Here is a 72,089-nt window from a genome sequence, read left to right on the forward strand (position 1 = left end):
TGTGCGGCGAGTAAAAGCCACGACACCATCATGTGCGGCAAGGAGAAGCCATGGCACCATAAGTATAAGCCTTGGCACCATCATGTGCGGCAAGTAGAAGCCATGGCACCATAAGTAGAAGTCATGGCACCATCATGTGCGGCGAGTAAAAGCCACGACACCATCATGTGCGGCAAGGAGAAGCCATGGCACCATAAGTAGAAGCCTTGGCACCATCATGTGCGGCAAGTAGAAGCCATGACACCATAAGTAAAAGCCACGACACCATCATGTGCGGCAAAGAGAAGCCATGGCACCATAAGTAGAAGCCTTGACACCATCATGTGCGGAAAGTAGAAGCCATGGCACCATCATGTGCGACTCTCTCTCACGCACCGCACCCGACATCGGGCGACAAAACAACAGCCACGCCAAGAGAAAGCATCAGCCATCATCCTACCCACGTACATACGGCGAAAAAAAAAAAAAAAAAAAAAAAAAAAAAAAAAAGGAGCAGCCACGCCGAGAAAGGAACAGCCACGCCTGGCATGCCCTTCCTCCGCCAGCCTTCGCCAAAAAAAAAAAAAAAAAAAAAAAAAAAAAAAACAGGAGCAGCCACGCTAATCGGCGCCTCTTGCCCGATTAACAAAGAGCAGCCACGCCGAGTCATAACAGCAGCCACACCGCTCAACCATGCCCGCGCCCTTGGGGCGGAAAACAAAAGTCAAGCCCAGCCTTGTGCCCGCGCCCTTGGGGCGGAAAACAAAAGCCAAGCCGAGCATTGTGCCCGCGCCCTTGGGGTGGAAAACAAAAGCCAAGCCCAGCCTTGGGGCGGAAAACAAAAGCCAAGCCCAGCCTTGTGCCCGCGCCCTTGGGGCGGAAAACAAAAGCCAAGCCGAGCCTTGTGCCCGCGCCCTTGGGGTGGAAAACAAAAGCCAAGCCGAGCCTTGTGCCGGCGCCCTTGGGGCGGAAAACAAAAGCCAAGCCGATCCTTGTGCCCGCGCCCTTGGTGCGGAAAACAAAAGCCAAGCCCAGCCTTGAGCCGGCGCCCTTGGGGCGGAAAACAAAAACCAAGCCCAGCCTTGTGCCCGTGCCCTAGGGGCGGAAAACAAAAGCCAAGCCGAGCCTTGTGCCCGCGCCCTTGGGGTGGAAAACAAAAGCCAAGTCGAGCCTTGTGCCGGCGCCCTTGGGGCGGAAAACAAAAGCCAAGCCGAGCCTTGTGCCCGCGCCCTTGGTGCGGAAAACAAAAGCCAAGCCGAGCCTTGTGCCCGCGCCCTTGGGGCGGAAAACAAAAGCCAAGCCCAACCTTGTGCCCGTGCCCTAGGGGCGGAAAACAAAAGCCAAGCTCAGCCTTGTGCACACGCCCTTGGGGCGGAAAACAAAAGCCAAAGCCCAGCCTTGTGCCCGCGCCCTTGGGGCGGAAAACAAAAGCCAAGCTCAGCCTTGTGCGCGCGCCCTTGGGGCGGAAAACAAAAGCCAAGCCCTGCCTTGTGCCCGCGCCCTTGGGGCGGAAAACAAAAGCCAAGCCCTGCCTTGTGCCCGCGCCCTTGGGGCGAAAAACAAAAGCCAAGCCTAGCCTTGTGCCCGCGCCCTTGTGGCGGAAAACAAAAGCCAAGCCGCGCGCGTCACACCCATACCTCTCTCAGCACAAATTTGAAGCAATCGCCCAATGTAGAATGTCTCAACTAGGCATGACCTTCGCCAAGCTCACAAACATTGCTAGCCAGCCGGGCAAGCAACCCATGTATACGTAACAAAAGCCGGAGGGCTGAGTTCATTCCGCCAAACTCCCGAGTCTTTGGCCAGAACTCGCAAATTTGGCGTGGGGCTAATGTTCGGGCCCCCCCTGTGGGACCCACTTTCTACACAAATTACCAAGATACCCTTTTAGGGGAAATTACTGAAAATACCCTCAAACACAAAACTCTTGATGGGCTCAGACCAGAAGTTAGGGGCCCATATCTCAGCCCCCTACAGGCCCAAGATTCCATGCCCCTACACTTGCCTATATTTACGAATAATGCCATCCTGCATTACTATAAATATGCTTCACCTAATCATTACTCAGGTATGCAATTATTCCCACACTGACTCTCTCACTACTTTCTCTCTCTACAAGAACTGACTTGAGCGTCGGAGAGGGTTTTCTCGGGAACCCCCCCGAGCCAGTTTACGTTTGCCGTTTTTGTAGGACAAATCACAACCGATTGGAGGAAAACGACAGCCTGGTTGAAGAGGCTTCCCCTATTTTCACACTTAGCATTTTCTTCGCAGAAACAGTATTTATTTACTACTTTGCGTATTTCCCTCATGCTTGTTGCTTATATTTGTCTGATGGTTCATACCTGGTATGTACGATTTCATAGAAGTTGATATTTTGGCTCCAGTCATGTAATTTAATCTTGTCATATGAGTGGCTTTGACATAACAATGTTAAATTATCTGATTTTCCTGAAATCCAGCACTTCAGTCAATGATACATCTCGAATATATAGTATTGAGAATTAGCAATTTAGCTTGTCAAATATTTCTGGCAAGGCCAAAGGCTGCTATGATTATCGCGCGATTCGATTGCGACATGCTTGAAAGTCACTATTCACTACTACAAAAAGTGGCAAAGAAATCATACCAAATAGGCCGAAGAGACCATAAAATGTATGGTTTATATCTCAGTGGTCTCTTTGCATAAGAAACCATGATTTTGGTGTGGTTACTTATCTTTGATAAAAAAAACCATACTTGTAATATATGTGGTTTCTTTGATACAATATTTTTTTCAAAAAAAAAGATTTCTTTGATGAAGTCACCATTATTGTATGAAATATGGTTTCTTTGACAGTATTTTTTTCAAAAAAAAAAAATTAATTCGAAATACACGAGAATCATGAAAACATGGACGGCATAAAGAAAAATCCTCAATTAAAATAAAATTAAAAATTTTAACAAGAATTTTAGTAGATTGATCCACTGATCAGTGCAATTACATAGTTTTTTTGTACAAAGGAAATTACATAGTGATAGTTGGAAAGTGCAAAATATATCAAATGCCAAAGTTATATCCCTGTTCCTAAAAGTAGTTCAATTGGTTCCAAATCATTTAACTTGTACAATTTCAGCACTGGCAAGCTTCTGGATCTTATTCATCACCATTGGATTCTTCATATGATCTTGTGCAGCCTTCGGGTTCTCCAACAATTTCGTAGTGATGGTCTTCAAATCAATCAAATATCATCATAATCATCCTCATCCTTAATCAATAAATCAATCAAATATCATAATCATCATCCTTAATCAATAAAGAATTAATTCTAAATTTTTTAGTGATTGTCTTCAAATTTCACTCTCTCACTCTCCTCCATTATCAATCAAATTCAAAACCCAATTTCAGAAATCAATCAAATATTATCATCAGCATCCTCAAGATGATGCACGACTTTTTATTGGGGAAAATAGTGACCTTACTCTTCGATTTCTGGAGACCAGATTCATGGCTCAGTTACTCACTCACTCACCCTCCTTTTCTGCTTCGGATTCAGCGAGGAAATGGCGGACCTACAGGAGTGGAGAAACCTTCATCAACAATAGTTTTGGCAAGGTACCACCGTAGAAGGTCTCAACATCCATGCCGTCTTTAGCGAATTCAACGACGACGACGGGGTCACCTTTGGAGAGCTTTTCGCCTTCGGATTTGATCCAGGAGATGATTTTACCCTTCGTCATGGTGGAGGAGAGTGTCTTCGTGAAGATTTTGCGGGTTTGGGGGCGGATACTGGTGGTGGATCGGGCGGTGGTGAGGAGGTGTGGAGGGAGGTTGTTGTGCGAGGCGGAGATGGAATGAATTCTTGTTTAAGCTATGAAACTCGTTGTTCAGAACTGGGCAAGGAAGAATCCGATCGAAAACAAAAAAATCGCAATTTAGAAGGTGGACCATGGTGCACATAGAGCATGGTGCACCTTAAGAACATTAGTATATAATTAAAAGAACATCTGATTACGTAAAAAGAACATTGACATATATTTTATTTTTATTTTTAATAAATTGTGATTTTTTATAATAAAAAAGTAAAACATGATATTGCATGTTCTTTTGCCGTAGTATCATGTTCTTTTGTTTATGCACATGTGTTCTTTTGGTGCACATGGTGCACCATGCTCTATGTGCACCATGGTCCATAGTCCACGGATTGAAAAAAAATGTCAGAGAGATGGTGTTGTTGCCATGTTATTGTTGTTCTTTAATTTTGTGCCTACATAAGAAGAAAAGTAAGAGTTTAGGGTTTAAAATAAATGAAAATTATAAAGTTTAGGCAGTTTATCAAGGAAACTCATAAGCCCATGAACCTGCAGTTACGACAATTAAGGAAAAGGATTTTACTTCAAAAATATATTAATGTTAATAATTCATTATTTCGAAAAAATCCTATTAAAAAATATAAATAAGTTTCCTAAAATAGTTTAATTACGATAAAGAGGGAGACCATATTTGTCTTGGATGTGGTTTCTTTGATGTCATTCCTTATTCATTTAACTTCATTTAGATATAAGATACCATGTTTCTTGAATTCGTGGTTTTTTATTAATATTTCAAGAAACCATATTTCATAATTGTATGGTTTCTTTACCTAAGAGACCTATTAAGTAACTTATTGGTTCCTTATTTGTGGTTTCTTAGCTCTTTTTTGTAGTAGTGATTGAATAAGTACATTCCGTAATTTTTTTTTGTACATATCAAATAAAACTTGCAATCATATTTTACATTCAAGCATTTAATGTTAATTAACTTCCAATGAATTGTGGAATTGCAGAGTGTTGATGAAAATGAATGTCAAAAAAAACGCACTTCCTCAATGGAAATCAGTTAAGGTAAATAATAACTTGTTCACTACTTATTGTACGGCCAAAACAAATACATTTCCTTATCTAATTTATCTTCTCTTTAATCTAGTGCGCCCAACAAGAGGGTGAGGTCGTGTGTGGCTATTACGTGATGAAATTCATGCATGACATATTCAAAAGTTGCAAGGAAATTCAAGATCTGGAAAAGGTACATAAAATAGTATATTTATGTTGTATTATTAGGCTAGAAATTAGTAAAAAAAAACTATTCGTCTATAATTGGCATGAACCGTCGAAAATGTCATTTTGGGCCAAATATGACCTATATCGTCCCAAACGAGCCTTATGTGTGCATAAAGAACTTAAAATGAATCTGATTAACCTCTAATTAAGCATATGAGACATAAAAAAGATATAAAAAGTGTCCTTAGGTTCATTTGTTGATATTTGGGATCGAAAATGCCATTTTTGGCCATAAATGACATATATCGAACCAAATGACCCTTAGGCGTGCATAACGAACTTAAAATGAGTCTTATAAACATATAACTAATCATATGAATCGTGAAAAAGATTAAGAATTTGAATATAAGTTCGTTTGTTGATAGTTGGGATCGAAAATGCCATTTTTGGCCATAAATGGCCTATATCGACCCAAATGAACCATAGGCGTACATAACGAACTTGAAATGAGGTTCATGAACATATAACTATTCATATGAATCATGAAAAAGGGTTATAATGTGAAAATAGGTTCGTTTGTTGGTAGTTGGGATCAAAAATGCCATTTTTGGCCATAAATGACCTATAACGACCCATAGGCGTGCAACCAGGTTGTAAAAAATGCGTCACTCAAAGATTAAAAGACTTTTATTGTATCATTTGCGAGAAATCTATTGAGAGGCCCATTTTCAAGGTTTATATTCTAAACTCTATAGCAAGAAAGCAGATGGTCAATGCAATTATTCGCCTATTTTAATCGAAGATTTTTATCTGTTGTTAGAGTTGGAATTATGAGTAATAATGGTGATTGGTGAAAGTGATAAGGATAAGTGTTGAGGGTTTAGAATGATAAATGTCAAATTTCCACATGGGTTAATTTGTTTTTAGAATTGAATAGCTACAAGTCTAAAGCAACAATATAGGGAAAACTCAAGCCTTGGACATGAGTGGACATGAGTCAAATAGAGTAGGTATGTGCTTCCTAAAAAAAATGATGGACTTGAGCTACAAATTTTGGTTTCTTATTTCATATCATAAATTTTGTTAAATTATGTACTTCCTTATATTCTTAATACTCGCAACGTTTGAAATTTTTACACTATTCACATATTCTACTTTGATTATTATTGGTTATTTATAAGTAAGATAAAATATAATCATGTAAGATCTTGTTAGATTTATCTCAATGTATACTTCCAAAATATCAATTTTTTTTAATTTTTGCTTAAAGAAAATTAAAGATATTAATGATCAAAGTTGTGCATTGGAATGCGTGAAAGTTACAAACGTTGCGAGTATTAAAAATCGGAGGAAGTATATACATTGATTTGGGGGTTAACATAAAAAATAAAACGAAGCTAACGAAACCTATATATTCACCAAAACGCAACCCAATAATATAACTAAAAATAGTTATTAAAATAAAAAAAATTAAACGAAACTCTTGCATAGCACGGGCTTCAAAACTTGTAATCTATACCTAGTCTATACCTAGTCTATAAAAAGTATAACCATAGCTTATTAGATGCCACGTGGCATCTTCTTCTTTCATCAATCAATTTAGTTTTTTCGATTTCCCTTTTGTTGTTATTTTTACAACTCTAAAGTCTCTTCCACTATACTATTGTCATTCAATATCAATTCACTATTTAATACATTTATTCATCAACATTTTCACCTCATCTCCCTCTTTAATACTCGATATGAATTTACCATTCAATTTATTTATATAATATTTCAACCTTCAAATTCTACATCTATTTAAATCATGTATTTCCACTAAAATAACAAACCCTTGATAAAATTAGAACTTTAAATAATCCTTATATGTATAACTGCCCGTTCTTTGAACGGGCTCAAGAGCTAGTTTAACTAAACTAATGCACGCTCCTGAAATAAATGCTATTAAACGTACTGATCCAAAAGCCACGTGTACCTTATGGTTTGCGTTATAAAATTGTCCTTCTCATAATCTCATCCTTTAACCGCCTAATTGCCCTTAAAATAGCTAGAGATTCCAATAAATGAAATCCAAAAAGTAACCAAACATTACTTAGCATCAAAGCGACTTAGCGAGTACGTTCTCTGTTTTTATTTATATGATATAATTGGATTTTGAACGCTATTCACAAATTCATTTAACTTGATTATGTGATTTATACTTAAGAAAAAGCATAATAATGTAGGATTTTATTATATTTGTCTTAATAAATATTTTCTAAATATCAATTTTTTATAATTTTTTCTTATTCATAATTGAAATATTAATGTTTAAAATTGTACCATTGGCAAACATGCCTAAATAATTGTGTCATTTAAAAAAGAACGAAGGAAGTATTTTATAAACAGTCAAAACCCGTAAACTTAACACCATACAAATATATAGTCCCTCCATTTCACAAAACCTTTTTTTTTCGAGCGGTCCACAAAATGTTTCCTATTTGTATTTTTAGCCATATATTTTTCTCACTTTTTCAAAATTTTGTGTCAAACAACAATAAATAAATAAAACATGATTGTGCTTTTTACACACATTCATCTTTTCTCACCCAACCATCCTCAAATCGGAAAAAACTTTATCTACCCACACCGGGTAAATTACCCACTATTAACAGAAAGTAGTGTTAGTGAAATCCACACCACTTTTATTAATTATTTTTTAATGTTCTATTAGTTGTGGGTTATCTACCAATTGGGTAGATGTGGATAATGTTCCTCACATCCACTTTTTTGGTACTTTTTTCATTAAACAATTATTTATTCTCTCCCGTTTACCATAGAGTACACAACCATGATTATCTTCCTTATACACATCCATTTTCTTAATTGCCGTATTTTTCAAACATAATTTTTTTTTTGAAATGAAGGGAGTACTTTTTTTAATAAAATATAATTAAAATTTCTACATCATCAACTAGAGATTAATTAGAATGAAAATAAGAAAATCACTCATCATAAAGTATCACTAGGCTTAAATATTTATTACACACCACAAACCTACTCAATTTTTGTTTTTCTGGGAAGGTAAACAAACAATCTTAGCTTTGTGGGTCGTCGTACAATCGATAGTGGTACGGTCAATCTTTTGAAAACATATGTAGCCATGTAGGCCAGGTGAGATGTTTTTTTTTTTTTTTTGACATAGATATAAGTGACATGATAGCTGTTGGTAAGATTTCACATTTCACATTTCACCAAATGTCACCCCAAAATAAAAACTTCTTTTGTCCTGAAATTTTGCTCCGAGTACTTTAATTTATACTCCCTGTATTTATTTAAGAGATACACTTGATCGGATATTGGTATTAAGAAGAAGAATTGAATAAAGTAAAATAAAAAAGCAAGTGAGGTTAGGTAGATATTTTAATAAGTAAATAAGTGGAGACCATGTCATTTTTGGGGGTGGGAGGTGGAGTGAATTTCTGAAATTATTTGTTTAATAAGATGGTGGGTCATAGGGTAAGTTAGATGTATTATTTAATTAGATGGTGGGGTTGATAAGTTACTAAATATGGCAAGTGTATCTCTTAAATAAATACGGCCGGAAAAGACAAGTGTATCCCTTAAATAAATACGGAGGGAGTACATTTTACTAAAAATTGGATATACTCAAAAGCAAGTGAATAGATATATACTCCCTCTATTCTCAAATGTTTTTCCTATTCCCTTTGACACACATGTCAATACACATGTTACATCGTTAATATCTCTAGTTACGTGTTATTAAAAATTATAAATTTTTCATATTGTTAAAGTATTCATTGAGACAAATCAAACAAGACCCCACATGACTATATTTTTTTTCTTATATATTGAACGTAATTCATAAGATTCTATTCCATTGTTAATGGTGTCAATATTCTAAATGGGAAAAACATTTAGATTCAGAGAAAACAATATGTGTAATGAGAGATGTGGGAGACATAAATTCTTATTTACAAGAGTAAAATTTAACTCAAAACCCTTAAAAGTTACCCCGATATATGTAAAAATTATATACTCCCTCCGTATTCAAATGGGAGTCACATATGACCGGGTACAGGTATTAAGGAAGAATAGTTGAATGAAATAAAATAATAAAGCAAGTAGGATTGCAGGAAATATTTTAATCAAGTAAAACAAGTGGAGACCATTAAATTTTGGAGGGGTGGGGATCGGGGTTTCTGAAACTATTTGTATAATATGGTGTGGATCATAGGGTAAATTAGATATGTTATTTAATTATATGGTTGGGTAGAAAAATTACTAAAATGGAAGTGTTACTCCTAATAAAATACGGGCGAAATTGGTAAGTGTGACTCCTAATAAAATACGGATGGAGTATTTATTTGTGGTAAATTTTAGTATTTATTTTAATATAAATTATTCCTTCAAACCCAGTAATCTAATATACTTCCTCCATTTTTTTATTGCACCATCTGAGGTTTCACGCTTGTCAATGCACTATTTTAGCCACTAATATCTCTCATTATACATTTTAAAAACTTATAAAAATTTGATAATTTGAAAATATATATTTCGAGACGAATCTAACAAGATCCCACATGAATATATTTTTATTTACATATAAATCACAAAAAATAACTTTATAAGGAAATAGTGCTAAAACCAAGATGGTGCAATTGTTAAAAAATGGAGAAAGTATATAATTAAAGCGGCCATATTTACCGAACTATTAGAGCGCCATGTAGGAAATTTAAGTTTGTTCCGCCCAATGAAAAATAAGATTTTTAATTTATTTTTTAATCAAAAAAGTCGAGCACCGTGTAGATAATTAATAGGTGTCACGTAGATATTTTCAATAATATATTAATTACTAATATATACAACTCCATCCAAAATCAATCACTCTAATAATTAAAAGGAAAATCTAAAATAAAATCCAATTCAAAATCAAATACTAATCCAATATTAGAGCGCCAGTAGAAAATGTAATGATTTTAGCCAATTAAAAATACTAAATTATTTTTGAATTAAAAAAGTAGAGTGTCACATAGATAAATAATTAGGTGCTACGTAGATAATTTAATTAATTAATTACATATATATACAAATCCATCCAAAATAAAACACTCTAATAATTAAAAATAAATCTAAAATGAAATTCAATCAAGAATCAAACTCTAATCTAAAATAAAATTCAATCCAAAATCAAACACAAATCCAATATTAGAGCGCCATGTAGGAAATCTAATGGTTTAAGCCAATAAAATATGAGATTTCTATATTATTTTGAATTAAAAGAGTTGAGTGTCACGTAGATAAATAATTAGGTTTCATGTAGATATTTTATTTAATTAATTTACTAATATATACAACTCCATTCAAAATCAAACACTTTAATTATCACTACCAAATAATAATTTTATGGAGACGAGAAATTTCGTCTAGGGGTTCTCTGTAAAGGGCGTCTCAAAAAAAATTTGAGACGCAATCTTGGCAAATCCATTACAAATTTGAGAGGGAATTTTTGAAACTCCATATACAATTTCATCCCAATTTTAATCTAGAGACAAAATTTAAGTAATTCGTCTCAAATTTAAGATGCTTATAGTATCCACCTCAAAATCCGTCTCTAATAATGCATAATTATGTAGTGAATCAAAAAGTAAATCTAAAATGAAATTAAATCCAATATCAAACAATAATCTAATATTTATAGTTAAAACACGCATATTTTCTAAGTTGTTAGAGCATCATGTAGGAAATCATAAGATTTCGGCCAATGAGAAATAAGATTCTAATTTATTTTAGAATTATAAAATGCTTTTGAAACCATTAGATTTCGGCCAATGACAAATAAGATTTCTAATTTACTTTAGAATTAAAAAATGCTTGTGCCACGTAGATAAAAAAGTAGGTGTCATGCACATATTTGAATTAATGAATGCTAATAAAACTCTAATAAATAAAAAATATATCTAATAAAACTCTACACACAAGAGTGTTCCTTCAAAAATCAAATACTCTAATATTATATCTATCTAACTATCTATGCAAATGTTGAACTTTTGAATATCATAAAGAGCCCAACTTAGGAAAATAATTCTTTTTATTTTATTTTATGTAATATAATAAATAAATTATATTAAGGATTATAACGCTACTAATATTCTTATTTGATATGAAACAATAATATATAGAATCACATTACTATGTGACTCTTTTTACTTCCCTGTATAAGTCAGAATGTCATAACCTCACCAATCGTCAAAGTCTAAACAATGAGATTTTGTGTAGCGTGGAGTGCAAAATAATTATGTAAACCTTTAGCAAAGTTGTGTTTCTTCCTTTTTCAAATAGTATGAATATTTAATTTTAATTCGTTCATCATCCCTTACATTAATTATTCGCGCCCAACACCAATGCGGAAGGGCTTAATGTTTCAAACAATGAAATTAATGTTATGTTTCAAATTATGCATATAGTAAGGGTTGTATGTTGTTACTTTATAGGTCGGGGACACACTGGACACCGTATATATATACTACAAAAGAAAACATATTATTTATTTTACTATGTAATTTTTTTTAACCTTCATAAATCTCTCCCAACTACGAAGTACAATTTATATCATACGCTAGTTTATATCATAGGATATTCTATTGTCATGTCTTCCAAGCAACTCGATTTTTACCCGCTATTTTAGGGTATGAGAATGTATAATTTAGGTCTTGGGGTCAAAATATAGCAGTTGGTATATGACTTTTATTTTAACATAACAATTTAATAGAATTTGTGCAACGGGTTAAAATCTAGTAATGTATAAATGTAACTATTTTACCATTTACATTTATAGATCATTTTTTTCCATAATATAAAAGTTAATTAAAACATATTCAAATTTATAAAAAACTGCTAAAGTTATCCTGGTGTACAATACGCTAGATTTTAGCTCGTACGATGCACGAATTCTATTAAATTCTTAAGTTAAAACAAAGCTCATATTTTTGTATATTAGATTAGATTAGTGTTTGATTTTAATTAAATTTTATTTTAGATTTTTTTTTAATTATTAGAGTGTTTGATTTTGGATGACTTTACATATATTAAGTCGTAGTAATTTGTTAATTAAAATATCTACGTGTCACCTGATTTTTTGTTTATGTGGCAGTTGACTTTTTTAATGCAAAAATAATTTAGAAATCTAATTTTTTATTGGGCGAAACCATTAGATTCCTATGTGGCGCTCTAATATTGGGTTAATATTTCATTTTGGATTGAATTTAATTTTAGATTAGTGTTTGATTTTGGATGAATTTTATTTAGATTTTTTTATTATTATTAGAGTTTTTGATTTTGGATGGAGTTGTATATATTACTAATTAATTAATTAAAATATCTACGTGACACCTAATTAACTATCTACGTGGCACTCGATTTTTTTAATTCAAAACTAAATTAAAAATCTTATTTTTTTTTGGCCGAAATAATTAAATTTTCTGTGTGACACTCTAATAATTAAGCAAATATGTCTTTTTTTTTTTTTTTTTTTAAGTTGGCCATTTTATTGGTCATCACCCAGCAGGATAATGCCAGTATAGCAAATCAATATCAGCACATAATTGCATATGAATTCACCCAACATTCTGAACTGGACTACGGAATATTACATCCATGCTAGAAACTCATCAGTGCGCGATGGTCCTTGCTTGGCTAAAGTGTCAGCGACAACATTGGAGGCCCTTCCTTTGTGTATGATATTGAGGCTCAGCCAGGAACTTCTTGCATTACGAATATAGTGTACTATAAATATAAAGGAGACATATTCATATTATGTGTCCCTTTTGTATGTGAGGTTCACAAACCAAAAAAGGTACGGAGTATAGATAAACAAATATGAACATCTATTTATAGAGAACGAGACAATGTTTTAGGAACGGAGGGAGTAACATAACAATCATTAATTAGTAAATATAAAAAGGTGAATGAGACATTTCAATAATACTCCATAGTTTACTCACCAACTGGATGGAAAACAAACATCAATATAGTATATCTTCAAATTACGGCAACGTAAATCAACTCATCCAAATAAAAGGAATGTGACACGTGGAGGTTTGTAAAAAGACTAATTAACAACCAACATACTGAAAAAATTAAGAATCCCTCTTGATTTACAATAATCCTTCTACTCTCACTGCCTACGATCCAAATATCTCTCCTAATTGTGATTGAAACACAATGTCAAGAGCAAATATAAAAACATACAACAGGGTAAAACTATTTTGCAACTGGGGTTGTTTTTTAAAAAAACTTATCCAATGGGAACTTCCTATAATTTGTCGGAAAAGCTTGGGTTACACAAGATGATCATGAAGGTAAAATCCTCCAAGGCTTTAGTGATAAGATTCAATGTTGTCCTCTTTGGTTTCTTTGTAGTTGGAAATTGCACTCTTCTCCTCCTGTGGTCATTCCCTCAGTTGTATCAAGATAAAGTCGTGTCGTCGTCACTCGTAAGGTGCTCCTTACGAGGATGCCATCAAAAGGTATGGTGACTTTATAATAAAATCCTCTACGAGGATATAATTGGCGTTACTACGCCTCGTCTTATTGCTTAATTTCGTTTATTGTACGGGGTTCCCCTCTTTTGCATCAAAAAAAAAAATTATAATAAAATCCATTTATTAACTTAGGCTACATATGTTTCAACGGAAAACATTTTAATGAAAAGAAAATGATAATAATTTTTCTTTGCTTGTTTCCTTATAAAAAAATTATAAAGAAAAAGAACAGGATCAGTCCTGACTATTTATGAGCCTTAGGCGAAACATGATAAATGGACCCTTTTATCCTAATATTTTACTAAAAAACTCTTAAAAAATAACAACTTCAAGTAGAATACTCGAACAACCGAAAAGAACCATGTTTTTGGTTAAAATTTACTTTAAGAGAAGGTCACCCGAATAAGATAGAAAATAAAAACAAAATATAATTATTTCATACTTCCTCCGTCTTTTAATACTCGCAACGTTTGTTAGTTTCACGCATGCCAATGCACAATTTTGATCTTTTATATCTTAAATTCTCTTTATGCAAAAAATATAAAAAGTTGATATTTTGAGAATACATATTGAGACGAATCTAACCAGATTCCACATGACTATGTTTTATCTTGTATAAAAAACACTAAGAATAGTCAAAGTGGATTATATGAATAGTGGCAAAAGTCCAGACGTTGCGAGTATTAAAAGACGGAGGAAGTAATAAATTAAGATGAGAACTACATAATCACATGAGTATTGATTATAATTTTGTCTACTGTTAGAGTTATTGTATATCTAGGGTTCTAGTATGTTTAGGAAACTAGAGTTGTATTAGTTTAGGAATCCAACGCACAAGGGGTGTTTATTATCGGGTATCCGGGTACTCGAAAATGCGGGTAGTCGTTTTGTCGGGCCATGACCCGACCCGGGAAAACCGGGTACCGGTCGGGTCATGGGTACCCGATCTCTATATAAATAATATCATACATAGTTCCGTGTAAATAATCATGTAACTATCAGCTATGTAAGGCTGTAAACAGTGGCGGACCAAGGACTTTGGGTCAGGGGTGGCACAATTTTTTTTCTTTTTTTTTTGGGGTCGAGGAGATTTTTTTATCAATATATATAAGTAAATATAAAACATTTGTACAAAATTTAAAGCGATTAATAACAGTAAATGATGGAATTGAATTTTTTTTGTTCTCGGCTTTTTTTTTTCATTATACTTCCTCCATTCCGATAATATCGCACCATTTTTTTTACACTATTCATACTACGAATTTGGCGATTTTTTGTGATTCATACGTAAGGAAATTTTAGTCATGTGGGGTCATGTTAGATTAGTATCGATATATATTTTCTAAACATTAATTTTTTATAATTTTTACTTGCACACGATGTGAGATATTAAGAGTCAGTAAGACTTAGAGGAGTAAAAGTCAACCATGACGCGATATTTCCGGAACGAAGGAAGTTATATAGTCCAATTAAATATGAAGGTGGAAAAAAAAGCAGACAACATTCAATTAGTGTTAAAAAAAAGAACCAAAGCTAGAGATAACCTTCGGCTATGTTTGGCAACCATTTTCAGTCACATTAAATGATTACTCCCTCCGTATATATTTAAGAGATACACTTGGCCGGACACGGGTATTAAGAAAAATAATTGAATGAAATAAAGTAATAAAACAAGTGGGGTTGAATAGATATTTTAATAAGAAAAACAAGTAGGGACCATGTCATTTTAGTGAGTGGGGGGTGGCGCAATTTAGAAGGTGGACCATGGTGCACATAGAACTACGTGCACCAAAAGAACACAACATATAATTGAAAGAACATCTGGTTACGAGAAAAGAACATGAGTATTTTTTTTATTTAGGTTTTAATAAATAGTAAAATAATAAATTATTTTTATAATAAAAAAGTGAAATATTATATCGCATGTTCTTTTGCCGTAGTGTCGTGTTCTTTTACTTATGCACACATGTTCTTTTGATGCACGTAGCTCTATGTGCACCACGGTCCATAGTCCACGAATTGTGGGGGGTGGGGTGTAAATATATTATTTAATTAGATGGTGGAGTTGATAAGTTACTAAAAATGGCAAGTGAATCTCTTAAATAAATACGGTCGAAAAAGACAAGTGTATCCCTTAAATAAATACAGAGGGAGTAGGTGCTAATAATTTAAGTCACCTTAAATGATTAGGAGTGTTTGGTAGGAAGCTAAATTAAAATTTAAGGTTGATAACTCGACTGAAATCCACAATCAGTAACTGAAATTTTTGCCTCCAAAGCACATGTTGGCTTGCTGTTAACGTATTAATGGGCATAGTGTGGCTGTATTTCTCAACTGTGTTGCAAAGAGTTTATCTTCTTTATACTACTGCTCATATTTATATTCATTATTGGTAATGGCCTGTAACTTTTTTCAGCTATATTAACTTAATACTTATCCAATTTTGTTTAAAAAAAAAAAATCATACTCATATTTCCATTTGAAACAAATACCTGTGCTTATTGTTTTTTTATTTTTTTTGGGGTTGAATTTTAATAAGGAAAACCAGTGGAAGGTTTCATCTGAAATAAATATAACTTAATTTCAGGTACTTAAAAAATTAGTCGTATCAAACCGTTAATGTAAACTATTCCCTCTGTATTTATTTAAGAGATACACTTGGCCGGACACGAGTATTAAGAAGAAAAATCGAATGAAATAAAATAATAAAGCAAGTGAAATTGGGTAAATATTTTAATAATTAAACAAGTGGGGACCACGTCATTTTGGGGGGGTTGGAAGGTGGGGTGGGTTTATGAAATTATTTGTTTAATAGGATGGTGGGTCATAGGGTAAATTATATGTATTATTTAATTAGATGGTGGGCTTAATAAGTTACTAAAAATGGCAAGTGTATCTCTTAAATAAATACGGCCGGAAAAGACAAGTGTATCCCTTAAATAAATACGCAGGGAGTACGACCTTATCAGTTTCAACACCTTATCAATTTTAGGTGTTATCTTATCAGTTTCAGCTATCTTATCAGTTTCAGCTTGATTTCAGCTAGTATTACCAAACATAGCCGAAATGAACAATTAATGGTCATGATATTTTTTTTAGTGCAGTCCAATTAAATATAAAGATGAAAAAGAAAGAGTTTAAAAAAATGAAACAAATAAGTTAATAAGTATACCAAAATTGCCATTATCGGGTCTCAAACCCTGATTTGTGGACCTTATGAATCAAGGATAATATATCCCCTTGACCACTGCAACACAATCGTACTCTCTATTTACTTGGTACAAGTTTTATATACTTCCTCCGTTTTATAAAAAATGAACACTTTTAGTTTTGTCACTATTCGATGCTAACTTTAACCATTTATTTGTACAAATTTACAAAAAGTAAATATTATAAATAAAATGTTGGTGGATAGATTTCATTGTATATTTTCATAATATTAAATTTTAAGATTTAAAAAAGAAAAATAATTAAAGAAAATTACGGTCCAAGTTACATCTTGATTCTTGGCAAACATGTTCGCAAATTTTTTGAGACAGAAAAAGTATAACTTTGTACATTTTTTCTTATTGCACATTTTCAGTTTTTTTTTTTCCCGGGGGTGGCACGTGCCCCCTGGCCCCAACGTGAGTCCGTCATTGGCTGTAAATATGTACATTATTTTAAATAAAAACTGAAAACATCAAACATATCCAAAGCCCAAAGGGAGGCAGTAGCATCAAATATTCACATCCCTGGTAGTAGTAGCATATATAAATGCATACTACCTCCGTTTCAAAAAGATCTTTACAATTACTATTTGCACGGACTCCAATGCAATATTTAACTACTAATATATCTAATTTCGTATGTGAAAAAATTATAAAAAGTTGATATTCTGAAAATACATCCCGAGACCAATCTAACAAGATCTTACATGTAACGTTTTGATGTATATAATGGTGAGAATTTACGGTCAAAGCTTTTATACTTTGGACACATTTTCCAAAGCGTAAAGAACTTTCTGAAACGGAGTTTCAGATAGTAATTGATAATTCCACAAAGGGAGGCATAAACTCAAGAAATCACTAAAACAGTAGTTGAATCAATGGAAGGGGATAGGGAAAGCATTAAAATCCAAACCCAAGCTCCCATATTTTATTCGAACTAAGTAATCTCACAGATTTAAAAATAATAACTAATATGGTAAACTAACAACTAATAGTGCAACACCTAATATGATACCTAAAAATATCCCACAATAATACCTTAAAAACTTGAATCCTAATACGAATAAATGAGTAATACCTAATATAAATTAGGTAATACCTTGAATCTTGATTAAGGGGGTGAGAGGCGACGATTGTCGTGTAGGTGCGGCTTGACGAGAGAGGTGGTGTGAGAGGAGATCAAGGGAGTGAAGGTGAATGCGGTGGTTCTGGATCGCCGGTGCACCGGTGCGAGATAGTGAGTGAGAGAGGAGATCGGATGAGACCGTGAGAGGAAAAGAGGGGAAGCGTCAAAGCGGCGCCTGATAGTTTTATTTTGTTTGAGGATGAAAGTGAAATGCTGAAACAGTGAAACTTAAAGTCCCAGCCAAATTAGCCAATATCAATAAACAGTAACACGCATTTTTATTTTATTTTATTTTATTTCGTTTTTGACGGGTTATTGAGTACCCGTGTAATCAAATACGCGGCCCATGCCCCGACCCGGTACCCAGTAAATATTCCGGGTCGAGTACCCGACCCATTTATTTGAGTAAAATCAGAAAATTATCCGATTTATTTGTGTCGGGTCAGCGGATCAACGAGTCGGGTATTTTTGAACATTCCTACAAGTAACAATAATAATAGAAGTATAAAACGTAAATAAAAGCCATTAATATATTCTAAAAGAGAATTAATCAATGTGAAAAGATTGAGAACTAAACATACTGGATTAGAATGAAGCCATAACTACAATCATGGAAACGAAGGAAATAAATGCACTGACGTTACGACTTACGAGGACCTTAAACTTATTAGTGGAACTCATAATATTGCCTCGAAAATTGATTTACTTGAAATTAAAATGGTAAGGGAAGAAAAAACATTCAGTTTCTTGTAACTCTATGTGTATTGAATCTGCTCACATTTATTTTACTTTATTTTTTTAACCTATTTTAATTGACAGAATTTAATTTTTGGGCCCCTTTCGACTCCGGGCCCTGGGCGGCCGCACCTCTGGCCTACCCCCAGGGTCGGGGCTGAAAAAGAACAAAGAAGTGGGAATGATAGGAGAGAAAAAGAAATGTAAGGGATTATAGTGAAAAATGTGGTCTTCCTTCTTTTCAAAGGCAAATTTGATTTTCCTGTAGAGAAAATTATTTTCGACCTTTAACAAAACAAACAAAGAAAAATAGGATAATTATTTTCCAAAAAGTGTTTTCCGTCAAAACAAAAGGATCCTTAGTGTTACAAATAAGAGTTGCATATAAAATTTGAAATTTGGGTTTTTTTATACATGCAACTACCTCGCTTTTAAGTTTTAAAGGACTATATGTTACTTTCATTTTTGTAAACAACTACCCTCTTTTTTATATTCCATTTTACATAAAACGTTAACTTTTCTATTAGCGAGTTGAGTCTTACTTTCACATACTAGCCTCGTTTCATAATAATCTTTACGGGTACTATTTGTACAAATATTAAGGGAAAATATGGAGAATGTGTTACAAGTTGGTTGAATATAATAAAATCTGGATAAAGTAACAAAAATGTGTGGAAAGGGGGTGGGTGTAAGAACAAAATTAATAAAATAAGATAAAGTGAGTAAAACATTGTAAATGTTTTTGGGTAAGAGGGATAAGTTAGTAAATTTTTATGTCCAAAATAGTAAAGCACAATGTAAAGAACCTTTTGAAATGGACTAAAACAGAAAATATAAACATTATTTTGAAACAGAGATAGTACAAAATAATGAGAAATGTTTTTTATGTGAAAAGATTGTTTTTTTGTGTGCGAAGGAGCCACAAGGGCGGGAAAGAGAATCGATCACATGATCACTTGAAATTGGGATGAAAGCTTTAACCAACTGAGCTATCCCTCACTCTCTATGTGAAATGATTGTGACTTGCAACAAAATAAAGAAAAAGTACGTAGTTGTACGTTTACAAAAATCAAAATAAAGATAATTTTTCGCAAAATTTCAGATTCAGAAAATATACGTACTACCTCCTATTCAAAATGATCTTTACGCTATCAGTTTTAGACGGTTTCATAATGTTATTTTACATTTTTCTTTATTTTATTTTTGGACATTAGTTTTACTACATCAATTTGGGTGATGATAAATGTCGCAAATTGCGACAACATTTAGTTGTTACAATCCTACGTGTCGAATTCTCAATGGTACATATGGGCGAGTGTCACGTAGCCATGTGTCATCAAATATGTTTTACTATCTATGCAAATATTTTTACTATGAAAATATGTAAATAAGGTAGTCGATACAAAAAGGAAACAAATATTTCCTATACAAATCATAAATATTTTTTTGAAATAAAAAAATTACATTATTCAATTTGTAAATTTGAATATTAAGATTTTCCTACCATTTTTGTACTCCCTCGTATTTTAAAAAGATATACACCTTAACCGGCACATAGTTTTAGGAAAGTGAGTTGAATTTATTAAAATAATATGAAAGTGGGGTAGTGGATGAATTATTTATTATAGTAAAAAGATGATGTTAGTAAGTGTGTGGAACACAAGAAAGAGAGAAATATTAATATAATTGGAAGTGGGGACCAAGACATATCAAAAAAGAAAAGTGTATCTCTTTTTAAAATACGGTCGTTTAAGGAAAGTGTGTCTCTTTTTTAAATACGGAGAGAGTAACATATATAATAGGTTATATAAGTTAAATATTTTAGTTTCCAATTTAAATCAAGCATAAAGTCCAGATAATCTAGAGTTTTAATAAAACTCTACTAGGTAGAATTGTATCTAAACCATACTCCCTCCGTCTCTTAATACTCGCACCGATTTGGGGTATTGTTAGTTGATAGTGGGGTATTTTTTTTTTAATATAGTTAGTGGGAAAATTGTAAGGGGTGGGGAGTGGTGAGTGGGGGGTGTGAATTTTTAAATGATTTATGTAGGGAGTATGAGTGTAGGTGGGTTAGTAGGTAAGTGTGAGAAATAATATAATATTGGTAAAAATTTACATTTATACAAGTGGTGCAAGTATATATTAAGGGACGATCGAAAGGAAAGCGGTGCGATTATTAAGGGACGGAGGGAGTACATTTTAAAATCAATGGCTCATATTAGTGAGAAGGGAAAATCAGGGGGTGAATATTGATGAGAAAAATAGGGAGGATTTTATGAGGCATTGATTTTTCATTCAATGGTTGATATTGCTCAAACTCTACCTTGTAGAGTTATTTTATAAATCTAGAGGATCCAAAACCTGCGTTGTCATCATTGTGACACCGCTTCAAGGTCACAAATTGCGACTTATCATTTTCGTTTAAATTTTGTATCCACTTTCTCTCAAAATTTTTTTTTTTGGCAGATGGAAAGAACACAAACACCTTTAGTATGTTTTCCTAGCTTGGATAGCTAGGTTATGAGCTCTAGATACCTCAATCCTAGGAATTTTCGAAATACAAAAATAATTAAGAGAATTACCAACATAAACAATATCTAAAAGGAGCGATCGAATTTCCAGCTTACCTTCCACTGGATTTTGCAATGCGGACACAAGCTTGCTGAAATCCGTAAGAAACTCCACCCCTGGTACACTGCTGCAACACATTGTAGAGCCATTCAAAGTGTCGTAACTTCAACCTGGAGTGGTGTGGTTGCGAAAATGTGTTGGGAACCACTCATCGTACTTCCCTCATGATCGCAAAACTACCCAACTCCCGTAGTCTATTTTGTCTTACCCTTTTTCTTCGTCTTCTTCCACGAACCATCAACTTGGACACACACCAGCGCATCACCACCCTGACAACCCGTAGCCCAAAATACCATTGCACTTTGCCTCTGATCCATCATCCCACGCGCAACTGCCCTTCTCTTCTTCCCCTCCATAAAAGGCCAACACCTCCTATCATTGTCATCAATGTTACTCATGAGATGAATTGGGTTAGGAGGGACACCTCTAAAAATCAAGTCATTCCTAGCTCGCCACATACTCTCAACAGTTGCCACGAAAATAACCAACTTTTCATCCCTTCCATCCCCAGAATTCCAAAAGGACCATAAGTAGTGTCTAACCCATTCATTCAATGGTGAGCCACTATTGTCCCTAATCTCAGCCAAGTTGTCCCGTATTCCATACCCTTTTCATATGTTCGCAATCACGGAATAAATGCTCAAGGGTTTCCTCATGTACAAGGAAGCTCTTGCACATCACATCTAAATCCACACCTCTCGCACGGAGGTTGGTACACGAAGGCAAAGCCTTATTTAAAATTTTCCAAATGAACAACTTCCAGCTGGGCATGATTCTCATTTTCCAGAAAGGTTCCCAGAACGAAGAATTCACACCCACTTCCCTTGACTGGTTATGGAGTAGCGAATAACCAACCCTAACCGAGTAGGAGCCTTTGTCTACGGAGTTCCAACTCATCGTATCCTCGAGCTTCTGCCTGCTAACGTGTATTGCAAGAATGATTTTGCCGAATAATTATCAAAAGAACTCCAAACAATATTTGATTTCCACTCAAGATCACCGGTGAGCAGGTCCGCCACCCATCTGATGTTGGGCGACAATCCCACCTTCTTTTGAATGCTCTGACCTTGAACCCACGTATCACTTTCAATATCAATATTAGAGCCATCTCCAACTAGCATGCCAATACCCGACCTCAACTCCACGAGACTCTTCCTAAATTGCCATTATTCTTGGCAATCAAAATTGGAGAACTTTTGTATTTTCCAGCAGGATGCGATCAACAGGACTTTGGGGCTTGTTATGGATTCTCCAAGCTTGTTTGCAAACTAAGGCGGAGTTAAGGCTTTTGATGTTTCGAAGCACAACGCCACCTTGATCTTTATCTTTATCTAAAATGAGCCTACTCCTCCAATAAATGGATTTTTTAATCTATGGACGAACTCCGCAGAAACTTGGTGAAAAAGATAGTTATCCTTTTCAGACTTCCTCTCGGGATCAAGAATAGAGACATAACATCGGAAGCCATAGCAATAATAATGCTGTTAACCAGAATAAGTTTACCTGCTTGGGATATTGCAATGAATTTCCATGAAGATAGCTTCTTCGTTATCCTTTCAATTAGGAACTCGAATTTATGTGAGCTCCTACCATCCACATCCATAGGAAAACCCAAGTAACTACCCATGTCATACTTGTTTTTCATTCCTAACGGCTTACGCATAAAAGAGATGAACCTAGCATATTAGGCGAGAAAATGACAAAAGATTTCTCCAAGCTCACTACCTTGCCTGAGATCAAGCTAAACTCATCAAGAGCTTTCCTTAGGTTTGCATACGATTCCGGGGTTGCATTGAAGAAAAATAACGTGTCATCTGCAAAAAAAAAAAGGTTAATTCTAGGCGAACGCCTACCAATTTTAAGGATACAGAATGAATTTTTGTTTTACAGTGTAGTCATTCTTCGAGAAAGCACCTCCATAGACATGATGAATATATAAGGTGAGAGTGGGTCTCCTTGTCGTAACCCCCACTTTGGTTTAAAACTTTCCGTAACCTCCCCATTCATTAGGACTGCTAGAGAAACCATCGTGATACACTCCATAATCGAATCAATCCAATCATTAGGGAAATCGAAGGCCATAAGGACATGCCTTACAGACTCCAACTTATACGGTCGTAAGCCTTATTCAAATCCATCTTCAAAATATTTCCCTTTTTCTTTTTTTCACAAACTGCATGTATTCGTGAGCTATCATACAATTATCCACTAGTAGTCTTCCCAGCACAAAGCATTTTGAAATTCTTTAATGATATCCCTCATAATATTCTTCATCCGCATCATCAAACACTTCGAAATCACCTTGTATAATGTTTTGCAAAGTCTTATTGGCCTAAAATTTGACACACTGTCTGGCCTTAGGACTTTAGGAATAAGGGCAATGAATGTATTACTTGTCTTTGCTAGCATTCGATCCCCATTGAAGAAACCGCGCACTGCATCACATACCTTGAGCTGCGTCTCACTCCAAAACTTGCGAAAGAACGCTGAAGGAACGCCATCGGGACCCGGAGATTTGAGGTCTTGCATACTAAAGACAACCTCTCTAATGTCTTTCTTCGTGAAAGGTACCGACAAGAGCAATTTTTGTGCCTCCGTAATGGATATGACTGATCGCAGCCATTCCTCCAAAACCTGACGGCTCTCTACTGTAGGTGGAGCTGGTTGGGCGTAAATGCCTTTGAAGAATTCTATAAATTCCTTTTTCAGAAGATCTTTGTCCGCAATCCATGAGCCATCTTGTTTCTGACGTGCCCCAATGTGGTTATTGGCCTTTCTTTCTTTCTTTGACTTACTTAAAGAAGAAGCTAGTTACCTGATCCCCCCTTGGCTTTCCCCTAGTCCTCTTTCAAAATATTCCCAATGGATACCTCTAGTCTTCTTGTACTCAAGACACCATGATCGAAGGTTTGAATGAATGAGCTGCAGTTTTCTTTGAATAACGAATAGCTTTGACCCGTGAAAGGCACTTTTCCAATTATGGCGGATCGTCTCTATAACCGGGACCATAACCAACGCCCACACTTCTAACCTATACGACCTCTTCAACCCTTGCTTGCTCGGGCTAAGCTCCATCATAATGGATCCATGATCCGATAATAAAATCGGGAAATTCCAGACCCGAGCTTCGGGGAATGTGAATCTCCACTCATCATTAGTTGTTCAAAAATAGGTTCTTCATTTTCCCTGTTGTTTGTCCAAGTGAATGTGACACCTTGAAATCGCACATCCATAAACTTACATTCCATTTTCCAACTCGTAAATTTTGTTGATCCCCTTATTTTAGAGCTCCCTCCTAATTTATGGGAAGGGAACTCTACTTAATTAAAATCTCCAATGAGCATGTGCTTACCCGGATGTTGGCTAACTAACAAAGAAAGATAATCCCAAACTTGGGGCCTAGATTCTAAGTAAGGCGATCCGTAAACAAGCGAAAAATAGAACATTCCAATGATACCATCCTCCACTTTACAGAAAATGACATTAGCGGAGGACGACACTATTTCTAGATTCACTAAGCGACCAACATAGCAACAAACCCCCCGCAACATTGGCACCTGCATCTACCCCAAACCAACTATTGAATCCTAAACTCCTAACTGACGCTTCCAACATAGCCGCTGGACATTTTAATTCTGAAAGAAAAACAACATCAACAGAAAGAGACTTAACTATACTACTAATAAACGGAATTGTGGGGTTCACATCAGTTTTAATACCCCTACAATTCCAACTCCATATTTTCACTGATAAACTGGTGGCTTGTTAAGGACAACCACACATTTGCAACAGCAACACAAACTCTTGTTGTCTTCCTTCACCTTCAGATTCCCAGTCTTCCTCAGTTGATCCTCCTCATTGTCAGACAACCCAAGCTTCTTGCTCCAAAAACCCCGATAGAACTTTGTTTTCTTTTGTTTCTTCTTCCTTTCCTCCTCTTCCAGTCCAAATGATACAGGGACTGGATCTTTTTCTTCAATTTTAACAGCTAGATTTAAATCCCATGTCACCCTCTTCTTACCATAGCTAGACTGTCCTCCTTCAGCCCTCGCACTACCACACAGATTTTCAGCTAAAAAACGTGCTGGTTTCCAACCTCTAGGGAAAACTCCTTCCCTCTTCTTTCTGATCACCGACCGCTTCACATACTTCCTCTTCCCTCTGCCCCCTCCATCAAACTAACCACATCCTCACCCCCCTCAATTTCAGACTCTGAGTCTGAGCTTAATTACTGGTGAGAAATTAAGATCCCTTAGCCTACCCATCTCAAGATCAAACTTAGGAGAGAGAATTGGAGAAAAATACAAGGTAGATGAAAGGAAGGAATCCACCGACTCAGGCGAGTCTGGTGGTGCTGGGTTTAAAAACGGGTTAGTTTAACAGATTCAATCGGTATGGTTTTAGGAATATAAGAGTGTGGACATGGAGAAGTTTCATTGAGTTTTGAGTTAAGGATTTTACACAACTCATCCCTGTCACAGTCATTGGCAACATGGGCCCCAGAAGTGGGCACAACCAACCTAGAACCCGAGGCAAGGTTTACCTCAACATGAAACCCAAATTGGTAAGGTGGGCTTGGCTCGACAGGATGATTGGGTGGGCTAGGAATGGGGAGAAAAGGGTGAAAAGCTTTCAGATTTGGGAACTGCATCCTGTCTTCAGAGGAGATAGAAATTTGTGGGCTTGGTGCATCTAAATCCGAAGGATAACCTAAGTCGAGTAACTCAGAAAGAGAGGAATAGCTGACCATATTTTGTGGTTTATCTTGGTTGTAAATTTTGAGATGTGGTAAAAAAGTGGGAACATGCAGTTTAAATAGACAGTGAAAGGTGAAAGTAGTTTAAAAAAGTAAATTGCCATTTATGGGGGTCTTAGAAAGAACTACTTCTTTTACTACAACTGGACAAGCAGGAGAAGATTGTAGGGAATCAATGAAAAAAGACAGTAGAGTGGTATTGAAAGAAAACCTATTTATACGGTGAACTTTTGGTGATTTCAAATTTTCCAAGAAAATACCCGGTCTACCCTTATAATGTTTCCTTTATTACTAGAAGTAGGGGTACTAGGTAATAAGCTTTAAAAATAAATGGATCTGAAAGGTTGAGATTTTGGTTACATGAGTTAAGATTCTGGCAGACTCCTTGGTACACGAGCACCTTACTCCCCTTTTTCATTTTACTGTACCTTTGACTTTCCATCTTTGCTTCACTGTTTAGCTTAAACGTGTCCCGACAACTGCTCTTTCTTTTGCTAAGAAACCAGACAGGAGAATGGATGAAAACCATTTGCGTTGTTGTTGAGTTGACTGGAAAACAACCCTCTTCTCTTTGCTAATGCCCCCTGATTTGATCTATCTCTCGTTGAACCTGGTTCCGGTGGGTGCTGGTCATTCCCCTTTCTTCCCTTCCTATCGCTTCCATTTGCACCACCACCATTGTCACAGTCTTCATTCTGGTTTTCACCACCATCGCTACCATCCTCATCCAAATCTGTGTCTGATTCTCTAGAAGAGCTATCACCCCCCGGTCTAACTTCTGACAACCTAGTGAACAAATTCACTCTGGTAGTCCGGAACCTTTCTACTCTCTTGAGACCCACAATTCTTCGCGAGTAGAATGATAGCTGAGTGGGGGCAACCCTAAATGCATTAGGGTTCCCACAAGTTCCAGCCATAAACTCTGCTTTCCTTTTGCCTCCGCCTTGGTAAGACTACAGAAGAAGGACTTGTGCCCAATTGCACCATAATTTTGACAGAAAATAAAAACTCCCTCCTACCTGAATTCAATCCATGCACTACGATTTTCAGCATACTCGACGTAAAGCCCAGGAATTAAAGGATTCTTCAATTTCATCCAGACCAGCGCCCTTAGATATTCCTTTGTCCCCAACTCTTGAGATGCATCATCAAAATAAAATACCCTCCCAATTTTGTTTAGCGCCCTCTTCCCTACCGCCATAGTGTTATACTGTAACGGAATACCCTGCACCTTAACCCAGAGAATTGAGTCTCCAAAACTAAGAGAATGAAATGCATGCTCCTCCCTACAATCCTTCAAGATAAGCAACGCTTCTTTGAAATTCACCGTTCCGATGATAGCTAGACGGTTATAATCTTCAAATTATGAGCAGTGGAACAAGAAAGTATTCCCCACTTTCCCTACACGAATTGTATCTCGCTTGACCCACAGATCCGATACCCATTTCCGAACTTCTGCTTCCGAAAATCTAGAGTATCTCCAGTCTCTGATTTTCCCGGCCACCGTCCAACATCCCCGTTGGTTTTATTCCTTTTTTGTCCGTTTGATTAACGGACCCATTTGTCTAACTTTCTCAGGAATTTATAACACTAGGTCTTTAATAACGGACATAATAACATTGAAATTATGGATAAGTTTGGAAGTTCTGGAGGTTGGGGATTTAGAATTGGTTTTATGGTTATTAAAACAGTGAAAAGTTGAGAGAAAATTAGAGAGGGTGAAAGCTCTCTATTCTAGAGAGAGAAAGTCTGGTCCCAAGGCAAATGTTGTGTGGAACCATCTCCTTTCTCTTGCTTTATTCATTTTTGTCTTACACCACCCACTTTTTTACACGTTTTCTTACTTTATCCATATATTATTATATTCAACCAAAATTTCTACTTTTATCTCAATATTTGTGCAAATAGTAACTGTAAATTTCTTTTCAAAACGGAGGTAGTACTCCGTAGTTGTTAGTAAAAATGTGTAGTTATTAATCGTTAAGCGCGCAAAAAGTTAGGAACGAAGTATAAACTATCCAAGTTGTCATTCCAAGAAGTCATAGTGTAAATTCTCCCTAGACTGTATGTGCGAATATCTCTATAATCCTATAACCTACTACAATGATGCATGCATGATTTACTTTTTTTCTAAAGCTTATACACTATTTTTTTTTATTAACTTTGTATACCTTCATAGGCAGAAAGTGGTGTCGAAATGAAAGCAATCTTAGAAGAGCAAGGACAAAATGAAATGATAAGTCCTAAGAAGAGTATAGTAAGGAGAGGAAAACCAAGATTCTTGAAGGAGATGGGAATAAGAGGAATACAAATTGGCGCGATAAATATGGAAGATGAAGATCTTAGTGAATGGGAAACACATGGAGATACAATATTAAAAGTTCCATTTGAGAAGGTCTCATATCTTTTCGAGTGGAAGCACCTCTTCCCAGAATGGATCGATGAAGAGAAAGAAAACGAAGGTTATCTATGTCCGGAAGTACCTATGCCTATGTTCGAAGAGTATGGAAATTTCGATATGGTTGTGGCTAACTTGCCTTGTAATTTCCCGGAGAAAGGATGGGCAAGGAACATGTTTAAGCTGCAAGTTCATTTGATAGTCGCGAATATGGTGGTGAAGAAGGGGAGGAGGAATTGGTATGGGAGGACAAAGGTGTTGTTGTTGAGCAAATGTAGGCCAATGTTGGATATTTTTAGGTGTGACGATTTGGTAAGGAGAGAAGAAGATTGGTGGTACTATGAGCCAGACATTATAAAGCTTGCGGAGAAAGTTAATTTGCCTGTGGGTACATGTAGGCTAGCTTTGCCCTTGTGGGGACAAGGTATATATGTTCCTAACTCCGATCCTTGATTTAATATTTTTGTTTAACAAATTATTTTGATTGATATATTTTATTTATTTATTGGTGACGATAGGGGTGAACGAGGTGTATGATGTACCAAATGTAGAAAAACCAACAAAACGAGAAGCCTATGCAACAGTACTACACTCCTCTGAAATATATGTATGTGGTGCAATCACTCTAGCACAAAGCCTCCTTCAAACAGACACCAAAAGAGATCTAGTTATACTTATCGATAAATCCATCTCCCTTCCCAAGCAAGAGGCTCTTGTCGCTGCTGGTTGGAAGATTCAACTCATAAAACGCATTCGAAACCCTCTAGCCAAGAAAGGCAGCTACAACGAGTACAACTACTCCAAATTTAGACTTTGGCAACTTACAGACTATGACAAGTTAGTCTTCATTGACTCTGATATTGTCGTGCTTCGTAACATTGACCTTATCTTCCATTTTCCACAAATATCCGCGACAGGCAATGCTAACTACAAATTCAACTCCGGAATCATGGTAATCGAACCTTCAAATTGTACGTTTAATACACTTATGGGGCTTCGAAAGGAAATCACTTCTTACAACGGAGGCGACCAAGGGTTTTTAAATGAAGTTTTTGTGTGGTGGCATCGCCTCCCTAAACGGGTGAACTTTTTAAAGTATTTTTGGTCTAATTCTTCGCTGGCAAGGAATGTAACTAACCACTTGTTTGGTTCCGATCCGCCTAAGTTGTACTCGATACACTACTTGGGGTTGAAGCCATGGCTATGTTATAGAGATTATGACTGTAATTGGGATGTCGCCGATCAACATATTTATGCGAGTGATGTGGCGCACATGAGATGGTGGAAGTTGTATGATTCCATGGATGTTAAGTTACAGAGGTTTTGTGAGCTTACTAAGCTAAGGAAGAGGGATTTGGAATGGGATAGAAATAAAGCCTACAAGTTCCAAATTAATGGCGATCATTGGAAGATTAATATTACTGATAATAGATGATTTGTTAGCAGAATCCAATGAAATTACCTTACTCCGTAATGTTTTTTTTATGATACTGGGAGATACACCAATTGCATTTTATTGTGTTTATTAAAATTTATTTGGTACTTTTGTAATTTATTGATGTATAGTATGGATATACAATTATTACATTTTGTTGTCTTCATTAAAATTCATTTTGTACTTTTGTAATTTATCGATGTATAGTATGGAGCTGAGAGTGTAATAAACAGAGTAGCATATTTCACGTTGCACATATAAATATCACTACCATAAAAAAGACAAAGATACCCTCAATAAAAGATCCCATGGTCGAGATGAGAGGTCTCTTAAGCCTAAAAGATTAACGACTCTTTAAAGTATTAAAGGACCCACGAATTCTTGGTGGAAAACGGATTGAGAGATATAAAAGACTCGTCTCTTAAGGCAACGGATCTCTAATATTTCAAAGGGTCCCACCACTGGTCCTACAAAATGAACAATTAGAAAAAGGAAGGAGATCCCTCGTTAAGGTTAACGGGTCTCTTTTTTTCCTCTTTTAAATTTCTAAAAGAACTTTTGTTTAGTACTAGTTGAATCGTCATGTGCTACGCACGTGCTAGTCAACTCGATATTTTATTACTCAATCCGTTTATTAATTTATTCATTTTTATGTACTATCCATAAACATTCATATAGATGTGCGCAAACTCAAGTGTTGCATACTCCGTATGTAATAAGACATTTCTATAAGCTAAATTATTACTCTTATCATCTCAATTCAAAGATACTTTTAATATTGTTCTTAATTGGATTTTTTGGATAAAACCACCTTTTAAAGTTCAACTTTTTGAAATAACCACCTTATATGTTTTTTTAAAAAAAAACCACCTTAAACTTCCAAAGTTTAAGAAATCACCACCTTCTGTTAACTTCCGTCAAATGTTCCGTCAAATGCTCCGTTAACTTCCAAATGTTTGGCCGTTGGATGTGGGGCCCACTGACGGAACATTTGACGGAAGTTAACAGAAGGTGGTGATTTCTTAAACTTTGGAAGTTTAAGGTGGTTTTTTTTTAAAAAAAACATATAAGGTGGTTATTTCAAAAAGTTGAACTTTAAAAGGTGGTTTTATCCAAAAAATCCTTCTTAATTTATTACAACAATTCGGATTTTACACTATTTGCACATTACCCTTTGACCATATATTATGATTTTTGCATAAAGTATTTTCTACATATATTAGATTCGTTTCAATGTGTACTTTTAAAATGGTAATTGTGTTTATATATTAATAAAATTATAATTAAAGAAGTTAAAGATCAAATTTGTGCATTAAAAAACGTGAAATATTCAATTATGTGGTAAATAAAGAACAACAAAAATACTATTTGCAGTTTTAAGGTGGATATTAATGAATTTTGACCGTAAGTCAAATAAAGTACCATGTTATATTATTCAGACTTTATAGCTAGACGATAATTATAGTTTTATTTCAACACGTACGTCAAGAGTTATGAATATTCGTATTTATGCTCTTGTGAATTACGAAGTTCATAAATCATAAAGGATTTTAACTTTGGAGTTTTTTTTCTTCTGAAAGTAGGAAGTTTAATTAACGATAAAGCACTTGGTATTTTATTGATGTCAAGTGAACAAACTTCATTGGAACCTACATGGACGGTATATTGAATAAATATATAAGTTTATGAATAGCTACGTACACTTCGTCAATCATTCACCTTAACAGTTGGTTGATAAAAATGGTTGTATAATATATACCTTTATTTGAATATTTATTGCGACTTTTGTATTTTCATTATGAGCTTGATCAATGTTAGAATGTGCGCGCATAAATTTGTGTATAAAACACCGATGTACAAAATTAAAGTTGTGCCCCTTGCAATTGGTGGCTTTTTCTTTTGTGGGTGCAAATATTTAACATATCAATTGTATTGGAAATTTTATTTCGAGTATCATGCAGGGTTCAATTAACTTGGTATTCTAATAAAAATCGATTATTTTTAAATAAGAAGTTAGTTTCATAAATTTTGATTATTGATAATGTAAAATATTAATAATTAAAGTTATGCATTGAAATGCATGACTAAAGAAATATGTCAATTGAAAATAAAAAGGAAAGTGTCCAATTTAAAGTTAATTATATTAAGATTAAGTGGTTATACATTTCTATAATATTTGTCAAATAATTTTTTTTTTTTTTGGTGAAAAAGCATTTTCATGAAATTGAGTCGATTCGAACAAGATCGCATACAAAAAGAATGTAACTTTCTACTCATATACAGTAGAACAATTTGATCATAAAGTATAACTAAAGTTTAAAAAGTGTAGCTTTCTAATTATAAAGTTTATACCCATTTTCTCATAAAGTGTAGCTTAAGTCATATATTCATAAATCGATCTTAATTTAAAGTTCATATTTTAAATTATGACTATTTATTTGTCAACTTATTGTATTTTTTTTGTAAAATATATTTAGGAAACAATATCCATAAGATCATACTTAGATATTCCCTTCGTCCATTTTTGGTTTAGCCCATTTTAATTTTCCGTTTTGGCCTATTAATAAATGAATTTCCCAATACTATAAAATGCCCATTAATAAAAGAATTTCCCAAAACTACAAAATGTAAATGATGATGAAAATTAAAACTTTACTCTTATATAAAATACATTTGCTACAACCACTTTTGTCTCTTCTCAATTACAAACAACCAAAACTTAAAAAAGCAAAAACTGGCCGATATGCAATATTTTAATGCTGAGGGAGTCATAGATACTCTAGTTATTTTATTTCTCAAGATAGCGTAGAAGTCAATGAGATATTTTCCATTTCTGGAAAAAAATTCCACTTTAGATGGTCGGTTATTAAGGATAAGAAGTTAATGTATAATGTTTATACTTATAAACTTTATATATGACTCTTAAGATTATATATATTGTACTACGTTGCATTATGAAGAAATTTCAATCTATACTAATATATTAAAAAGCGTTTTTAATAACGTATACATGTCAAATAGAACTCATTTATTCACTAGAACATTCCATGTCATCTCCTTATCAAAGTATGTGTATAACAAAAATTTCTTATATTAGGATTCGAACATGCATAAGACATATCACGTGCAAAGTAAATGTCTTACCATTTTAGCCAACCATGCGATGTTCTTTTTTTGCACGTAAATATATGTAACTTGAAACGTCAAATTATATAGTCTATACTAACATTTTACGTATTATACATCACATATGTTATTCAAAACGTACATTAACTCAGAGCATCGCCCGAGCCACACACTAGTTCACAAGAGTAAGAGGTGATATTGTCATAACTATACAATGGAAAAACTTATTAAGAATTGGAAGCAAATGGGTAAGTAAATTTCTTTTTTAGTTAGATTAAATGATAGTGTGTGAAAAGACATGCGAGGATCCTAAACTATAAACGACTAAACTAATGAAGAATCCTAAAATTATTCTTGGTTATGAGTCATGACCCAAAATGAGGTATAAATACTACAAGCTAATTAAAATAATTAAAATAAATAAAAGAGGATACATGGAAGAATTAAAAGAAAATGAAAAGAAATTAAAAAGGAGAAAAGAAAAGCGGGAAAAAGAAAATAAAGAGATCAACCCCCACCACTCACCAAAAGAACAAATCAATCAGACCCATTGTTTTTCTTTTCGTCCCCGAAGCTCTCATCTCCATGCATCATCAACCATCATCAACAATCATTATCATCGTGCCTATCTGATCTCTTCCCCCCTCCTCTTCAATAAATCGTGGCTTCTTGACCTTATCTCGTTGCTCAACATTATTCGAGATTGTATGACGGCAGACGAAGAACGGCGTAAGAAAAAAATAAGGCCGCAACCACGTGACAACCACAAGCCTTCATTAATCTATACCAATCCGAGTGTAAAACAGGTTCGGGAGAACCCAATTGAGGTTCGGTCAGACCCAACTTGGCAGCAACTTTCTAAATTTTGAGTTCGGTCGAACTCAATTCAGGTTCGACCAAACATAAATGCTCCTCTTTTTGCTCTGTTTCTCAGCTATGGTTTTAAGGTTGGTATTGTTCTTGTTGTTGTGTGATGTTGCATAGCTGTTGTAGTTGTTGTTGACGACGATGGTGAAGGGTTATGGTTCTGTTGTTGTGTTGTTGAGCAGCGTGGACTCGTGGAGAAGAGAGGGAGTATGGTGGGATGACTAGTGGGCGAGTTTCAGTAGTGGTGTAGGTTGGTAGCGGGGAAGGAGATGGAAGAGGTTGTTTGTCTTGTTGAGGAGTTTGGTAGGTAAGATAAATGAGAGGAAAAAAAGGTGGAATGGCAGGCGGATAGCTGGAGGGACTTTGAAGGAATTTTGGGAAAAGGAAACACTATTCAAATGGGTTTTAGCCACAAACTTGCAATCTATTCTAATATTTAATAGCAGGCAGGTTGGAGAGCCACGTGGACCCCTCCTGGAATTTCAGATTTTCTTACATTAAAAAAAAATTAATCGATAAATCTAAATGCTCTCTCTTCTCCAACCTTCAATTCTCTCCTTCAATCTTCATATCCGAAAAATCAATAAACCCAAATTGCATCAATTCATCCATTCTAGCATCAGCCCAAGAAGCCTGGATTTTGTCGGCATCATATAAAGAAGCCTTCGTTCGACGCGTTTCTTCACCATCTTCAACATGTTCCTTCTTTAACTACAGACTACATTACAGATTACAGTTATTAATCCATATTCTTTTAACTTCAATTTCTTCGCCGCCATCAAAATTATGTTTTCAGATTCAATATTTCCCCCTACTCCCTTCTCAGTTACATATTACTCATATCTATTTTTCTTCTAATAATTCATCATTATTTTCTTATTTTTTGAATACTTAGAACAAAAAAAATTATTGGATATTCATACGAAATTTATCGTTCTATCCCGTCGCTTCATGATTTCATCATGCCATTCTTATATAAAGTGGAATTCGTTCTGTTTCTGTTTCTTTTTCATTTCATTTCCAATTCCTTTCAGTTTTCCATTCTTAATGCACTTTCCTTCTCTCTTCCTGTAGGGGGTGTTTTTTTGCGTATGTATTGCAATTCCCTACAAGGGGGGAGGTTTTTAGAAACCATCGTATTTTTGTACCTCGAAGGAGTCGCCACCAAACATTGTTTAGGGTCTTGTTTGGAAAGACCGCAAATGACTCTATTAGGATAAGATTTGAATCTTCGAAACGGATGTGTGAGATCCGGGCACGGGAACAAGATGCTTATTCCGCGAGCTTTAGAAATTATTCGAGTACGTGACATAGCATTTTCGAAAATACCCTAGTTTAGACTATGTGGGTTTGAATTTAGAGCAAATAGAATTTCTACTTTGTATGGTGGTCACTTTGCTTTAAAGTTAATTTAAGGGAACCTAAGATCGGTTTGTCCAAGAAGTTATCTATGTTAAGCGTGATGTAACCTTGCATTTTGTTGTATTTAGCATGTATGGTGATGAAAGCAATAAAGCAAATAAAGCAACATCACAATAGTAAATAAGTGCGGAATTAGTAAATACAAGACCCCCTAGAGATGGACTAGGGAGTAGGTCCATATTGCCTAGAAGGACTAGGCAAGTAAAGATGCGGAATTGAAAGTGCGATATTGAAATTGCGGAATTGAAAGTGCGATATTGAAATTGCGGAATTTAAAGGTGCATAATTGAAATTGCAATATTGAAAGGTGCATAATTGAAATTGCGATATTGAAATTTGTACTTGGGCACATGAGATTCGAACGCCAAGCGGCTCCTTAAAAATAAGTGCGCCCGACACGAATTCAAAGCCAAAAATCTCAAATTGGGAGAAGTTGCTCATCCAAAAGTATCCTAGATTTTGCATATAGAACTTGAACTTGAAAGTTTGAATCTTGAAAATATTGAACTTGAAGTATTTGAACTTGAACTTGAAATATTGAAACTTGTACTTGTGAGGGGGTCGAAAAAGCACGAGGCTAATGCGTGACCTCATCCCTCGTGGGCGTGACGTTGTCACATCAAGTGTAATTGGATTTCCTGTGAGTTTACACCCAATCGACTAGTAATATAGGAGTCGTCATTCAGTTTTTAATGACAATGAGAAAAACTGACAAACCCGATTATCGTGACATAAAGGGAGTGAAATTATGTTCGACCACGACGACCATAGGTTCCCTTGTGATCCCTGGTGTGGGGATCGCTCAACGTACACCCGCAGGGCAGAGATTGAGAGTTCGGGGGACTGTAGCTACCGAGAGGAGTGCTCATCGATAATACTCTAGAGGCAGGTTATCCTTACTATCTTAGCATAAATAATTGAAGGGACATGCGTTAAACTATTAAACTATTCTGAATTTATTTTAGCAATATGCAACACATAATACTAAATCGATCGTGATTATCTTATTTAGATTGATTTAAGGTACCTAGCATGATAATTCAATTGTCCAAGGTATTATCTTATTAGGCGTGATAGATCAATCAAATTAATAGTTAGACAATTTTATAAAAGGGTGATGAAAGCGATTAAATCATATGAGGGACACATTACAACGCACCCTTGAGAGGTGCGTTGTGGTTCTCAGAAAACTAACCACTTGGCTTTGCTATTTCTCCTTTTATTTTACGAATCTCGGGTTTCTAAGCAATGTTCCAGTATTTAAGCTTTATTCATCAAGCTACAAGGGGCAGGACGAGTTCTGTTCGACTTTTGGGTCGATTGCGACAGAACGCCGGATCAATTTCGCAGCTTGAGGCTTAGGCTTAAGGCTAGAGTCAATAATCAGGTTATGGAATTGTGTGTTATTTTCACGTCGGTTTTAGGCTGTATTTATAGGAAAAGAGTGTGTGGAAAGATATATTTTAAGATACAAATCCAAAAAGAATACGGGGATAAAACGGCCCCAGGCATTTTCAGCGCCCAGGGCTGGGCGCCGAAGATTTCAGCGCCCAGGGCTGGGCGTTGAAAATGGGATCTGGGCCGAGTTCTTGTCAGATTTGGACTCTTAGAACACGGAGCTTTTTGGGAGATTTATTCGAGTCTTTTAGTGCGTATTAACTTATGACGGAATTGTTAGGTTATGATACATATGACAATTCATAAATCATGCGGAAAAACCATTTAGCCAGGAATACATATTATTTACACATAATCATATAGCATAGTTTAGATGCATACTCTTTGTTGCGTGCCTTCCCTAGCTGCGCCCGAACCGAACAAGAACAAGTCTTTAGGACTCCAAGTGTCGTCCCTCCGTAGATAGTCCACAGCACGTCCGGATCCGCCTTAAGATTGACCAACTAGAATCGCCCTTAAGGTACTAATAATTTTCGGCACTTTTAGGCAAGATATGTGACTGAATTTTTCTCTCAAAAACTCACTTTGAATACTTGAAAACTCATTATAAATTGTGAACCCAGGCCACATATTTATAGGGGTATGGAAAGAGAATTGGAATCCTACTAGGATACGAATTAATTAAATTAGAATCCTAGTGAAACTCTTATTTAATTAATTTATCTTTTAGGATTAGGAATTTAATCATTAAACGAATCCTGTACGTTTTAGGTTTCGTATGTGAACACAAACACACACGCACGCACAGCAGCCCACGAGGGGCGCCATGCGCGCGCGCGCACAGCCCGAGCAACGCAGCCCACGACTGCCGCAGCCTTGGGCGCGCGCTGGGCCTGCCTTGCGGTGGGCCTGGCGCAGCCTTGGGCTGGCGTGTTGTGGCGCGCGTTTCCCTTGCTGGACGTGGGCCTGGCTTCGTGCTGGGCCTTCGTCTAGCAAGCTCGTCCGATGCTAATTCGTACGACGCGCTTCCGATTAATTTTCCGATTCCGGAATTCATTTCCGATACGAACAATATTTAACATTTCCGATTCCGGAATTAATTTCCGTTTCGAACAAATATTTAATATTTCCGTTTCCGGAATTATTTTCCGATTCCGATAATATTTCCGATTCAGACAATATTTCCGTTTCCGGCAATATTTCCGATTCCGGCAATATTTCTATTTCCGATAATATTTTCCGATACGTACCATGTTTCCGTTTCCGGCAACATCTACGACTTGGATAATATTTATATTTCCGATACGATCCATATTTCCGTTTCCGGCAATATCATCGTTTCCGGAGTATTCTTTTCTTGCCTGTGACGATCTCAGCTCCCACTGAAACCAAGATCCGTCAATTCCGAATATCCATAGATGGAGTATTTAATGCCATTAAATACTTGATCCGTTTACGTACTATTTGTGTGACCCTACGGGTCCAGCCAAGAGTAAGCTGTGGATTAATATCATTAATTCCACCTGAACTGAAGCGGCCTCTAGCTAGGCATTCAGCTCACTTGATCTCACTGAATTATTAACTTGTTAATTAATACTGAACCGCATTTATTAGACTTAACATTGAATGCATACTTGGACCAAGGGCATTATTTCCTTCAGTCTCCCACTTGTCCTTAGGGACAAGTGTGCATTTCCTAATTCCTTTGTCGCTCGATGCTTGCTCTTGAACATAAGGTAAGAGTTGTCATCCTTATTATGTCCAGAGGTGTTCCTCGGTTTCAGAGTTCAACTGATCAAATAAACAGATAATCATAGCCTATGATTCATCCGAGCACGGCCATGCATTTCACAGTTTCTAGCTCTCCGAGTGGCCTTGTACAACTTTTAAGCATCTCATCCCGATTTATGGGAGGACAATCCCAATCTTGCGATCTTGAGATTAGACTTCGTTTGATAGGTGATTACCTGAGCGTTGCCTTTATAGCCTCCTTTTACGGTGCGACGGTTGGTCAACGTCAAAGCAACCAGTTCTCAAACAAGTAATCTCAAATCACTCAGGTATTGAGGATTTAGTGTCTAATATTTTTAATGAAATTTACTTATGACAGATTTTCATCTCTTACAGTAAAGTTTCATAGGTCTTGTCCGATACTAGTCTTCCCAAAGTAAGTATCTATGCAAATGATTATGACATTGCCATGTCCACATAGTTCAAGAAACAGAACTACTAGTCATCTTGCATTCTAATCGTCTAACGTTTTCTATGCGTCCAATTTTATAGAAAACTCCGACTAGGGACCATTTTCAACCTTTGACATTCAAGTTCACTTGATAGACATTTCTTAGTCACAGGACTGGTCCTGACAGTCTATCTTGAATATATATCGTCAAATTTGAAGGGACTCATCATTTAATACCAAACCAAGATTAAATGGAATATGAAAATACATTTCATATATGATAAATGTTTAACCCTAATGTTCTACAGCCATGGGCCTCGAACCCATCCTTAAAACAGTTCATGGAATTCAAAGCTATGCTTGATTTCCAGTGCCACAATGTGAGTGTTGTTTCTCACTTGTTGCATAGGTTTAGTTATCATGCTTTGCCAATCTTAATATCTTTTCATCGAATGTTCTTCGAGATATGATGATAAGATCTTTTGAGTGTGTTTATTTTGTGATCTATTCCTTCTAGCTACAAGAGTAGTTCTACGCATCTTGCAATGAAGAACCATCAAGTTAGCAGACCTTTTTCTTGCTTCAAGAGTGGTTCTACGCATTTTTCAATGAAGAACCATCAAGCCAGTAGATAGGTGATCTTCCCAAGTTCAATGAAGAACTCTTTAACATAAACAACCCTGTTTTATTGCTTCTTAGGCAATAAGTACTTTTACTTCAACTGTTTAGGTTGCTAGTGATGCTTTGTTTGGATTTGCTTATCCAAGCAGTTCACAGATATGTGGAAGACTTTCCAGCTGTATCTTAGAACATAGAAATTAATATTTTAATTTCCCACGCAACAACTCATGGTCTCCAATCCATGTTGCCATTTCGAAACACGATGCTCTTTAGCTCGTCCTTGTCAATGGTTAACTCCAAAGGGTCTTGCTTGATCCTTTGCCAGTGTTTATGCGTGTAGCATCAATATTTAGCATATCTTTATTTCCTTGAATCAAGAACTATTCCTATGTACCTTTTTAAGTACCATAAGTTTTTCTTGATCTCAATCTAGTTGATCTTTACTTAGATCAATAGAGATTGGTATATGTTCGTCATGCCTAAAGTCATACGATACATTTTTGGCGATCCTCATATTATATCATACATGATAAATTCTTTTGCAGAATAATTCCCAATTGAATTCTATTCATATAACTTTAGCTTATCTAGTTTCAGTAGATACTAAATTAAGCTAAATTCTTTGACATATAATATAGGTTAAGAATCTCATTTAGACTCTTTGATGTTTAACTTAGTAAATGCTTATACATAGTTCAAACATCCTTTACTTAGATTTATTCACATGGGTCAAATATCTCCAATGGAGACTTTCGTGTTTGATTTAGTAAATGCCATTACTTAATCCAAAACAATATCATAAGATCTTTGTAAATAGATCTTAATACCCAATATGTACTAAGTTTCGCCATGGTCCATCATTGATGAATAATTTCAAATCTAAGTCATTAGCATTTGAATGTTATTTCACAATAGAGAGATATGTGTGTAATACACATAGGACCAATTAAGTTTTAAGTACTCCCACTAAACTTCTTATATATCTATAAGAATCATGTATATTTTATGAAACTAAAATACTTATTAGCTTCATTAAAATATAATTCCCATTCCCAATTGCTTGCTTAAATCTGTACTTAGATTCTATAAGTTAGAATTCCTTTTCAAGTATTTATTTGGATCCACAAATCCTATGACATGCCATGTACATAGTTTTCTTCCAACATTTGATTGAGGAATACGTTTTGTCATCCAATTGTCATATGTACCAATATGCAATCATTGCTTGAGTTATAGACTTGAGCATTACGATTATGCATGAGGTTTCAACACAATCCACGCCGTGAATTTGCTTGTAACCTTTAGCAACTAATCTAGTTTTGTGTGTGAACACAATTTCATGTTTGATGGTTTTTATCCTTAAAACAAACTTGCAACCAATAGGTGTGAAACTATTTTGCAAATCAACAAAATTTCAATTTTGTTATCAAAACATTGAGTATGTTTTATGGCCTCTAACCATTTAAAACATTTGAGTCTATATATGGCCTCTAACCATTTTAGGGAATCTGGGTTTCGTCATAGCTTTCTTACAAGTCACAAACTCATTAATCTACATGATAATAGTTTGACTGCAAGTTGTAGGTTTCTTCACTATCTAATAGAAGAATTGCATAGTTTCAGTGACCTGAACTCCATGTTTCTTCACTATCTAATAGAAGAATCTCATAGTTTCAGTGACTTGAACTCTATGCCTACTAGGGTATAGAACATCAAACAATAGAATATCAATAGCCACTTGAAAGTCCTTTGAATATTCTGTTCTCCTTGAAGCACTTGTAAAGTCTTCTAAGAGATGTCTATTCTTTAAAGCCACTTCTAAAGTCCTTAAAGAATAAGTTCGGATTTTCTGAAGCACTTCAAAAAGCCTCCGGAATGTCCGTTTATGTTTGTTGTTCGCCTCGAAGACTTTCGAGGTCTATTTTCTCCCACTTGTCATTTTGGAAACGAATTTCCAAAAAGGACATTATTTCGAGCAAACAAACATTATGTTCTCAAAAATTCGTGGTAGAAACAATACCCTTGTGTTTTATTTGAATAAATAATAATGAAACATATATCTATACTTGAGCCTTAGTTTGTCGAATGACAAACACTAAGCTCCCACTGAGTTTTGCAACTCTCTAGATATATTTTATGAAAAGTTATTCTGAAATTACTTTTCAATAGCTTTGACGAATTTGGTTTAGTTTGGTGGTAGTTGAGCATTTTGTTTTAGAAATTATAGGAAAAGTCTTTATGATTCATCATTGATCGAATCAAGTACTAATTGACTTCGATCATTCCAACGTAGATATGCCATATCTTATGGAGCTAGATTGTGAAATTACAACACACAATCATTCATGATCATATTTGGTCTCAAGTAATCATCAACATGATCTAATCAGATCTTTATGATTTCTTGCCAAGTGGATTTTATACTTCTGAATCTTTGAACTAGCCAAACAGATTCAACTTATATCACATTTGAGTAAATAAACCTATATTCACTCAAATCCATATAAAGTCATAAAATCTTTCTTTAGCTTTGAACTCTATTGTCTAGGCGTTCTAAGAATAGTTCATATCTTTTGTTACTTTCAACAAGTAAGACTAGTCGTCTTAAATTGATCTAGAAATCAATGAACTTTCAAAAGTCCATCAAAATAGAGCTTTTGAATGTTAACTTGTTGATATGGTCTAAGCAACAATGCCAAAGATTTAGTGGAACTCAAATCAAGGGGTTGATTTGAACCTAGTAAAGTTCTTTAAAGAGTTGTTTGTTTTAATCAAGCATATTGACTCATCCTGTAATTGACCATTTCATTCAAATAAACAAACAAACATTGTTTTTGTTTTTCTTGAATGTGAGTCTTTCTGTGTTTGAAAACAGAAATTTAGGTATGTTGATTATGGAACAAAATAGCCATTAAGTTCCAGCCTTTGAAAGGACTTAAAACAAACTAGATAACCCTACAACTAATGTAGCATTGCCATGCTTTATTTCCCACTTGTAGGTCATTAGTGTATCCTAGCTTCCATTGTTTGAGTTATTACCGAAGTAAGAACCTCAAGCGGTATATGATACCAAGGAGGTTTGATTGCTAGGTCACTTCTCTTTAAACATAAACTTATAGGTAGAAACGGAATCGTAAATTCCTTTCATTTGTTCCTCGTTTTCCTATTTCTTGTACCCTTTCTTATAGTCTTAAGAATTTGAATTCTTTAGTGTTGACTTTTATACTTTGTTAGACATGTCCAATGTCACCCCAACAAGGTTCTTACCATTTAATTTATGTTGAATATTAAGTTTCAACTAGATGATCTTACCAGAAGCTTCTAAAGTTCTTTAAGCATCGATCTATTCGAATGTCTAGGGACTAGACTCATTCGAGAATTAAATGGACAAAGATATTAGGTTGTTAACCATTGGTAAAGCTGAGCGTATTAAACTCAATGCTTTATGATCTCAAAACTACAGTGTATTTTGAATTCACAAGCACCAATTGGTTTGCCATTCGACTTTGATGTTCGAAAACAACCATAAAAGTCGCTATAAGAAACGTACATTTTAAATTGCTCACTTTCTCTCATTTCCGTGAATCGTTCTTGGATTCACTACCAATCGAGGAAATTTACTGTTACCTTTCTAAAAGGATTTACTGCAGTGCAAGATATTTAATTATAAACAATAATTAAAACATACATTGAAGCATGCAAAGTCTAAACATTTATCATGAGTAATAACTTGAAAATTAAAGCAATCATGCAATTTCAACAAGTTATTAGCATTTTATTCGAATTTATTGTTCCGGCAGGTGTGAATAAAATGATTCCAAGATCCTAAAATCATTGAAGAACTAAGCACAGTTTGTCGACTTAATCCTAAAACATCTTAGGTAAGCAAAAACCTTTTGCTAATAGTCTAGAAACTATTCTTGGTTGATAGGTACGTCTAAGAACTTATTAGTTAAACCTATCGATTTTGCCACGACATAAAAGGACTCCTCACTTATATCGTTGAGTTTCACCAAAACTAACATGTACTCACAATTATTTGTGTACCTTGCCCCTTTAGGACCAATAAGTAACACCTCGCTGAGCGAAAACTATTACTAGATTGATGTAAAGGATATCCAAGCAAGTGTATATTTTGGCATTGGAACTTAAGGCTCTTACTATGTTGGTTAGATTTTAAGTGAACTAAAATCCTTAATCATGCAACATAATCAAGCCACAATCTCATGCATAATTAAGACATATTTAAAGCAATAAATAACTTAAAACATGCATAAGATAAATGTGATCTAGTATGGCCCGACTTCATCTTGAAGCTTTAACTTCAAAGTCCGTCTTGAAAATCTCCGTGGGAGGCACCATTTTCTTCAAATAGGATAAGCTATAATTAAAACTAATTACAACTATTTGATGGTACGCAGACCATATTTGAATTGAAAAACAACTTTGGTACTTTAGACCAATTACATTCAACTTAATGGTACGCAGACCATATTTTCTATCCTATTTGGGCCATACTAGTCACTTCATAACCTGCAAAACAGTACATATACAATATATACCATTTACCCATTCATTATCATGAATGGCCCACATAGCTGGTTAGTAAAACACATTATGCATCACGTAAACATTTGCAGCATTTAATCAAGGGCACCAATAATCTACCAATTATTCAGTCCTTATTAATTCTAATCAAGTTGTTTTAACCTTAAGGATTTGTAGACCTAATCAAGAGTTTATGACTAAAAAGGGCTCCCACTGAAACCAATAAATTCATATGCTTTACTAATTTTAAACATAAAAATGTATTTCTAGTCTAACCGGAAACATACAAATTTAATTAAAATTTAAAGCTCATATAAATTTATAATTGAATCCAAAAGTTTAATTTAATTTCAGTCGTATTTAAATTAATTCATGATTTTAATTTTAGTAAAATAATTAGAATAAATAAAATTTATTATAATTACAATATTCAAAATTAAAATCCAAGAAAATAATTTAAATTATTAATTTTAAAATTAATTAAAATTACGTAAACTGAAAATTTTAAATTAAAATTTCAAAACGAATTAATCGCAACGCAAACACCCTACGCATCGCACGCCCATGGGCCACACGCACACAGCCATCGCTGGCCATGTGCGCGCAGCCCATGCGCTGCGTTGCATAGCTGCTGCTGCTATCCTTCGCAAGGCTCTACGCGAGCTTGTGCTCGCTGCGCGCGCGCCAGCGCTCGATGCACGCGAGCCATCGCTCGCTGCATTCGCTCGCCAGCGCTTGCTGCATGCGAGCCAGGGCTCGCTGTGCGCGCTCGCCAGCGCTCGCTGTGCGCGCTCGCCAGCGCTCGCTGTGCGCGCTTCCAGCGCTCGCCGTGCGCGCTCGCCAGCGCTCGCTTGATGCGAGCCAGCGCTCGCTGCGCGAGGCATCGACGCTGGGCGCAGCACTCGTGGCACGCGAGCTTGCGCTCGCTGCGCGCGAGGCTGCGCGCGCTTGTGCGAGGCAGTGCGCGTTGTGACGCAGCTCGCTTGCTGCCCACACGCGACTGCCGTGCCTTGCCTTCGCCCATGCCCATTCGTCCATTGCTCATAGCCCACGACACAAGGCAGGGCTGCTGCCTTGTGCTCGTGCACCATGGCCTTGCTCATTGCATTCGTGCCGCATGGGCGACGAGCTCCCTTGCTCGTCGTCACATGCCCGCACTATACAACACCCCTTAAGGGTAACACGTAGCGTCCATTGCTTTGTGCGTGCAAGTTATATGAACGAATCGCATAAAATTTAAAAAATTTATATTTAAAATTAATGACAAATTAATAAATTAATATTAATTTCATAATTTTAGGGCGAAAAATCGAAAATTTATTATTCAATTGATTTCCGATTAACATGGATTCAAGTCTAGGTCATAAAAATTTAAAATTTATCATAAAGTTACAATTTTTATGGTGGGTTTTAATCATAGGTATCTAATTAAATTATAATTAATTATGAAAATCAAATTAATTCTAAATTATTCTAATTTTCAACAAATTAATCATAATTACAAATTAGATTGCATAATTAACAAGGCTAGGCATTCAAACTTGTTAAACATATACAGTAGGTCAATCAAAAATTCAAGATTTATCAACAAGAATCGCAAACATTTAATTTAACATCTTAAATTTACGAAATTTTGCATTCGAAAAACTAAAACCTTCGAAAAGTCATAGTTAGGCTTCGAATTTGAGAATTCTGGGTTCGGCAGAAAAATATTGTTTTTGTCAAAATTTTAGAATGCCTTTTACATGCGGAATTGACACAAATATCACTCGATTTGGATGAGTAACGAAGAAACTGCCGAAAAACTGCGTACGTATAATTAAATAAACGCAATTTGCAATTAATTAACAATTTCGAAAATTAATCACCCCTTTTAATTCTTGCAAATTTGTAATATTTAACCATGTTCATGCAATTTAGATTATGAAAATAATAAGAGGCTCGTGATACCACTGTTAGGTTATGATACATATGACAATTCATAAATCATGCGGAAAAACCATTTAGCCAGGAATACATATTATTTACACATAATCATATAGCATATTTTAGATGCATACTCTTTGTTGCGTGCCTTCCCTAGCTGCGCCCGAACCGAACAAGAACAAGTCTTTAGGACTCCAAGTGTCGTCCCTCCGTAGATAGTCCACAGCACGTCCGGATCCGCCTTAAGATTGACCAACTAGAATCGCCCTTAAGGTACTAATAATTTTCGGCACTTTTAGGCAAGATATGTGACTGAATTTTTCTCTCAAAAACTCACTTTGAATACTTGAAAACTCATTATAAATTGTGAACCCAGGCCACATATTTATAGGGGTATGGAAAGAGAATTGGAATCCTACTAGGATACGAATTAATTAAATTAGAATCCTAGTGAAACTCTTATTTAATTAATTTATCTTTTAGGATTAGGAATTTAATCATTAAACGAATCCTGTACGTTTTAGGTTTCGTATGTGAACACAAACACACACGCACGCACAGCAGCCCACGAGGGGCGCCATGCACGCGCGCGCACAGCCCGAGCAACGCAGCCCACGACTGCCGCAGCCTTGGGCGCGCGCTGGGCCTGCCTTGCGGTGGGCCTGGCGCAGCCTTGGGCTGGCGTGTTGTGGCGCGCGTTTCCCTTGCTGGACGTGGGCCTGGCTTCGTGCTGGGCCTTCGTCTAGCAAGCTCGTCTGTTATTTGGATGGAACACTACAAGAGGGGGGGTGAATTGTAATATGGAACTTGCTAGCCAATTTTTGCGGAATTATAAAGAACATAAGCAAGTAGAGAAACAATGTAAGAGAGATTTTACGAGGAAACTTTCCAGGGCCCAACTGGAAAGAAAACCTCGACCCACTAGGGATTTCAACTCAAACTCTTTTCACTATAGGGCAACAACTCAGTTACAATCCTATAAGAAACTTGGCCATTACTTGAGTTCCTCTACGAACTCAAGTTCCCAATAGTTGTTCCCTCAAACAACTACGCTCTCACTGACTTCCCTAGAAGTCTCTCTTGACTCTTAGACTTCACTCAAAGCCTCTCTGCTTCTCTCTCATAGACTTCACTCAAAGCCTCTCTGATACATATCAGGAACTCACTCACGTTCCTGCCCCATACACATCAGGAACTCACTCAAGTTCCAGCCCAAAACTTGATACAAGAATTCACTCAAACCCTTGACCAATTTCCCATTACAAGAGTTCGCTCAACCCTTGACCAACTCTCAAAATATTGATGATTGATAATTGATTAGTATCCCTCTAGTATGTAGCACATGAAAGAACAATGGGGAACTTAGAACTTCGAGGAACTTGGAACTAATGGACTGACTCAAGAACGTGGAAACCAAAACATATTTTTATTAAAACGTTTTTCCTCTTAAACCAGACCTACTGGAAAGACTGTGAGAGTCAGACAGTTTGGAATGAATGCTAAGATCTTCTTTTATAGTGTTGAAACTCCTAACCACTTCCCCCTTAATCTCCTCAACTGACGACCATGTTGCCATGATTTTAGGCATGTTCCCATGACCTATTCAGTTGCTGAAAACGTGGGAGTCAAAGCTGGAAGTGCCTGAATTTTCTCAACAGAATTTCCTTTTGAAAGAACAGAAAATAGGAAAACGTGATTAAATAAAATCCTTGGGGAAAAAGAAATGTTTTGTAAAATAGGATCCAAGGTGTATTTTCCAAAACATAACTATTTCATTTTATTTCTTCACAGTAAAATTCTATTTCTATTTTATAAAATCTTTCTTTATAAAATATTATATTTTATAAAATCTTTCTTTAGAAAATATTCTGTTTTCTAAAATCTTTCTTTAGAAAATATTAATCTTATATTAGAGAGACTTTATTTTACTATTTTAAGATCATATTCAAAGTTCCTTTTAGTACCTTGTTCCATAATCTTTCAAGCTACTACATACTTACATGAATCCTAGAAAATAAACTCTTATTTCCTGTCTTCATGTTCCATGCTGCTCCGCATGTTGGTTGTTCCACCTCTGGAACTTCTCGAACCATGTTCCCATCAGGAACTTATTTATGCCTGCTTGATCAGTTTCTCTGATTGTCCAAGTCTACATGCTTTGGCCTTCTCTTGTTCCTGCTCTGGAACTCCTGGTTTTCTTAGCATAGAAACTTAAACATTTATTAGTTAAGTTTGCCTGTCATCATCAAAACCATGTGGGTTAACAAATTCCCCCTTTTTGGTGATGACAAACCAAGCAAACTTAATAGAGAAAATAAATCCAACATGCATAGAAATCTTAAAACAAAATATTTACAAGAGTTAAAAGAATATACATAGTTGTAACATACTTGAGAAAAGCAGATATTTGAGACTAGGAACTCAAAATATTTTGCCTTCAATGTTTGCCTTTCTTTTCCCCCTTTTGGCATCATCAAAAAGGTTTAGCTAATAGTATTAATTTAATCCCATCACAGCACCATACTAACGAGAATGGTTAGTCAGAATCAGAGACAAAGCAAAATATCTCCCTCAATGTTGTACTGTTTAGACAATCATACTCAAGCGAATAGAATTCAAAGTGAAAAGAAATTATCATAAGCCAATGTTCCTTAGCAACAAGCAGAAAAGAAAGAAATAAGTTCACCCAAAAAAAACAGAAAAGAAAAATAAAAATAATGAAAAATTATTTCAAAATACATAAACACCATCAATTTGTATTTTGCAGGGATAGGCAATTTATGAGGTAAAGGTTAGGCATGGCTCATGATTTTAATGAATGTATTCCTTTGTCACTTGTTTATCTGCATGTCTCCTTCTTTACGGACTTTCAACTGAAGATCCTCGCCATAAAATACACCGTTGTTCCTTTCTTTCTTCTATTCTTCTTTAGCAGTACGTATAAATTCTTTGAAGCTTTTTGATAGTTCCTTGATTCAATTTTTGTAGGAACTTACATTTATGGTGTAAGTTCCCATGTGAATCTTGAAGGAACTACATAATTTTTGAGATAATTCTTTAAGGTATAGACAGCTTCATTTGCATTTCAACTTGGAAACTTGAAATGCTTGTAGGAACTTATGATCCCTTCTCTTTCTATTTTCACATATCTCTCCTTTTATTCCCCTCTTTTTTTTCGATTTCTTTTGTCTCCTTTTTTTTTTTTTTTTTTTTCATCTCCCTTTTTTTTTCAAAATGTACATTAACGCTCTATTAATCACCTTCCTCATTAGTTCCCCCTCAGTTGTTGCTGCATCGATTTAGTGACAAAGGAGGAATATTTTGTAGAGGGTTTTTGTATAGTGATGAATTTTTGAGAATTTTTTTTTTTTTTTTGAAGAGAAAAAATAAATCAACGTGTGGTATTGATTTGGATTTTGTGGTTTCTAATAGGTCGATATGGTAAGAGAATATTGGGAAACATTTTTGTGAGGAACAAAACTTAATTGGTGCATAAGTCTTTTAGGATATAGGTGAAAGAGATTTTAAGTGTTTTAGGTGTTTATGATAGATTGAAACATTTAAAAGATAAAATTTTATTTTATTGGGTGTAACTTAACAAAAGATGGAACATCCTTGAGGAAAATTGAGATCGGCAAGGAGTCCTTTCATTAAGCAAATACGAAAAATTGTAAAGGAAAAAGAATAAACGAAGATTGAATCAAAAGAAAAAATATAAAAAATTGCTTGTCGTACTAGTAATAGGAACACACAAAACAACATGGCTTATGACTCTTCTTTTTACCTTTTCATCAGTTAGCACAAGTAATTATGAACCAAAATACGAGAAATTAGGAGAGTCCTTCACAATGTACAATTCTGATCTATGTTCACACACAAGAATTGCGTGGGATTAATTTTACCAAAAGCTAAATACTTACAGTTTTGCCATATTTGGGGAACTTCAAGGAAAATATATCCAGCTTGAATATACTGAGTTCCAGTCACATTTTCTCGTGCTTCTGATCAAGAGTTATAGGATGGTAAAATGCGACTTTCGGAGATTTGATTGGAACCTCTCGCTTGGACCTATGGATATGGCAATATTTGGTCTATTAGCGGTTAAATATTGGACAATTTAACAATCATACCTCTGAAGCTTTGTGTATGGCTCACAATCATCCCTTAGGAACCTTCATCTAGTCTTGCTCGTGTTCCTGTGGGAGTGTGATGCGTCTCTGCATTCTTACGCTCATATTACTTTATGAGTTTAGTAAAGTACTTACACAAAGATTTGTTAGTTGTACCAAAGAATATATAATCAGTGATAAATACGTACAACAACCAAATTATAACATGCATTCATATGAAGGATTTTTAAAGAAAATTCATGATGCATGAAGAATAGTTCTTTGGAAAAATAAGCTATAATGCGTTTTCCTTTTACAGCACAAAATATAAGTGTGACACATTTACTTTAAGCATACATAAGTGCCTTATTTAAATATGTGTATGCGTTCCAAATCAACAAAACTCTTGTTAAAGACTATGTTATGCTCATGTCATGCTTCACTAAGTCTTGATCCTCCAAACAGTCCATGAGTAGATGAAATCATAAAGAAAGCATATTCACATAATGCATTGCAAAACTTGTACACTTGTATTAATAAGTTAACAATATAACGCATTAAAACATGCTATGATATGAATAAGAAAAATTTACCTTATATAAATTTTCACCATGTATATGATTTCTTTGAAGTGCTGGACTGATTTTGATGACTTTATGTTCGAGTTCCTAGAGTGCTAGTTCCACCATCTTGATGCCCTCACATCTTATTGAAACATTCATGTGTAATCGAATATTGTCAATCATTCTTCAGAAGTTCCTTGACGTGCTTTTGTCATTTGATCATCTCAATTATCACTCTCTATTTAATTTTTATAGAAATTAAGAGAGTGGTTGTTGTGTTCTTTCATCATGTTCATATAAACACTTATGATAATGAAACCTTATAAAACAATTCGTTAGGTTCAACATTTATGTATATATATCACTAATAAATCAGTTTCTCTTGAAAACAAAATATGTTAATTTTAAAATCAGTTTTCAAGAAGGGACTTGACATTGTTCTTTATAAGAAAAAAAGAAGTCATCTTCTGTTTGGAACAACCTACGTTCCATATGTGCAACAACATAGGATTATATATAATTACCTTATAAACAAGCTACTGGAGAAAGAGTCTCCTAAAAATCAATACCTTTCTGGCTGGTTGTTCCTTTCAAGAACCAACCTTCTATGAGTTCCTTTGTCGATGTCATTGATAAATTGATTGAATGAATGTTGTAGTGCACACAGGAACTCGATAAATGAATCTGGCAATTTCTCTACTACTAGAGCAGCCGTGGAACTTGTTGCATGATATTGATTGATCGAGTTGATCTTCAGCTTCATGAACTGGAACTTGAACCTTAGTTTGAAGTTCCTCGACATGAGCTTATGTAGCTGGCTACTGTTGCTTTTAATAGTGACATATTTTATCATTAGAAACTCGATTAGTTCTACAGGAACTTGCGAGTTCAATATTGAAATAAACTTTAACCTGTTGCTGGGAATAGACATGTTAGTTTCAATCACAAGTAATATATTCACTTATTTCAACGCACATTTTTATATTTGTTGTAAACTCTGGATCATCTTCAATAACCCCTAGAAATATCAAATTATTGTTAGGAACCAAATTGTGATCCACAAAGTATGTGTTCCCTCTTTGATTCCCTTCAACTATGACATTTATTACTGATGATGTAATTTATTTTTAAAATTACCAGAGAAAACATAATTTTGGAAACTCTAAACAAATGTGCATTAATTACTCGACAATAAAAATTCACAATGGAACAGGAACTTGACTTACCAACTTTTCATTTGGAACCAATCTTACCTTAACTGTCAAAAGTTATAAGTTTCCACTGTAGGTAGCAACCAAACGATAATAGTGAATTTTCTTTCATAGAACAATCATTGTCGAGATATAACGAGTTGTTCCCCCTTAGTTGTAGCCACCTCATTTTTCATGTTACAAGTAAGCTAGAACATGTTCCTATGGTCTTCATGACCATTCTCCATCTTGAGTTATTTTAATATGAGTAATCTGGGAAAAAATAACACTCAAGTGTAGTACTTTTGTGCAAAGTTATGATTAGCAGGTTAGTCTAAAATAAATATATATATACTCAAACATAATAACAAAATATGATGTTCCTGAAAAAGTTACTTCACGAAAGAAACATGAAACATATATTTTGTTCCATGGAACTTAAGTTAACAAGAACCAAGAACTTGTACATGAAAAACTTTGACACCAAAAATTTGCTATCAAATAGTTTATGCACAATTTATCAAGTTACTGTAACCTTGAGTTCGCTGATTGTTTCACCAGAACTTAGGAAGAGTTCCTTTGATCAATCAAACTTATATTATGCATTTTATACATATTAAATTCCAAAACAAAACCTATAACACAAATAAGGTTAGTTTGCACAATAATTTAAGAGAAACAGGTTTATAAAAAAATTCAACATTAATTAACACAAGTAAAATGAGGGAACAACCTTACTAGCATTTCACATGATTGAGTTCCTTTGAGATGTTCAAAGTGACTTCCCATTATATAGTGCATGTGAGTTGATTCGTTGATATGACCCATCATATTTGGAAGGAACTTACATGCTGGTGGAACTGGAACTAGTTTACATCTGAAGTTCCAAGTTCCGAGCCTGAGTTCCTCTTCACTATTCCAACGAATCTAATGGATTTCCAACTCATTTTTCCTTGGTGTAATTCTGATGTTGTTCCTTTACTTCATACACACACTCAATCATGAGTTATAAACCTGTAAAAATCATTTCTCTTCTACTACGTTCCATAATCATGCATTAGTAGTAAATATATGTAAGTAGCATAATTTAGAAGATTAAAGTATACAAAAATTGTATACTAACAGACCTGTAAACAATTCATGGTCTTGGGAACCTGACATAATTTCAGTTCCTTTCTTTTTAGCAGTAGCATCTTAGAAAATGATTATTTTAAACTGCTAGATCTAAGATTTAACATGCATACATATAATAAATATTCAATATACTCATAATACATGAAAAATCCGTTATTTGGACAATAAAATGATATAACATTAAATTATGCAGCCCAAAGAATAAAGTTTCCTTTGCAGGGAAACCAAGTTCCAAGAGTGGCTATATGCATTGTTCCTTTGTCTTGTTCCTTGAACCATTCAAATAATGCATGAATGCAAAATCAGTTTTAGAATCTGAAATTTGTCTCACAAAAACATATTTGAGACAATCCAAAATCGATTAAACAAAATTTAAAATATATTTGAACAATTTTCATAAAACGTTGTTAGGAACTTGATTTAAATAAATAGCGTATGCATATAAAGATCTCAAAAATTAGATGTTTACCTTAACTGTATCATTAAGGATCTTTTCGTTGCAGCCTTTATCTGTTCCTTGGAATGGTGCTGAAATGAGTTCCTTTATTCGAAAGTTTCTCTTCGGATTTTGATCCTTGTTCGGATGTGGGGAGCTGATGTAATGTATTTTTATAATGTCGCACCTTCGTGAGTTCCTAAGTATAACTCGTGGGTCAACAATGATCCAGCGAGTTCCTCAATGTAGAACTTAAATTAACAGGAACTCTGACATATTAATGTGCACCTTTGTTTGTTCCTGTACCAATTTCTTTGTCGAGGGAACCCAACAGATTTGGGTCCCTTCTTGTTAGTAGTAACTGTTAAGAAATTAATCAACACAACAACTACTACCAAGATACAATATGCCTTCATATAAATGATATTCAATATATTCATGAAGCATATAAAATAATAGTTTTTAGGCAGAGAAAAAATAAGTAGGATATTTTGTTGCCTAAAAATTAAAAACTCCGAGTTCCACAGATATGCATTTTCAAAATACGTTTCCTTGAAATAAATTTAATGTACTGAAGTTTGAAAAAATAAATTGAAAAATCATTTATTAAATATAGATTTTAGATTTTTCAAATTCAATTTTAAATCAAAACAAAACAGAAGTTCCATTAGAAACAATGCAAGGAACACGCAATAAATTAATGTATGCACACAAAGAAGGTCTAAAGGAATAGATATTTACCTTAGAAGATCGCTAGTTATACCTTGACTGACTTTTATTCAACAATAAAACTCAGATCTGCCTTGTTCCTTTGAATGGGTAGGATCGAGTTCCTTTCATCAAGTTTCTTGTAATTGTTCCTCCTTCCAGGAACTTAACTCAGCAGGGTTTCCTGCTTATCAGCGAGTTCCGGCTCTGATACCAATTGTTATTTGGATGGAACACTACAAGAGGGGGGGTGAATTGTAATATGGAACTTGCTAGCCAATTTTTGCGGAATTATAAAGAACATAAGCAAGTAGAGAAACAATGTAAGAGAGATTTTACGAGGAAACTTTCCAGGGCCCAACTGGAAAGAAAACCTCGACCCACTAGGGATTTCAACTCAAACTCTTTTCACTATAGGGCAACAACTCAGTTACAATCCTATAAGAAACTTGGCCATTACTTGAGTTCCTCTACGAACTCAAGTTCCCAATAGTTGTTCCCTCAAACAACTACGCTCTCACTGACTTCCCTAGAAGTCTCTCTTGACTCTTAGACTTCACTCAAAGCCTCTCTGCTTCTCTCTCATAGACTTCACTCAAAGCCTCTCTGATACATATCAGGAACTCACTCACGTTCCTGCCCCATACACATCAGGAACTCACTCAAGTTCCAGCCCAAAACTTGATACAAGAATTCACTCAAACCCTTGACCAATTTCCCATTACAAGAGTTCGCTCAACCCTTGACCAACTCTCAAAATATTGATGATTGATAATTGATTAGTATCCCTCTAGTATGTAGCACATGAAAGAACAATGGGGAACTTAGAACTTCGAGGAACTTGGAACTAATGGACTGACTCAAGAACGTGGAAACCAAAACATATTTTTATTAAAACGTTTTTCCTCTTAAACCAGACCTACTGGAAAGACTGTGAGAGTCAGACAGTTTGGAATGAATGCTAAGATCTTCTTTTATAGTGTTGAAACTCCTAACCACTTCCCCCTTAATCTCCTCAACTGACGACCATGTTGCCATGATTTTAGGCATGTTCCCATGACCTATTCAGTTGCTGAAAACGTGGGAGTCAAAGCTGGAAGTGCCTGAATTTTCTCAACAGAATTTCCTTTTGAAAGAACAGAAAATAGGAAAACGTGATTAAATAAAATCCTTGGGGAAAAAGAAATGTTTTGTAAAATAGGATCCAAGGTGTATTTTCCAAAACATAACTATTTCATTTTATTTCTTCACAGTAAAATTCTATTTCTATTTTATAAAATCTTTCTTTATAAAATATTATATTTTATAAAATCTTTCTTTAGAAAATATTCTGTTTTCTAAAATCTTTCTTTAGAAAATATTAATCTTATATTAGAGAGACTTTATTTTACTATTTTAAGATCATATTCAAAGTTCCTTTTAGTACCTTGTTCCATAATCTTTCAAGCTACTACATACTTACATGAATCCTAGAAAATAAACTCTTATTTCCTGTCTTCATGTTCCATGCTGCTCCGCATGTTGGTTGTTCCACCTCTGGAACTTCTCGAACCATGTTCCCATCAGGAACTTATTTATGCCTGCTTGATCAGTTTCTCTGATTGTCCAAGTCTACATGCTTTGGCCTTCTCTTGTTCCTGCTCTGGAACTCCTGGTTTTCTTAGCATAGAAACTTAAACATTTATTAGTTAAGTTTGCCTGTCATCATCAAAACCATGTGGGTTAACATCGTCCGATGCTAATTCGTACGACGCGCTTCCGATTAATTTTCCGATTCCGGAATTCATTTCCGATACGAACAATATTTAACATTTCCGATTCCGGAATTAATTTCCGTTTCGAACAAATATTTAATATTTCCGTTTCCGGAATTATTTTCCGATTCCGATAATATTTCCGATTCAGACAATATTTCCGTTTCCGGCAATATTTCCGATTCCGGCAATATTTCTATTTCGGATAATATTTTCCGATACGTACCATGTTTCCGTTACCGGCAACATCTACGACTTGGATAATATTTATATTTCCGATACGATCCATATTTCCGTTTCCGGCAATATCATCGTTTCCGGAGTATTCTTTTCTTGCCTGTGACGATCTCAGCTCCCACTGAAACCAAGATCCGTCGATTCCGAATATCCATAGATGGAGTATTTCATGCCATTAAATACTTGATCCGTTTACGTACTATTTGTGTGACCCTACGGGTTCAGTCAAGAGTAAGCTGTGGATTAATATCATTAATTCCACCTGAACTGAAGCGGCCTCTAGCTAGGCATTCAGCTCACTTGATCTCACTGAATTATTAACTTGTTAATTAATACTGAACCGCATTTATTAGACTTAACATTGAATGCATACTTGGACCAAGGGCATTATTTCCTTCAAGAATGCGTCTGGGCCCGTTACGAACTCTAGGTTCGTTAGGAATTAATACATAACTCTTTTAGGATTTATGTTGGAGTGCAACACCTAATTCTGACAGATTTCTATCTTTTATGACTTTGCCACTTTTAACAACTACCTTTTACGACAGTTACTATTCTTAGCAGGTTTCTATAAATAGTATTTTTGGGTGAAATGAAAGGGTGATTGAGATTCATTATTTTATAGGAGATGCGTTGCCAAGTGGAGATTTTATGTTCTCATCATCGAACCTTCCCTTTCGGGAATGGGGACAAAAGTAGGTGTCTACAGTTAGCCTCCACTTTGACTGAGTATCGAGATGGGACGATGGTCAAAGTACTAGACGGAGTACGTCATACAAGCCATGGTGTATGTGACCTGTTTTGCGAGGGTCTCACGAGCCCCCGAGTGATAACATTTGACTTAAGGGTCATCACTTGAAGTGTTAACACATTCCTCACGCGTCATTGGAATTAACTGATAGTATAGAAACTCCCTCACTTTGTCATTGGAAGTGTCTAAAAATGTTTTCGAAATCAAAGCTATAAAGTGTAAGTAGGCCTGGCCAAGCCCAATCACGAGGTAAAATGTTTTAAAGATTCTCATTTTCAGGGTTAGCTAAACGAGAAAACCCCCTGTTTTAATAGGACGTAAAACGAAGGAAAATCCAGCACATCGCTCTTTTTTGGAGAAACGGAAAACCAATCCTTTGATTTTTGGAAAAGGGAAACCATCCTTTGATTTTTGGAAAAAGGAAACCATCCTTTGATTTTTGGAAAAGGGAAACCATCCTTTGATTTTTGGAAAAGGGAAACCATCCTTTGATTTTTGGAAAAGGATAAACCGGGAAAAGTTATCGCTGCAGCGACTAAGGACCTGCGTGGTTAGTGACGTAGACCCCGCCCGCTGAAGGTGGGCGAGCCTGTCCGCTGAGGGTGGACGCCCCGTCCGATAGAAGTGGACGAATCTGTTTTGGTGTTTTGAAAATAAGGACCTACGCGGTTTGTGACGTAGACCCCGCCCGCTGAAGGTGGGCGAGCCTGTTTTTGTTTTGAAGATATATATTTTTTTTCATTTTCGAAAACTGAGGACCTGCGCGGTTAGTGGCGCAGACCCCGCCCGCTGAAGGTGGGCGAGCCCTGTCCGCTAAGGGTGGACGCCCCGCCCGCTGGAGGTGAGCGAACCTGAATTCGTCTTTTCGATTTGGGACTCGCGTGGTACGTGCCGCGATCTTGCCCGATTGAGGTGGGCAAGTCCCTATTTCATTTGTTCTTGTGATTTCTTTTGAGAATTTCTTTTTATTCATTCTTGTAAGAGCGAATTCTTTCGAGGGATGCTCGGATTTAGTTGCAACCTGAATGTGGGTTGACAACGTGCTTAGACGGACCATTGTCTCGTGGTCATCATCTTTCATGGTTTTGAGCTAGTCTTTACGGCTCAATTTTGCCACTACCTGGGTCCTTGGTTAGGGGACTATGTATAAGTATCAACGGCGACCTTTGTCTTGAGGTCGTAATCCGGTTTTATCTTTTGAGATTATCCAAACACGGGACTTCGTACAGCATAGTCTGGGAATATTGTTTTACCTTTGCATACTCTCTTTTGAAATATATATTTTCTTTCGAGCCCCCAAGCACTCGTGCTTGACGGTCATTTCTTGTTCAAGAGGTTCCTTGGGGATACGCATTTTGTAATGTCCTTGATCGTGTTTGGGATCGTGCTCGTAAGTGCGAGCGATCTTTGTAGTGGTGTGCTACTCTTAACAAAGCCGTGAGGTGCGACTTTCAGTAAAGAAATCGGCAATTTTCGAGTCGAATGGATACGGCAGGGCATTATAGAAGTCAGGGCTTTTTTTTTGGGCCTGGGCTCATTTTCGGCGCCCAGGCCTGGGCGTTAGAAATAATTCACACCCAAGTGGGGCGTTGAAAATATTGTTTGGGCTGGTTTTTTGATGACACAGTTGGCCTCTTATTCATCCGTTTATTTCACTTGGAAATTCTACGTATTCTCTTCTCTTTTGTTTTTCTTTATTTTTGGAACGTAGAGTTTTATTAGAGATCACAATGAGTTGAGTGATCGTGATGATTTCTCGAGAAGCCGTAGCCGATTGGTGGACTACGGTGTTTGTCGCTTTGGGGCGATTATTTAAAGGAACTGTCGCTCTTAAGGCGTACAGTTATTGCAATAGTTGGGCGACTCTATATGGCCGAGGAACATACCTTGAGGCGTAAGACTTTGATCGCGTATATATTTTTTTATTTTGCTACGGTCGTTTCGTAGCTTGGAGCCCCCAAGTATTGCATGCTGGGATGCTTCCTTTTGGCGTACGATTTTTGTAGGTTCTTTCGAGAAAGATGCCTTGGGGTCCCGCTCGTGTAGGTGCGAGCTATCCCTTCCGTGGTAGGTAATATTTTGCTACCTTTAATCCTTAATGTAGAAGTCGTGTGGTTTGCATTTTGAATTTGGGTGATAAGTAGTCTTTGCCTCATGCTCTTGGTCGTGCCCGCATTAGTGCAATATGCCTTACTCTTTTTTTTTTAGACTTGTACCATGGGATGGTTGAACTGATGGTGCGACGTAGGCTTGTGTGGCCTAACAGCGTGTCTTAGAACATTCCTCCAGGTGTTGGGATATCATTATTATTTTTTGCATTGGAGTACTTCATCACGCCTCGTTCAGGTGCTCGAACAAGTGTAGCACCTTCTGCGTGGGCGTGCACGGCTTATTACTTCGTTTGATGCGAGGATTCACAGATGTTTTTTTTTTTTTTTTTTTTCTTTTTTTTTATCTTTGATTTTTCTTTCTCTTTTGCTTTGGAACGACGTAGACTGTGTAACGGGCGCTTGTAGGGCGAGCGTTATGTGCAGTAGTTTGATCGGAGTTTTGGTGACTCGCGATTTTCAGTTACCCTTGTTAGTGGGGTGATTTTATATATTCTAAGTAGTGCTTAGAATTTGGGAGGGGTTGTAGCCATTCTAAGGTTCGTTTTACACGATCAAACCTTAGGATTGTGCCCCTATGACGTGTGTATAGCATTAGTGTCAAGAATTTGCGATAAAATCGTCATTTCGAGCATTTTTAGAGTGTTTTTCTTGAAGGAAATAGTTCCCTGGGTCCAAGTATGCATATAATATTAAGTCTAATAAATGCGGTTCAGTATTAATTAACAAGTTAATAATTCAGTGGGATCAAGTGAGCTGAATGCCTGACTAGAGGCCGCTTCAGTTCAAGTGGAATTAATTATATTAATCCACAACTTACTCTTGACTGAACCCGTAGGGTCACACAAATAGTACGTAAACGGATCAAGTATTAAATGGCATTAAATACTCCATCTATGGATATTCGGAATCGACGGATCTTGGTTTCAGTGGGAGCTGAGATCGTCACAGGCAAGAAATGAATACTCCGGAAACGATGATATTGCCAGAAACGGAAATATAGATCGTATCGGAAATATAAATATTATCCAAGTCGTAGATGTTGCCGGAAACGGAAACATAGTACGTATCGGAAAATATTATCGGAAATGGAAATATTGCCGGAATCGGAAATATTGCCGGAAACGGAAATTATTTCAGAATCGGAAATATTATCGGAATCGGAAAATAATTCCGGAAACGGAAATATTAAATATTTGTTCGAAACGGAAATTAATTCCGGAATCGAAAATATTAAATATTGTTCGTATCGGAAATAAATTCCGGAATCGGGAATTTAATCGGAAGCGTATCGTACGAATTAGCATCGGACGAGGCCTGCCAGACGAAGGCCCAGCACGAAGCCGGGCCATCGCCCAGCAAGCCATGCGCGCCACACGAACAGCCAAGGCCACGCCAGGCCCAGCGCAAGGCCAGGCCCATCAGGCCGTGGCAGCGCGCGCAGTGGGCTGCGAGCATTGCTGCAGCTCCCGTGGGCTTGTAGCTCGCGTGGGCCGAGCGGCCGTGTGGGCTGTGCGCGGGCATGGCCTGCACGCTTGCGGGTCATGCTCGTGTAGAGTTTGTGTTCACATACGAAACCTAAAGAGTATAGGATTTGTTTAATGATTAAATTCCTAATCCTAAAAGATAAATTAATTAAATAAGAATTCTACTAGGATTCTAATTTAATTAATTCGTATCCTAGTAGGATTCGATTACTTATTCCATGGTCTATAAATATGAGTTAAGGGCTCATAATTTACATCGAGTATTCAAGTATTCAAAGTGATGTTGAGAGCAAAATCCAGTCACACAATTGCCTACAACTAGCCGAAAATTCCAAGTACCTTAAGGGCGATTCTAGTTGATCAAGCTTAAGGCGGATCCGGACGTGCCATGGACTATCTACGGAGGGACGACACTTGGAGTCCTAAAGACTTGTTCTTGTTCGGTTCGGGCGCAGCTAGGGAGGGCACGCAACAAAGTGTATGCATCTAAACTATGCTAAATGATTATGTGTAAATAATATGCTTTCCTGGCTTTATGGTTTTTCCGCATGATTTATGTTTTGTCATATGAATCATAACCTAACAGTGGTATTACGAGCCTCTTATTATTTTCATAATCTAAATTGCATAAACATGGTTAAATTTCACAAATTTGCAAGGAATTAAAAGGGCTGATTAATTTTCGTAATTGTTAATTAATTGCAAATTTCGTTTATTTAATTATATGTACGCAGTTTTTCGGCAGTTTCTTCGTTACTCATCCAAACCGAGTGATTTTTGTGTCAATTCCGCATGTAAAAGCCATTTTAAATTTTTGACAAAAACAATATTTTTCGGCCGAACCCAGAATTCCCTAATTCGAAGTCTAACTATGACTTTTCGAAGGTTTTAGTTTTTCGAACGCAAAAGTTTGTAAATTTAAGATGCTAAATTAAATATTTGCGATTCTTGTTGATAAATCTTGAATTTTTGATTGACCTACAGTATATGCTTAACAAGTTTGAATGCCTAGCCTTGTTAATTATACAACCTAATTTGTAATTATGATTAATTTGTTGAAATTCGAATAATTTAGAATTAATTTGATTTTCATAATTAATTAATAGTTTAATTAGGTATCTATGATTAAAATCCACCATAAAAATTGTTAATTAATGTTAAATTTTTAATTTTTATGACCTAGATCTGAATCCATGTTAATCGGAAATTAATTGATTAATAAATTTTCGATTTTTCGCCCTAAAATTATGAAATTAATATGTTTTATTAATTTGTCATTAATTTATAATTAAAAATTTTAAATTTTTATAAAAACGCTCATTAATGTTTCACGCACAAAGCAATGGAAGCTACGTGTTACCCTTAAGGGGTGTTGTATAGTGCGGGCACGCGACGACGAGCAAGGGAGCTCGTCGCCCGTGCGGTACGAATGCAGCGAGCAACATAGCGCATGGCGCTCGCACGAGGAAAGGGAGCCTGTGCGTGTGTGCCGTGTGTGCTAAGCGATGGGCGAGGGCGACGATGCAAGGCACGCGTGACGAGCAAGACGTGTGTGGGCAGCGATGCTTCCGCGCCACAGCGCGCCTGGCTCGCCCAGCAAGCAAGCAGAACGCGCGAGCAGGGAGCGATCCCTCGCTCGGCGCGCGCTGGCATGTGCAGCGACACGCGACACAACACAAGGCTGCGCGCAGCGTGGCCAGCAATGGCCCGTGTGCGTGTGGCTGTGTGTGCCTTGTGCAACGATCGATCGAGCGGGGGGCGCTGCCTCGTGGCTTGATGGGGCTTGGGCGCAAGCCCAAGTGCCTCGTCTTGCGTCGATTGGTACGTTTTGATTTTAATTTTGAATTTTCAGTTCGGAAATAATTTTAATTAACTTTAAAATTGATAATTTAAATTGTTTTCTTAGGAGTTTAATTTTGAATATTATAATTATTATTAATGTTAATTTATACTAATTATTTTACTAAAATTAAATCCTTGAATTAATTTAAATTCATTTAATTCAACTGAAAATAAATTAAATAAATGGATTCAATTATAATTTTATATGAGCTTTAAATTTTAATTAAACTTGTATGTTTCCGGTTAGATTAGAAATACATTTTTATGTTTAAAATTAGTAAAGCATATAAAGTTATTGGTTTAAGTGGGAGCAATTTTAGTCATAAACTCTTGATTAGGTCTACAAATCCCTTAAGGTTAAACAATTTGATTAGAATTAATAAGGACTGAATAATTGGTAGATTATTGTTGCCCTTAATTAATTGCTGCAAATATTTATGTAATGCATAACGTGTTTTACTAACCAGCTATGTGGGCCATTCATGATAATGAATGGGTGAATGGTATATATTTTATATGTACTGTTTTGCAGGTTATGAAGTGACTAGTATGGCCCAAATAGGATAGAAAATAGGGTCTGCGTACCATTAATTTGAATGTAATTGGTCTAAAGTACCAAAATTGTTTTTCAATTCAAATATGGTCTGCGTACCATCAAATAGTTGTAATTAGTTTAATTATAGCTTATCCTATTTGAAGAAAATGGCGCCTCCCACGGAGATTTTCAAGACGGACTTTGAAGTTGAAGCTTCAAGATGAAGTCGGGCCATACTAGATCACATTTATCTTATGCATGTTTTAAGTTATTTATTGCTTTTAAATATGTCTTAAATATGCATGAGATCAAAGCTTGATTATGTTGCATGATTAAGGATTTTAGTTCACTTAAAATCTAACCAACATAGTAAGAGCCTTAAGTTCCAAACTTAAAAATTGAGTTAAAAGGTGCCATGCCAAAATAACACTTACTTGGATATCCTTTCTTCATCGATCTTAGTAATAGTTTTCCGCCATAGCGAGGTGTTACTTATCGATACTAAAGGGGTAAGGTACACAAATAATTGTGAGTACATGTTAGTTTTGGTGAAACTCAACGATATAAGTAAGGAGCCCTTTTATGTCGTGGCAAAATCGATAGGTTTACCTAATAAGTTCTTAGACGTGCCTATCAACCAAGAGTAGTTTCTAGACTATTAGCAAGAGGCTTTTGCTTACCTAAAAGATTTTAGAATTGAGTCTAAATACATAATGTGCTTAATTATATTCTTCAATGGATTTTAGGATCTTGGAATCATTTTATTCACACCTGCCGGAACACATAACTTGAATAAAATGCTTAATGAACATTGAATTATGCATGCATGCTAGAATTTAAGTTTATTAAGAGAAACTGTGAATGGTTATTTATTTGTTTATTCTTTTTCAATTGTAGTTTTAATTATGGCAAACAACAATTCATTCAACATTCGATCAATTCTCGAAAAGGAGAAGTTGAGCGGGAAAAACTTCCTTGACTGGCAAAGGAACTTGCAAATAGTTCTTATGCAGGAAGAAAAGGAGTATGTCCTGGAAGAGGCAATGCCCGAAGCCGCAGGCGACGGGGTCACTCAGGCAGCCCTCAATCGTTGGATTGATGCCAACAAGGATGTGAAATGTCTAATGCTTGCAACCATGAGTGCAGATCTACAGAAAACGTTCATCAACTCAGATGCTTTCACGATCATCAGTGAGTTAAAGAACATGTTCCAAGATCTGGCTCGGGTCGAAAGATTCGAGACTCATAGGGAAATTCTTGAGACCAAGCTTAAGAAAGGCGAGCCCGTAAGTCCACATGTTCTCAAAATGATTGGACTCATTGAGAATATGAGTAGGCTGGATCAGCAATTCTCTCAGGAAATGGCTGTAGACACCATCCTCCATTCTCTTCATAACGGGTATGATCAGTTCAAACTGAACTACAGTATGAATAGTCTGGACAAAACGCTCATTGAGCTTAACGGTATGCTGAAGACTGCTGAAAAGACGCTCAAAAGTGATAAGCAAGATGTGCTTATGGTGCGTGGGGGCAAGTTCAAGAAATCTGGAAAGAAGAGGAATGCTAAGAAAGGTGGCAAGAAGGCCAGCCCAACTAAGCAAACTGGCGCCAAGTCTGAAAAGAGGAAGGTCAGTCAACCCACTTCTGAATCCGAATGCTTCTACTGCAAGAAGAAGGGGCATTGGAAGAGAGATTGCTTGAAGCTAAAGGAAGATCAGAAGAACGGAACAATCGTTCCATCTTCAGGTATTTTCGTTATAGACTGTATACTTGTTAATTCAACTTCTTGGGTATTAGATACAGGTTGTGGCTCACACTTATGTTCCAATTCTCAGGGACTAAGAATAAGTAGAAAGTTAAGCAAGGGTGAAGTCGACCTACGAGTGGGAAATGGAGCAAGGATTGCTGCATTAGCTGTAGGAACTTATTATTTGTCGTTGCCCTCTGGGCTAGTTTTGGAACTGGAAGAGTGTTTCCATGTTCCAAGTCTTACTAAAAACATCATTTCAGTTTCTTGCTTAGATGCTAAGGGATTTTCCTTTTAATAAAAGACAATAGTTGTTCGTTTTATTTTAAAGAGATGTTTTATGGATCTGCTAGATTAGTCAATGGACTTTATTTATTAGATCACGACAAACAAGTTTATAACATAAATACCAAAAAGGCCAAAAAGGATGATTTAGATCTCACCTATATGTGGCATTGTCGATTAGGCCATATTAACTTGAAACGCATGGAAAGACTTCAAAAGGAAGGAATTCTAGAACCATTTGACTTAGAGGATTATGGTAAGTGCGAATCATGTGTACTTGGCAAAATGACAAAGCAACCTTTCTCTAAAGTTGGAGAAAGAGCAACTGAACTATTGGGTTTAATCCATACAGATGTATGTGGACCAATGAGTACAAATGCTAGAGGTGGTTTCAGCTACTTTATCACTTTCACTGATGACTTCAGTAGATATGGTTATGTCTACCTAATGAAGCATAAGTCTGAATCCTTTGATAAATTCAAGGAATTTCAGAGTGAAGTAGAGAATCAATTAGGCAAGAAGATTAAGGCACTGCGGTCTGATAGAGACGGTGAATATCTGAGCTATGAATTTGATGACCATCTGAAAGAATGTGGAATTCTATCAGAATTGACTCCTCCTGGAACACCACAATGGAACGGTGTGTCGGAACGGAGGAACAGAACCTTGCTAGACATGGTTAGGTCAATGATGGGTCAGGCCGAACTTCCAATAGAATTTTGGGGACATGCACTAAATACAGCTGCACTCACTATAAATAGAGCTCCGTCTAAAGCTGTTGAAAAGACTCCATATGAGTTATGGTTTGGAAAGCCTCCAAAAGTGTCTTTTCTTAAGATTTGGGGAGGTGAAGTATACGTCAAGCGATTAATTTCAGACAAACTTCATCCAAAATCTGACAAATGTATCCTTGTGGGCTATCCAAAGGAAACAAAGGGGTATTACTTCTACAATACATCTGAGAACAAGGTGTTTGTTGCTCGAGATGGTTTCTTTTTGGAAAAGGATCACATTTCCAAAATGACAAGTGGGAGAAAAGTAGACCTCGAAGAAATTCGAGTCGAACAACAAACTCTAGAGAATGCTCAAGATGACATTCAAGATGAAACTCAGAGATCTTTAGAAGAATCTGGTGAGAATCATGGTCAATCTAGAGATGTAACCCCGCTTAGATCGCAGAGATATAGATCTCAACCGGAAAGGTACTTAGGTATTTTGACGAACGAGAGCTATGACGTTCTATTACTTGAAAGTGGTGAACCTGCGACTTACAAACAAGCTATGACGAGCCCTAGCTCCCAGCAATGGCATGAAGCCATGCAATCTGAATTAGACTCCATGTCTGAAAACCAAGTATGGGATTTGGTCGATTTGCCAGATGGCTACCAAGCCATTGGAAGCAAATAGGTTTTCAAACTGAAAAAGGACAAGGATGGGAAACTAGAAGTTTTCAAAGCTAGATTGGTTGCAAAAGGTTACAGACAAGTTCAAGGAGTGGATTACGATGAAACCTTTTCACCAGTTGCAATGCTAAAGTCTATTCGGATAATGTTAGCAATCGCTGCATATTACGATTACGAAATATGGCAGATGGATGTCAAAACCGCTTTCTTAAACGGCGTTTTAACAGAAACTGTGTTTATGACACAGCCTGAAGGTTTTGAGGATCCAAAGAATGCTAAAAAGGTATGCAAGCTAAAGAAATCAATCTACGGATTGAAGCAGGCATCCAGGAGCTGGAATATACGTTTTGATGAAGCAGTCAGTGACTTTGGTTTCATCAAGAACGCAGAAGAATCTTTTGTATACAAGAAGGTCAGTGGGAGCAAAATTGCTTTCCTAGTATTATATGTCGATGACATATTACTTATCGGAAATGACATTCCTATGTTGAACTCTGTCAAGATTTCGCTTGGGAAATGTTTTTCGATGAAGGATCTAGGAGAAGCACAGTACATATTGGGCATCAAGATTTACAGAGATAGATCTAAAAAGATGATTGGACTTAGTCAAAGCACTTACCCATGTCTCATGGAATAACTCTAAGCAAGACTCAGTGCCCAAAAACACTTGATGAGCGTAGACGAATGAATAGGATTCCATATGCATCATTGATTGGTTCAATTATGTATTCTATGATATGTACACGCCCGGATATTGCGTACGCACTCAGTGCTACGAGAAGATACCAGTCAGACCCAGGAGAAGCACATTGGACTGCTGCCAAGAACATTCTGAAGTACTTGAAAAGGCACAAAGATGACTTCCTGGTCTATGGTGGAGATGATGAATTAATTGTTAAACTCTATACGGACGCAAGTTTCCAAACCGACAAAGATGATTTCAGATCACAGTCTGGGTTTGTCTTCTGCCTCAACGGAGGAGCAGTAAGCTAGAAAAGTGCTAAGCAAAGCACCATTGCGGATTCTACAACTGAAGTGGAGTACATTGCTGCACATGAAGCAGCAAAGGAAGCTATATGGCTAAGGAAGTTCATAGGTGAACTTGGTGTAGTCCCCTCCATTAAAGGACCAATAGCCCTGTATTGTGATAATAACGGAGCTATTGCACAGGCAAAGGAGCCTAGACACCACCAAAGAGTCAAGCATGTACTTCGTAGATTTCACCTTCTACGAGAGTTCGTTGAAAGAAATGAAGTCGAGATAAGCAAGATTGGAACTGATGACAACATATCAGATCCATTGACTAAACCTCTGCCGCAGTCGAAGCACAACTCGCACACTGCAGCTATGGGAATCAAGCATATTGGAGAATGGCTTTGATGTCCTTATTTAATGTTTTAAAGTTTTAGAGTTTAATTCTTTGTAAAACATTATTGGTTAATCATTCACAATAAATGAATAGAATTCATTTTTCCATTTAATTTGTGGTTTATTAAATGATGAGTCCCTTCAATTTGACGATATATTCAAGATAGACTGTCAGGATCAGTCCTGTGACTAAGAAATGTCTATCAAGTGAACTTGAATGTCAAAGGTTGAAAATGGTCCCTGGTCGGAGTTTTCTATAAAATTGGACGCATAGAAAACATTAGACGACTAGAATGCAAGATGATTAGTAGTTCTGTTTCTTGAGCTATGTCGACATGGCAATGTCATAATCATTTGCATAGATAATTACTTTGGGAAGACTAGTATAGGACAGACCTATGAAACTTTACTGTAAGAGATGAAAATCTGTCATAAGTAAATTTCATTAAAATTATTAGACACTAAATCCTCAATACCTGAGTGATTTGAGATTACTTGTTTGAGAACTGGTTGCTTTGACGTTGACCAACCGTCGCACCGTAAAAGGAGGCTATAAAGGCAACGCTCAGGTAATCATCTATCAAACTAAGTCTAATCTCAAGATCACAAGATTGGGATTGTCTTCCCATAAATCGGGATGAGATGCTTAAAAGTTGTACAAGGCCACTCGGAGAGCTAGAAACTGTAAAATGCATGGCCGTGCTCGGATGAATTATAGGCTATGATTATCTGTTTATTTGATCAGTTGAACTCTGAAACCGAGAAACACCTCTGGACATAATAAGGATGACAACTCTTACCTTATGTTCAAGAGCAAGCATCGAGAGACAAAGGAATTAGATAAATGCACACTTGTCCCTAAGGACAAGTGGGAGACTGAAGGAAATAGTGCCCTTGGTCCAAGTATGCATATAATATTAAGTCTAATAAATGCGGTTCAGTATTAATTAACCAGTTAATAATTCAGTGAGATCAAGTGAGCTGAATGCCTGACTAGAGGCCGCTTCAGTTCAAGTGGAATTAATTATATTAATCCACAGCTTACTCTTGACTGAACCCGTAGGGTCACACAAATAGTACGTAAACGGATCAAGTATTAAATGGCATTAAATACTCCATCTATGGATATTCGGAATCGACGGATCTTGGTTTCAGTGGGAGCTGAGATCGTCACAAGCAAGAAATGAATACTCCGGAAACGATGATATTGCTGGAAACGGAAATATGGATCGTATCGGAAATATAAATATTATCCAAGTCGTAGATGTTGCCGGAAATGGAAACATGGTACGTATCGGAAAATATTATCGGAAATGGAAATATTGCCGGAATCGGAAATATTGCCGGAAACGGAAATATTGTCAGAATCGGAAATATTATCGGAATCGGAAAATAATTCCGGAAACGGAAATATTAAATATTTGTTCGAAACGGAAATTAATTCCGGAATCGAAAATATTAAATATTGTTCGTATAGAAAATAAATTCCGGAATCGGGAATTTAATCGGAAGCGTATCGTACGAATTAGCATCGGACGAGGCCTGCCAGACGAAGGCCCAGCATGAAGCCGGGCCATCGCCCAACAAGCCATGCGCGCCACACGAACAGCCAAGGCCACGCCAGGCCCAGCGCAAGGCCAGGCCCAGCAGGCCGTGGCAGCGCGCGCAGTGGGCTGCGAGCATTGCTGCAGCTCGCCTGGGCTTGTAGCTCGCGTGGGCCGAGCGGCCGTGTGGGCTGTGCGCGGGCATGGCCTGCACGCTTGCGGGTCATGCTCGTGTAGAGTTTGTGTTCACATACGAAACCTAAAGAGTATAGGATTTGTTTAATGATTAAATTCCTAATCCTAAAAGATAAATTAATTAAATAAGAATTCTACTAGGATTCTAATTTAATTAATTCGTATCCTAGTAGGATTCGATTACTTATTCCATGGTCTATAAATATGAGTTAAGGGCTCATAATTTACATCGAGTATTCAAGTATTCAAAGTGATTTTGAGAGCAAAATTCAGTCACACAATTGCCTACAACTAGCCGAAAATTCCAAGTACCTTAAGGGCGATTCTAGTTGATCAAGCTTAAGGCGGATCCGGACGTGCTGTGGACTATCTACAGAGGGACGACACTTGGATTCCTAAAGACTTGTTCTTGTTCGGTTCGGGCGCAGCTAGGGAGGGCACGCAACAAAGTGTATGCATCTAAACTATGCTAAATGATTATGTGTAAATAATATGCTTTCCTGGCTTTATGGTTTTTCCGCATGATTTATGTTTTGTCATATGAATCATAACCTAACATTTCTCAAGCCCCCAATTGTAGCTACGGGATTGGCTTGGTGCTATAATGCTTAGCATACGTTTTTATGCATTCATGGTGACATGGATCATGAATAATTTGAACCAGACTCGTTTAGTGCGAGGTACGTTCGAGTAGTGATTTGCTACTTCTCTTATAAATGTCGTATTGTGCGACATTGCCATGGTCAAGGTAGTCACATGTTGAAGTGTGCCTTGACCAAAAGCTAGGTGCCTTTCTTTACCCATAATCATATTTAGAAATCTTTTTGACTCACTTGCAACATCGAGATAAACGCATACTTAGCTTAAACCAACGACACTTTATTATTTTCGAAGAAGTCTTTGAAAATTATTTGAAATCCGAGTTCTACTGTGTACAATCCGAGGTGTCCTAAGTAAGTTGACTTATAGAAGGGTTCGTACAGGATTACATGAGTGAATCAAAATACTGTTACGATTTTCGGAATGCTGTCTAAGGATTTGCTGGAAGCCAGGGTGCAGGCGTCAAGATATTACTTGTGCCCGTGTGGCACATGCTTTAGGCTTTTAGGGCCATCTTTTCCAGAATTGCGGGAATATAAACCGCTTTCAAATTGACTTAGATTTACTTGGTGTATGTCCGCACAAAAGGTCAAGGTATACTTAGTTCTTTCCCTAGCTCTTTCATTTCAATTTTTAGCCCCCAGTTGCTATAGTGCTCTTTCATTATTTTTGGCGCCCAGGTCTGGGCGTTGAAAAGTGATAAGCAAGAACGGCGCCCATGGCTGGGCGTTATTATTTTTGGCGCCCAGGTCTGGGCGCTGAAAATGTGTCCTGGGCTGCCTTTTTTGAAGGAAATAATGCCCTTGGTCCAAGTATGCATTCAATGTTAAGTGTAATAAATGCGGTTCAGTATTAATTAACAAGTTAATAATTCAGTGAGATAAAGTGAGCTGAATGCCTAGTTAGAGGCCGCTTCAGTTCAAGTGGAATTAATGATATTAATCCAAAGCTTACTCTTGACTGAACCCGTAGGGTCACACAAATAGTACGTAAACGGATCAAGTATTTAATGGCATTAAATACTCTATCTATGGATATTCGGAATCGACGGATCTTGGTTTCAGTGGGAGCTGAGATCGTCACAAGCAAGAAATGAATACTCCGGAAACGATGATATTGCCGGAAACGGAAATATGGATCGTATCGGAAATATAAATATTATCCAAGTCGTAGATGTTGCCGGAAACGGAAACATGGTACGTATCGGAAAATATTATCGGAAATGGAAATATTGCCGGAATCGGAAATATTGCCGGAAACGGAAATATTGTCAGAATCGGAAATATTATCGGAATCGGAAAATATTACCGGAAACGGAAATATTAAATATTTGTTCGAAACGGAAATTAATTCCGGAATCGGAAATATTAAATATTGTTCGTATCGGAAATGAATTCCGGAATCGGGAATTTAATCGGAAGCGTATCGTACGAATAAGCATCGGACGAGGCCTACCGGACGAAGGTCCAGCACGAAGCCAGGCCATCGCCCAGCAAGCAAGGACGCACGCACGCGCAGCCCAAGGCAGCGCCAGGCCCACCGCAAGGCAGGCCCAGCGCGCCAAGGCAAAGCTGCCCAGCGTGGGCTGCGTGGGCCGAGCGCACGCGTGCGGGCGCCCTCGTGGCTCCGTGCGTGTGTGTGTTTGTGTCCATGCACAATTCCTAAATCTATTAGGTTTTGGTGTGTGATTAAAATTCCTATTCCTATTAGGATTATTTAATTAATTAGAGTCCTTGTAGGATTCTAAGTTTAATTAAATCGTATCCTACTAGGATTCCAATTCCCTTTCCAAACCTCTATAAATAAGGGCCTAGGGTCATATTTATACGCACGATTAAAGTATTCAAAGGGTAAGTTTTTGAAAGAAAATTCAGCCACACTCTTGCACAATAATAGCCGAAAATTCCTAGCACCGTAAGGGCGATTCTAGTTGGTCAATCTTGAGGCGGATCCGGACGTACTGTGGACTATCTACGGAGGGACGACAATTGGAGTCCTAAAGACTTGTTCTTGTTCGGTTCGGGCGCAGCTAGGGAAGGCACGCTACAAAGTGTATGCATCTATATTATGCTAAATGATTATGTGTAAATAAAATGCTTTCCTGGCTTTATGGTTTTTCCGCATGATTTAGGTATTGTCATATGTATCATAACCTAACAGTGGTATCAC

At 36.3% G+C, this 72,089-nt stretch overlaps 1 protein-coding gene and 1 long non-coding RNA gene across 2 annotated transcripts; one reads left to right on the plus strand and one right to left on the minus strand.

Annotated features, from left to right (window-relative positions):
• Positions 1-2,872: 2,872 nt before the first annotated feature.
• LOC130462598 (uncharacterized) lies at positions 2,873-3,979 on the minus strand. The gene is made up of 2 exons (XR_008923141.1): positions 3,442-3,979; positions 2,873-3,227 (listed from the first exon to the last, which is right to left on the minus strand). It is a non-coding gene; the product is annotated as an uncharacterized lncRNA (long non-coding RNA).
• A 9,322-nt stretch (positions 3,980-13,301) lies between these two features.
• LOC110776375 (UDP-glucuronate:xylan alpha-glucuronosyltransferase 2-like) lies at positions 13,302-29,834 on the plus strand. Its single transcript, XM_056832324.1, has 3 exons — positions 13,302-13,526; positions 28,181-28,823; positions 28,918-29,834. Exons 1-3 carry the CDS (start codon positions 13,302-13,304, stop codon positions 29,832-29,834), a joined length of 1,785 nt encoding a protein of 594 aa, XP_056688302.1.
• The last annotated feature ends 42,255 nt before the right edge of the window (positions 29,835-72,089 follow it).

The sequence above is a fragment of the Spinacia oleracea genome, chromosome 6, assembly GCF_020520425.1.
Source record: "Spinacia oleracea cultivar Varoflay chromosome 6, BTI_SOV_V1, whole genome shotgun sequence".
NCBI lineage: Eukaryota > Viridiplantae > Streptophyta > Magnoliopsida > Caryophyllales > Amaranthaceae > Spinacia > Spinacia oleracea.

Bases quoted from the DNA above. Each gene is read 5' to 3' on its own strand.
- LOC110776375 (XM_056832324.1), top strand. From the start codon at position 13,302: ATGGGAACTTCCTATAATTTGTCGGAAAAGCTTGGGTTACACAAGATG. The intron at 13,527-28,180 runs GTATGGTGACTT...ATACCTTCATAG, and splicing joins TACGAGGATGCCATCAAAAG to GCAGAAAGTGGTGTCGAAAT. The intron at 28,824-28,917 runs GTATATATGTTC...TGGTGACGATAG, and splicing joins TTTGCCCTTGTGGGGACAAG to GGGTGAACGAGGTGTATGAT.